The sequence below is a fragment of the Chroicocephalus ridibundus genome, chromosome 2, assembly GCF_963924245.1.
Source record: "Chroicocephalus ridibundus chromosome 2, bChrRid1.1, whole genome shotgun sequence".
In the NCBI taxonomy this organism is placed as follows: Eukaryota; Metazoa; Chordata; class Aves; order Charadriiformes; family Laridae; genus Chroicocephalus; species Chroicocephalus ridibundus.
Window position 1 is genome coordinate 106474227 of NC_086285.1, and position 72089 is coordinate 106546315.

Here is a 72089-nt window from a genome sequence, read left to right on the forward strand (position 1 = left end):
TGTTACTATTAGAACTTCTTAAATTCAGGAGGATAAGCATTTTCAGTGTGCTAGCCAGCAGAAAAAAATATGTGGCATAGTTGCAGGATACATCGTCTTCTGGGCTCATCTTCTCTTAAATTCCTGAGTTCTCAACAGCAAAAGGCTATATTTAATGGGACGTGCAATAATGGCTGCCGCTTCTGTCTACTTCTCTTCTTTTCATTTAATCCTCTATTTCAAATGGAAGTGAAATATCTTTCTTGCTGTATATCCCTCCCTCCCATTTTTCTTTTTTTTCATGGTCAAATTGTACTGCAAAATGCATAAATGTAGTAATTTTGTAAATGCTTTTCCGATATCATAGATGTAAGTTCAGGGAGTTTGTTTCCAGTTCTGCTGGTGATGTGAATGCCTGGCTGGGTGTGGATTAGATACCTTTTGGGGCTATTCCTTTGCGATTACTGAGACTTAATGCACGTAAAGTATTTGTTATTACATGAGCTACTATCACATCCATCCTTACCAGGAAGGAAAAACTGACTTCATAAATGAAATGCGTCCATCTGAATGTGGGTTCAGTTTCCAGTGTTGCCCAAAGTATTTTTGTGTGATTTTGGGTGGATAAAGCATTATTTGTATTCTCTGTAAAGCTGCAGTTTATATTTCTGTCTCAGAGCTATTTGGGGAGGACAAATCCATTAATATATGTAAGAAGCTCAGAAACTGCGTTGACAAGAATCACAAAAATCTAGACAAATAGCAAAAACTTTTCTGGATGAAAGAAATTAGGAAGTTACAGGATTTGGTCCTTCCCTTTCTCTCTGCTGCTTTTGTTTCTGTAATTTTCTAGTCTAGATAAAGTCTGTAATTTCAAACCAGAACCTGGCGTTAACATAATATTGAGGAGAAAAGCACATAAACCAAAAATAAACATTTTTTTTATGTTCATTGTTTAATAGTGTACTCCAACCAGCTTTTAAGAAAGGATTCAGTTTTTTTCACATTCAAAGAATGTACTATATCCTACCCAAGATCACATAATGCACTCTTAGATGCACAAGGAGCTTTCCTAGAATGTACAAGAAAAGCCATTTATTATTTTGACTTAAAATCAATTTAAACACAGTCCCTTTTAGAACATTAGTATTTGTCAGGCTGCTTTTATATCCCTAGTGATCTTAATGGAGTATCAGAAACTCTGAAAACTCGCTAGGTCTTTGTTCAGCTTCATTTGCAGATGACTGTTTCTTAGCTAGGAAGAACGCTATCCTTTAAAAATTATTCTCCATAACTCGTGAATTGGTATTGATAGAGGAAGATAGTACCCCTTCATGGAGAATTTCAGAGGCAGGTAGCATAACGTTGTAGAGACACATTAATAACACATTTTCACAACTAATGTATATAGAATCCAGCAAACTTAGCACTTGTTTACGGAGATGTAATTAATGCTCTAAAATATACCTTATTCTTATGTAATGCGTCCAGTTAATATCAACAATTTGATTTGTAGGTATATTTACATTCACAGTTGCAATAGTGAGTGTGGGTCTGTTCTGGCAATTTTTAATACATCTGTAGAAGGTGTGTGAAAAATGTAATGTAAAATGTGTGCTGTTATCTAATGGCTTAAAGTAAAGCCTTCAGAACTCAAAGGAAGCATTATTCGGAGGGCTGAAGGTCAAGAGTTAAATGACCAAGTTAACCCCAAAGTGTTCAAGACTAACCTTTGTCTTCAATGTTCGTGCATGTATGGATGCTTCGGTAGATGTAGGTCTGTGCGTACCTGAGCCACGTGGACAGAATACACCCTGAAGAACGTTGTTTGGTGCCACTGTTCGCATACGGTCAGTGCATGTGAAGAGGGAATGGGATGTTTAACACAATCTGATATTGATATCAGTGTTGCAAGCCTCCCCCACCCCAACATTCAGCTGTCTACAACATTTCAAATTATTCCCATATTACTTGTTCTTTGATGAAATTTTTGGGCATTTTGATATATATACTATAAAGAGCAAATTTGCACTTTTGTGGGTGTTGAGCATTAGGTGTTTACATCTTTCTGGCTCTGTACATTTTGCAGCATACTAATATGTATATTCTAACTTTCTGGAAGTGAAAATATGCTTAAGAATACAATCATGGCTCTGACAGTGCCAACTTATTTTTAATATTTTAACAATTAACTATGGATTTTTATAGTCATAAAGGAGCAAATCTAAAGTTCTTTTCCCCCTTAACAGCCAACTTAAAATATCAATGTAAATAATTTTTTGGCTAATGTAATCTGTATACAACTGTTAATTCTAAGATTGAAGGATTTTGCATGAATTTGTTTGTTTTCTTCTAACAAAATGACTGTGAGAATTGTATGTAAATAATAAATGGAAGAGCCGTCTGTAGCATGAAAGGTAATTGATCTTAAGAGCAGGAAAAAAGAACCCGAATTTTTAATTTGGAGACAAGAAGAGACGGTCGATGCAAAAATACGTTCTGTGTTAATTTTAAACTATACACTTCTGTGTAAGTGAGAGAACATAATGAAAGGGAAGAAATGTCTTATGGTGAAAACAAGTTTCTCTTCAGTGTAGCTTTATAGTCCCTGTTGTGTGTTCCTCTGAGAAGTACACTGTGCTTGTACCTTCTGAGATGTACAATGGCTAACCACCGGGTAAATGCTTTAAAAGTATCTTCAAGCATCTCTTGGTTTTATTGAAACAAGGGCCTGTTTGAACGGGCTGATTTTGGCAGAGCACGGAGTATTGCCCGTAGGGTATGGAAATAAAAAAAAGGCGGCAGTTGGCACGTCTCAAACCTTTCACCTCTTTACTGGCCTTGGTATTGGTAGAATAATGAGGTAGAGCTGGTGGAATAATAGATTAGAATACCAGCATCCATAAAGAGGCTCCTTCAGTTCACAGGTGTTTCTTATTAATCTAATTCATTTGCATTTTCTTAAAATATTAAAGTGTCTGTTGCTTTGATCTAGAAGTAACTATTTTGGTACTCAAGGGTTTACAATTTTTTTTTTATTAAAATGTCTTAATGTCAGTATATAATATAGGGTGGGGTTTTTTTAATGTAATCTTATGGTGACTTATGTAACTGTGCAAATTGAAATATTTAGTTAGATTGAGTTAACAAAAATATTTTGAATTAAAATCTGCATGTCATTTAAATTATCATCAGTTAAATAATTTATGTTCATCTAGAGCAAGGTGTTGCAATCTCTAATGAAGAAATTTTCTTAGCTTTTAATAATCCGGTAACACATTGGAGAGCCTGGGTAGTTACTGGTGTCACTCACTAAGCTGATTTAGGACTGCTCAAAGAGGCACCATCTTGCTTGTGATCCTCCTTTAGTTTCACTGTCTCTTGGAACACAGACACTTCAACTCTAATCCCAGTGCGACTGTTGACGTTCATTAACGTCTAAAATTACTAGGCCTGTGGATGTTCTTGCTGCTCTCCTTTGTCTTTTCAATTTAATAGTCCCACTTTCTCCTCTTTCTTTTCGTGCATTTTTCAAATTGTGTTAAAAATAGCCTTGCACGAGTGTCAACACTAAAAATGTTTCGGTAATTTGTCGCTCCTTCGGTTGAACTTGCCAGATTTCCTTTCATCTTCCTCCTTTCCTCCAGAGCCAGCTGTAGAGCTCTGCTTTGACTGAGTTTTAGAAATGTGGTGTTGAGGCTCTGACAGCTTTAGGCAGAAACACACTGAGGATCTTGTGTGGGATAGCAGATTAAGTAACACCCAGCGCGTTACATAAGAGTGGTTATAATTTAAATAACTAAATTAACATAGCCTGTAGGTTAGCTGGCAGCATTTGCCATTCATACTGTATTGACTAGTTTTAGAACTCGCCAGGTGAGGATGAGTGGAACGGGACTGATGCGGTACTGCCCTGGTTTGCCCAAACCACAACAAGTACATTGTGTAGATGCTGAATTTTACTAACAATACTTAAGAAAGATTTGGGAAGAACTTTCTTGAAATATTGGTCTTTGTAAACAAAGAAATACTGCTTTTATGAACATTTATATTAGCAAAGTCAGTGCTAATTTATTGATGGAAACAAAATATGGAAGTTAAAAACAATATAACTAAAATTATGTGGCTGAATATTCAGGAAATATTTTCCTACTCTATGCAGAGTCCTTAATTTGAATAATACTGCAGAGACTATGGATCAAGGTTAACCCAAAGTGCTTGGCATGCGATTGCATTACAATTTAAGGAGAAACTGAAAGTTCTGACTGAGCTAAAAGTTTTCAATGATGCTTTTGGTTTTGCTCAGTGAAGTGTCTTTTGAAGAGAGGGAGATAGATGGCAGATTAGGAGGAAAAGGTTCCTGTGCTACTTCTACCTAGTAAGGTATGAAGGAACATCTATAGCTTTAATGATACCAGAATTTTACTTTTCTTCTAACTGATTATAACCTGGTATGAGATCCTATACTGCAGACATATGGCAAAATAACTACAGATGAAAACACTTTTCAATATTTTGAAAGTAAAAATTATTTTCAGTATTTATGATTACCTTAAGGAAATCAATTACAAGTACGGAAAACGTAGCATTAACTCTAAAATGGAAAAAGAATAACATTAACTGTTAAAGGTCTGAGTTTTTTTATAAATAAAACATTCACAGGTTCTTAATTTTGCCATATAATAACAATATGGTTTCAATAAGGCATTTTGGTATAAGTAATCTGAGATTAGGTTAATGTGGTTTCTAAAATTAGTTGCCTTCCTTTTTTAATGATACTTCATGTGGGATGGACAGAGAAGAGTTTTCCTTGGCGACTAACTCTGTCTGGCACATACTCTGGTGAGGAAGTGGTTGAGATTGAGAAAGTCTTTCAAGAAAATCCCAGAAGCGATCAAGCCTGGTCTGTGTCTGTCCTTCACACTTTGATTTTCTAAAAGAGTGTTATTTTCTTGCCAGTGGCTGGAAGTGGAATGTGGACTGGCCCTCTGGCCCATCCTGATGCTCAGAGCATCTTTTCAGTTGATGGTGCAGACTCCCATCTGGAATTTTGGAGGCTCCAGCTCTACACTCTGTGTTACTGCTCATCACTGTTGTCTTCACCAAAATGACTCAGCATTTTTTCCCAAGAAAATTACCAAGATGCAGGTGTGTGTATGGGGTTTTTTTGTGTTTTTTTTTTTTTTTGTTAATTGAAGTCTGTAATACCCTATGTAACTAGCCATATGCAATAATTATTTGTCACTAATAGAATAACTGTATTATTTGTCACTAGTATAATAACTATAGAGCCTTACATCAGAGAACTAGTATATTATAGATGGGAAGCATGTCGCATTATCTGCACATCACCTGAATATTTTCCACAATAATTCATCTGTTGACTCAACCAAGTAGCTTGTCAAATGCTGCTGTAGTTTCTTTAATACATTGAATTCTGGAGGTTTCAATCTTATAATTTGGCATTTGCCTCTTTGGTTGCTTTTGCCCCACCTTTGTTCCTATTGGGAAGTCATTAAGCATGCTTGTTGCAATGCTCTACGAGAGGCTGTTTTAACTTCTGAACTACACATATGGTTGTAGGCTCATTTGGTTATTAGGTGTGTTGGATGCTAATAGGTTAAAACATAATTCACTATTGACCTGGTTTTGCATTCTGAGGATAGGAGATGTTTGTGAATCAGGTGGCCTGTGTAGAGATTATTTTAGAGACTGGTGCTTGCTTATTTTTTAATCTGTTCTGTACATTGGTAGCTGAAATCTGAAAGGTTTAACCAGGTTATGAAGAGATGTAGCAAAGATGTATCGTTTATTTTCAGTGAAACTTACAACATAGTGTTGATTAAAAAAAACCCAGAACCTCATAGCACAGAAAGTTCATTATGAGGATTTTGTGGGAGGGGTATGGCAGGCAGCTTAAAACACTGGATTTTGTCATTATCTCTTCCTCCTTGTAAGCTCTCTAATACTTCCCAATCCCTGCCACTGAGTGACCTTTGCTTAGATAGTTGGATGACAGCCCTTGACAGAGCCTTACAGTCAGAACACAGTAACAGCAGCTGAAAAATCACCCGTGTATATCAGACAAAATAAAAAGGGGGAGGGTGAGGGAAAAGAAATTGTGTATGTCCTTTTTTTCTCCTCCCCTTTTGTCTGCTTTCAGGTGCCAACTTGAAAATGAGATTTTAGGTGTGTTAAAATATAAAGGTAGAAAACATGCATCTAATTTTTAGAATTATTAAAGATTTGTTTAAGACCAAATCTGGTCTTGGCATGTTTTCAGATAGACTTTTCCCACTGTTCTCTAAATCTGTGCCAAATACATATGGGCAGCATAGAGGTAGTAACATTTGGGTTAGTCCTAAAATTAGAAAGAATCCCGAATTAGGGCTTGACTTTGTCAATTTTTTTAACTTAAGAACCTTGATTTCAAAAGTAGACAGCAATTATTTTCCCTTCCGTGATGACTGCTGCTCAGTTTTTCCGAAAACTGAGTGCCCCTATAGGGAAATACACATTTGTTTTTTTCAAAGGGTGGGAAAGAGGTTCCCAACTTCAGTGAATTTCACTGACAAGTAGGCACTTAATTTACTTTATTATTTTTAAAATTCTTCTTTAAGACTTCAACTTAAAGCATTTTAAACTTATTTCTTGGTCTTAACTTTTAGAAGGCTTTAGATATACTTTTCATACAATTTTATGTGGTTATTCAAACAAAACTTTTCACAACCAATTGAATCAAAGAGGGTAGATTTAGATTGGATATCAGGAAGAAGTTCTTTCTTGTGAGGGTGGTGAGACACTGGAACAGGTTGCCCAGGGAAGTTGCCAATGCCCCATCCCTGGAAGTGTTCAAGGGATGAGGCTTTGAGCAGCCTGGTCTAGTGAGAGGTGTCCCTGCCCATGGCAGGGGGGTTGGAACTAGGTGATCTTTAAGGTCCCTTCCAACCCTAACCATTCTGTGAATAGTCCCACTGTAGGTATCTAATAAGCAATAGATCTTGCTGTATAGAACCCGCAAAATGCAGGCAATAGTAAGTATATGTTGGCTGTTGTTGATGGCACATCACATTTTGTATTCAGTTTGCTTAACATTTTAATTTTTGCAGCCACAAAACTGAAAAGCGAAGGTAGAATACATTTGACACCGCTCTTACCAGCGTCAGTTGTATCTACTTTTCAGTATAGTATCTTGCTGTGGATGTGAAGTTCGCTAAGCCTTAGATAAGCTTTTTGGGAGAATTGGATTAAGGAACGCATACAGAAAATATCTATAGTATGTAGACATATATATGCATATGAATGCTAAGAAGCTAGAAACATTTGTTAAATTGCTATACAGCTCCTGAATTTATAAATCTGTGCTGTTAAGTAGGCGGATGTGGATGTATGTTGAAATATACTGTAGTTAAGACTTCGATCTGTGAGTGAAAGCACTTTTTCTTAAAAAATAAGAATTTTTAGTGATTTTAACTCTTGCTTCTATTTAATAACAATGGCTTAGAGGAAGAGTAGTATTCAACTATCATTACTTTGAAAATTAGTATGAAGTGATTTAGATGATTATCAGAAGTTTGAAGTGAGATTTAACTCCTTAAAACATGAGGGAAAACTACATCAAAAACTGCATGGAACATTCTCAATAATGGATTCTTCTGGGATTGTGGTATGATATAGGAGAGCTCTTTGCTGGTGAGAGAGATTATATCCAATTTTTGCCCCAACATCAATTCAGGCAAGTAGTATCTTACATGTTCTCACTTGAGGTGGGCGCAGAGAATACGTGATCATTTAATGCTACCCATCTGAGATCTAGTCATCCAGGTTTCCTCTGTAACGACATCCGGCAACTCTTGTATTAAGTACAAAAGTTATTACAAACAAGGTTATTAGAGTTTGAAATCTATTTTCTATGAGTAACTGTTGCCCTACTGGGAAAATACTCACTTTTAGATTCTTTTAATGAAGGCTTTCGCCATTTTAGCCAAATAGGTAACTAGTTAGCATTCACAGAAAATATCAATCTAGGAATAAGAGGATGTTTAGAAGCCAGACTTGAGACTAAAGCAACAGGATAATAATTCTGTAGTTCCCCCTCCTGGAACCTGTTACAGGTGCATGGGGACACTCATATACATCCCCAGAATTAAAAAAATGGACTGGAAATAGGTGAAGGACTGTCAAATTTTTTTCTCCTGGAAACTCAATTTAACTTTGAAGGCTTCATTAAACCAGACATTTTTACCTCTCCAACTTTTTCATTGAAAGGTAAGCAATACTCTAAGTGTGTGGCAGAAGATAGAAAATAGAAATTGAAATGCAGACTTTGGAAAATACCCAGAAAAGTGCTAAACAACTTCAAAAGTAGTATGGCCATGAATCCGGATGTGTATGACACAAACTAAGTAACTTGGTTTTATTATTATTTTTTTTTCATTGTCAAATGATCACTGTTTTTAACCAAAGCTTTCTACCTGTATTCTTCTGCCAGATTTTCATTCATATGAATAAGACTACAGGGAGTGATTTGATTGCAGACTTCTTTAGTATTCATAGGATAATTTATGTTGGAAGGGACAGAACAGGGTCAAGTTATATCAGGTTGCTTGATGCTCTGTCCAGTTGAATGCTGAATATCTCCAAGGATGGAAATAGCATCGCTGCTCTGAGCTCCTGTGCAGTTTTTGAGCATCCTCACAGTTCAAAAGTTTTTACCTGAAACCGGATTGGAATGTTCCATGTTGCAACTTGTATGTGTTGCCTCTCGTTCTGTCACTACGCACTTCTGAGAGGGGTCTGGCTCCATCTGCCTTCATCTATGCTTTCCATTAGGGTGTATTTGAAGAGGGAAGTAAGATAAACACACATACCTCACCCCCACATCCGTAGCAGTCTCTTTTTCAGGCTGAACACCCCCAGCTCTGTCAGCCCCTTCTCACAAATAGTATGCTCCAGCCTCCTGATCACGTTGACTGTCCTGTGCTGGACCTGCTACAGTATGCCAATACCTTTCGTGACTGGGAAGCCCAAAAGTGGACACGGTGCTCCAGCTGCAGTCTCACAGCTGCTAAATTGAGGGGAACTCCCTTGACCTGTTGGCTGTGTTCTTGCTAAGGCCGTTCAGCCCTCTTTGCTGCAAAGCCATACTATAGACTCGTGCTAAACGTTTTGTCCACCAAGACACCTAGGTCCTTTTATGCAAAGCTGCTCCCCAGCCAGACATCCTCAGCCTGTTCTGTTGCTTCCAGATGCAGGATTTGGCATTTGCTGTTGCTGAACTTCATGAGGTTTCTGTAGGGTCATTTTTTTCAACACGCAGGGATATTCAGGGTCTCTGAAGGGCAGCCCTGCCTTCCAGTATGTCGTCTGCTCCCTCTCCGTTTAGTATCGTTCACAAACTTGCTGAGGGTGCTCTCTTGATCTTGAAAGAGGTAATTTTGTTAAGACCTACTAAGGTTTGGTATCATTCTGGGAAAGTGAAAGTCTCTAGATTTGGATTTGCTCTAGGTATGACAGATTTTAATCTTTGCTTCAAGGCTTCCATCTGGAAAGAATGATATTGATTCTCAGTAGAGTCATATGATTGAAGCAGAAGTTACATGATATGACTAATCAGGTGGAAGGGTTATAGACATACGCAATAGAAATATTACTCTTGGTATAGAGAAAGTATAAATGGGAATGTTTGGGTGAGAAAGCACCAGAGGAAACAGTGAAAGATGAGATAAAAGAATTACATGCCTTGATGGCATCTAGGTCAGTATTTTAATAAAATCATAGCACATCTACATGCACTTTCTCAGTAACATTCAATTTAGGGAAACAAAAGGAAGCCGAAACCAAAGGACAGGCTATAGGTAGAAAAGAAGATACAAAAGGTGAATATGTGTTGTTTAATGAGTCAGAGGTGGCACAGGGTTAAGTTTGCATTTACTGTCAATTCATAAACTGTATAAAAGTTACATCCAGAAGCCAGCAAGTGGCCAGCCTATGAGGGACCCAGGAGACACACTAAGAATTCAGCAGCTGTTGATGTTCCTTGATCTCCGTGTTCACCACAAGTCATCTTGCAGTCTGCTGCTTGGATACATGCGTCTTCTTGCTTGTGAGCATTTGACAATGAAAGAATGAGCGTGTGAGTAAAATAGTTCCTATAATTAAAACATCTCATCTTGTATGGTGTTGCATTGAACAGTGATATGTTAGTTGAACTTTACACATTTCAATGCTGTTCACTGCACACTTAAAGAGAAAGCAAAAGCTACCAATAGTAGCACCTGGAAAACGTTTACACGCATTTTTCTCTTTGAAAGTGGAAGAGGAGGAAGAAGAAAGGTATCCATTGGACAGGTAGCAGTTGCCTCTGCTGGTGCAATGTTGAAAAAGGCTCAGCTATGTAATGACATGTAAAAAGAATACAGTAGCAACACTATGTTGGAACTTGAAAGTTTTAGTTGTAAGCCTTTAGTTTATTTTTAAAACCCTCAACTTCGGCATAACGTCCAGAGGCAATTATAAAAATATACCATACCCACCTATCAGTTTCAAAAATTCTGACCATATCAGAAAGCCGGAATCTATTGTTACAACTAAATGAGGGAAAACACCCACCTACAACTACTTAATTTTGATGCTGCTGTTGTTTTTGTTAAAAATTACTTCAAATGTATGTGTAATGAACTCTTCTTAGCAAGATAATTGGACACATTATTTGTCACAAATTATAAATTTGGCTCTGCTCTTTGGTGATTTTTTTGTCCCTTGAAATAATCATTAGTTCATATCTTGGGAAAAGAGAAACAGGAGAGACTTTATGTATTGTGATGGAGACTCTGTGAAATAAAGATTTCGATGACTTTTTTTTTTTTCCTGGTTCCTGACCATCCCACATTAAATTTTAAAGTACAGGTAGAATATATTGATGCCCTTGGTCTAGACATCTTTAGGTCTAGACATCTTTAACAGATCTAAGGAGCCTGCTGTCCTTCAGCTCCTACATCCAGTATGACATGTGAGTTTTAATAAATAAGTACTTTTGCAGTTCACCTTCATGTAATTCAGTGCTAAGGAGGGAAAGAAGTGATTCACCAAGTATTTTCCCTCAGCTTTTGGTTGTTTGCTGGCTGCTGCTCCATTTACCTTCCTGCTGTTCTGTGTAGCGCTCCGTTAATATCCCAGCTGCTCTGCTTCTGCCAGCCTTAAGCTATGCAACAGGAAAAAAGGGACTAACCCTAGGAATCCACAGGATGAGCTTCCTGGCAATGGAAAGGAACAGAAGGTTGTGGAAACCAGAAGTGAAGGCCTTGTGGAAACAATTAGCAGATCTGTAAAACCTGGCTGATCTCTTCAGAAGCAGGCAAGGTATTCTTGTACTTAGTAGAGTGCTTGTTTATTTTGGTCACAAACAAACATGTTTTGCCACCCTTACCATGTGTTTTGTGTTACTCCATAAGTACCCTAACTGAGATAAGGGGCATTTGTTCTACACAAGAAAATAAGACAACAAAATTTGTCTCTATGTAGTTTTGAGTACTCCCAGTGGTTCCCAAGCTAACCAAAATACATTGTTGAGGAACTCAGAAGTGTTTGGGGGTTTTTTTTGTTTGTTGGGTTTTATGTTATTGTTTGTAATAAACCTATTTAGAAACTAACAAAACCCAAAGCTTGCACTTGGTCCCCCAAGGGCTGCATGTTCTAGCTTGTTTGGCAGCTCTGTTACTTGTCTGTCTAAAGTAAGCAACATGACAGACCAGTTGTCTGAGGTCTTTGTTTTGAAAGGCTATCACCTTAACAAAAACTCCCACTGTGATTCCAGGACATGCAGATGCAATACCTCCAGGGAGGTTTTTGCACCTGGTTAGCTGTCACTCTGTGGATAAAAGAATGGGAGTGAAGGCTGCTCCTATGCATTTCTGTTGCTGCTTGTTTTTTCTATTCTTACCACGTAATGACTAACAGCAAACAAAAGAAATCTTACCCCCACAACTTATTTAATAAGATTCTCCTCTTTTTCTGATATGCAATGCTGACTGCTGCTGTGTATTGAGGAGTAATGCCGTTTATCTTAAAATACTTCTGCATCCCTTGATGTCTACTTTGAAGATCCATTCAAACATTTGATGAGCATTTAATTTCATAACACTTGATTTTTAGGCGTGGGTTAAAAGAGTAATCTTGCGAACCATTTTAAATCAAAGCGTGTAATTTGAAAATCCCTTGACCAGTTTCCTTTAACCTTTCCAGAAGCATGGTTTTATTGTTGAGAGAGTAAATCTGACCATTTCGGCCAAAGTTGTAAATGCGTTCCAACAAAAGGTTCTGTAAAAGAAAGCAGCTGTAAAGTATATCGATGCATCTGTTTCTACATTGTAAAATTGTAGTGAAACAACAGTGGATCCTTGCCCACTCTTCTGGTCAGTTTGGTAAGAATCATGGCCAAATAGAGAATTCTCAGACAGAAACAGGAAAGCTTGAGTTAAATTATATATGACTCACACAATAAGTAATAGGTGATAAAAAAATTTCTAGTATGGTGCAATGAGAGGAGGAAAATAAGCCTGTTCCAAGAATAAGGAAATGTTATTTAAGGTTTCCTAATAAATATAGTTAATAACTATATTTATTGCTTTTACAAGAAAACTGACTTAATTGCATTAAGTCCAGGATGTAATGGTTGTAATATTTCTTTAAGAAGAGTTTTCCTTCAAACCGTCTGGTAAGCAAAGTTAGAGAGTTCAAGTTAGTGCACTGGAATCAAGCATCAAGTTGGAGCATCTGAATCTTGTTGCTCATATTGTTTAAAGTATGTTTTGGGTTTTTTTTTTCCTGATTAAGAAGCCACATTTAGCCATTGATTAGAAGTAAGTCTATTTTTCCATACAATGAGGGTTCTCAAAAAATACCTGTGGTGCTTCCAGCCTGAATTGTATGATTCTAAAAACAACTTTTAGAAAAGGTTTTTTTAGGAGGAAAATTTTAATAGTTAACTTTAAATTAAAAGAATAGGTAAGAAAACCAAAAAGGTTTGCAAATAACTTTTCCTCTGTCCTGTCTCCGGACCTGCCTGCAAGGTTTAATGTCCTTTGTGTTGCGGCAAAGACTGTGTGTTCCTCTGGTGTGTAGTCCACCAGGAAGGATCTGGTTGTGTGGTTCTTTCCTGTTCCCCTCGGAAATGTCTTAGTCTTTACTGTGCTGAGGGCTTTTTCCATCCTCAGTCTCATTCTCTGCCTCTTCCCGTCTCAAACTCTGTGTGCCTCATCCCCATCTAAAAAGCTTTTGTCCCTCAGCATACTCTGTAGAGCAGAAGTAATCTCCTCCTCCTTCCAGAGGATTCTCTGTGATCCTATGAGTCCCATTTTGAGTGGATATTAGTTTCAAGCCGAGAAACAAAACAGATGCTGTCCATTGTATTGATTCCTCACTGGTGTTTCTATACTCTAAAGACAGATGTCTTAATGAAATTTTACACTTTTTCCATATGTAGGAAGCCTTAATTGGCCTTTATAGCATTTGTTAGAACGCACAAGATACAGCTCATTATATATCATAAGTGTATTAAAAGATCTTCAAATGCCACAAGAGATGCAGAGGAAAGCCTTGGTATTAAGTGAAGTATTGCAGTACAGATGGCCTCACTCCTAGAAGTATATGACATGGATTAGGTTGTTTCATCCTGTCTCTTCTCTTTTACCCTATGTATGACTAAGGTTTCTTTTTCATCTGGTTTCAGAATATTCTCCCCGTCTCAGCTGGTATGTGAACATGGTTTTGATTGCAAGGCATGGGGCAGTAGGGAAAAGCATATATTGGCAAAATGTCCTTTCATTTTAACAAATTGTTGTGGCTGCTCCTGACTGGACAGAGGAATCCAGATGATCCTAGTAGACATTTTTGGACTCAGATCAATTTTCTGCACCTGATACTTGCTATAAAACCACAACTTAGTTCTAAATATAGATGCACAAATGAGTGTCTGTAATAGTGATGCATATGTAATAACAATGAAGTTGTTTGAATTGAGATTTAATGCAGTTCAGAGATTTAACCTTGCATTACAGACAGTTTTTAAAGGGTCTAGGGTAATGGTGCTTGTAAAAGCTTCTGGACAATAATGGACACACTGGGCAAGAACATAAGTAGCTGTAGGAAAGTAATGTAATTCCATCTCCTGCCTAGCTGCTGCATTTGCTTAAATGGATAATTTTTGCCAAAGGCTTTAACTGTTGGCAACTGAAATCAAGTAGATTCTGGGGAATCCTGCATCACCATAAAATGAATATTTAAAGTCAGTGACAAGTAGTCTTCCAAGGTCAAAAAAAGCAGAGATTGCTACAGAGACAGCCTCAGATTAAATATTATTTGCTAGGTTTAATATTTTGATTGCTCCTGAATAATCAGTTCTTGAGTAACCATATCATGGTGTTCTGTTTGAAGCCCTTTTTCTTGGCACTGGTTTTCATACCATAATATAATTGATAGGCTCCTGTGTCAGAAATCACTAGGCAGCTAAATAAACAATATGTCCTTCTGTCTGTTCAGGAGTAGTGAAATGTCCAGAAATATTGATCCCATGTGCGAGCTAAAGTCATAATGAGGATAATACCAAATGAACCAAAAGCTGCTTCAACATGTCTCATCTATTAGCTGAAAGAATTGTAAAGTTAGTAACATATTGACCTTGTTGTGACATGCTAAAACTTACTGCCACTGGTGCTGCTTAGTATTTTCAAATGGCTGTTCTTCATGAGAAAAAGAAAAAAAAAGAAAAAATTTAGCTTGTTTACCACTGACTTACTTTTTGATTTCCCCCTTCTGCCAATTTACGTGCCAACACTCAGCCATAAGGTATCAAAGTTATCGTCAAACAGAGGATGGAAAAAGCACGTTGTTGGCCAAAATTTTGCTATTATGAAGAATTTGGCAGCTTTTGGTTTGTCACTTCTCCTCTTGCTCCCTTTCCCCCCTCTGTTTATTTCCAGAATCAGGTGAACACTTCACTTACGGCAGTGTTCTGCACTATGGCTTAGCGCAGGAGGCTGTCAGAAATAATACAATGCAAATCATCGGAGTTCACTGCTCACTCTTTTAAAATCTCTCCTACTGAAGGAAATCTTCATTTTCATTTAAATTCTATTCAGTTATGGAGTTTATGCCGTGCTAATTATAAATTTTAAAAATTCAAGCTGAAGACCATAATATAGAATGACTGATTAAAAGTGAAAAAGATTAAAAGACTCTCCATGAAATAAGTACATTTAAAAATTAAAATATATCATCATCCATATTTTTTTTTTGTGCCAAAAGAACGTCTAATAAAACTAGTAAAATATAATCTGATATATTTTTTTTTTTAAACATCAAGTAGCTTCAAGAAAATGAATAAGCTGGTAACGGACGTTATTCTCGACTCATTGCATTGATTGTATTCATGTTATTTGGAGTCTTGCATTAATACTGAATGGTGCAAAGAATCTCTAATTATGCCTTCACCGCTAAAGAAACGAATGGCCTTTGAGGACCAGCATTTATACTATTCATCAGCACGTCGTTTGGTTCCTGCCAGCTAGTACTCCTGCAGCTGCTGCCAGGGCACGGTTCTTGTGAGGGTTGTTTCCAATGGGAATACGGGCTGTGACTATTGTGGGATAGTTTGGGTGGTGAGCAATACAGTCATGTAGGTAGGAACTGAGCTGTGCTGTTTGGTTCCGAAGGCAAGAGGAGTCCCTGGCCTGTTATATTTAGTAGTGTAGCAATAACCTTTGTGTGTTACAAGAGTTTCTCTATAAGCCTTTTAAAAACTTCTTGGGATTAATTGGGAAAGTTGAAAATCTTTCTTTAGATCTTTTTTATTTAAGGACTTAATAAATTGCATGCAGGAAGATAATGTAGCACCACTAAGACAGTATTCAGATTTTAAAAGCTTTGTTACAAAAAGTTATATTTTTTGCTTTTAAACTTGACTTGGGTTGAAGGTGATATTATAAAAATATTCAAAGCCGATTTTATAAAAAAATCCTTATCTGATTCTTTAAGACTCTTGATCCTCTGCTGTCATTAATCGTTTTACCCATATCCTCAACGTATCCCCATCTCTATCAAAAACCATCTCCAGTGCCGGTATACAATAACGCACATGTGCCAGACCCTACAAACTGTGTTCTGATAAGACTAAAACCTGTAAGACAGACAGCATAAATCAAAGTTTGGGCTCAGGCTGCAAAGCTGTTCGTGAAGTTTGTTCCTTTTTAACTTAAAATTTGCACTGAGACATGAGCCGTTGCCACTTTCAGAGGTGGCTGACTTCTCCCATAAACTGCACCTTTTGAACTGGCCAAAGTCATAAACCGTCACTAAAATGAAAGTTCAGGAAACTGCCTCTGAAGTTGCACAGCTAGGAAGAGTTTTTCTTGTCAATACTATTAATAAAAAAATGCAGAGCCAAGCTGGCACACAGCATTACCTACAAATTTTAAGTAACTAATCAGTAAATCGGAATATATCTTATCTCCTCTGCAGTTTGCTTGACTTGCAACTAAAGATTGTTCTGTTGCAAATACTGAACTAGCATCTAATACATGGAACATGTTGAAATCTTCCTACCTTCTTGGCATTTTATTAGGTCTTTTAATTCTGCTTATCCCTTTAGCCCTATCACTTTCTGGCATATTTTCAATGGTGGGTTTTCAGGTGGATGTGTTTGCATGGAACTGAGTCACTAGAACTAGTTCTGAACGATAGAAATATACTGTCTGGTGTCTAGTTTCAAGTACATCTGAAATAACAGCATGAATATGGCCATTATCAATGTCAGTTTTTATCTGAGTTGTTTAATACATTTATACACACAAGTGCATAGTTAGCTCTGAGGTTTAGATTTTTAAAACTTTTTTTTTTTAACTGAACAATGAAGCTCTGTGTTTAATTTGCATGTGTGATTCTGTTTCTGTAGTGGGATCTCCAAAGAATCCAAATGTGCGATAGCAAAAGTAGTAAAACAGAGAATGATTGTGTGATTGCGGCTTATTTTGAGCTCCAGTTTGAGAAAAGCTAATCTATACTGTGCTTTGTAGGTAAAACCTGGAATAAAAGTTTTTACAGTAGCTTCTTGATAAGATTCTCATTTGTTATTTTCATTCTTTTATTTTTTTCAGAAAGAGCACATGCACCAGACTGAGCCTTGCATATTAAGCTTTTGGGCAGTCTGTTGTGACTGGATATTAGGAACAATTTTTACACTGAAATGGTTATCATAGAATGGAATCATAGAATGGTTTGGGTTGGAAGGGACCTTAAAGATCATCTAGTTCCAGCCCCCCTGCCATGGGCAGGGATACCTCCTACTAGACCAGGCTGCTCAAAGCCCCATCGAGCCTGGCCTTGAACACCTCCAGGGATGGGGCATCCACAGCTTCTCTGGGCAACCTGTTCCAGTGTCTTACCACCCTCATAGTGAAAAATTTCTTCCTTATATCTACCCTTTTCCAGTTTGAAGCCATTATCCCTTGTTCTGTCTCTACATGCCCTTGTAAAAAGTCCCTCTCCATCTTTCTTCTAGGTCCCTTAATTAAAGATTTGGTCTCCCTGGAGCCTTCTCTTCAGTTGAAAGAGAAAAACACTTCTAGAAAACTTTCTCCTTTATAATAACTCTCCTGTCTTAATCTCTGCAATTCAGTGCTGGTTAGTCTGTTATAACTTCACAAAGAAACATGTAATAGCAGTAGCAAGTGACTTTCCTCTGCCGCACTGATGGACAAACATGTCTTGATATGCCCAAGGCAATTTTATCCCCTGGCTGCTCCCATGGAAACTGTTAAGATTGTAATAGAACAGAGCAGAACCACGTAAAAGGGATGACATTGAATGAAATGATTTAGAATATGCTTAAGGCTCTACCAGCATTTTGAGAAAGACAGATCTCAAAGGTGTTGTGGAGGGTAGTGGTCAAATTATTTTTTTGTTGTATTAAATTTTCATTTAAATATCACGTTATTGATATGTAACGCAATTTTGCATAGAAAAGGCATGATCTTCTGACAAAACTTCAGGAATGTAGCAAATGATGAATTAAAACATGGTTTCTTCTTGAGTTGATGTTACCCAATGAGAGCTGTGTATTGATGGTACTGGTAATGCAGGAGTTGGAAGTCATCTTTTCAGAGAATAAAACCATCTTCTCTGCTGAAATCAAAACACTCTTTAAAGAGATGTTATGAGAAAAGAATTGTGGAGCTGTTTTGTTGTTGTTTCCCCCCCCCCCGCTTTTCTGAACTTTGCTTTAAAGATGGATGATGTGTTTAGTTCACTCTGAAGTGAGAGGAAGCCAAGTTTGATAACTTACTATAAATGGGACACACCACCTCCCACCCCCTGACTACATAAACTGGGATTTTACTTCAGTGATAGTTGTATATTTTTAATAATTCTGAATACCAGGCCTTCACATTTAGACTTCTAAATTTAAAGACACTTTTGTCCTGATTGCTAGATTAAAAAATAAGCCAACCACTTTTCATGGGATTTAGACCATTCGATTTTCACAGTTCTAAATATAGACAGAGGCAGCTATCTCTGAGTGATCACATCTGAAACACCCGGTTCCTTTTCATAGTCGTAAGAGATGAGATGAGATGGTAAGAAGTTCAGAAGGCTTAATTTCCATTCAAGAAAAATGTATTTGTAGAACTTCAAAGCATTTCAGAGTATTGAAAACCTCCTGAAAATAAGGTGCTAGTCCTTCTATCTTACTTAATTTCCAGTGTGAGGCGTTACATTGCTGTTTTGTTAGGTTATTCTGTACTGAATTATTCTTTATCTCAAGTACAGCATTGTGCTTGTGTTTTTAAATGCTTGATCCTCTTTATTTCCATAGAGCATCATTCAGCAAAGGTGAGTGTTATAGTCTTGGCATTATATTTGAGTTTCTGTTGATGGTATTAAAGAGTTGGAATTTCTCAGGATCAAAGGTGCTGAGTAGGAAGCATTTCTTTAACCATAGTCCCAGCAGAGTGGTTTCACTTCATGTTAATTCTAATGATATCCAAATAGTTAACTTTTTATTGCCATAAGGGATGTCTACATTTCTTTTGCTAATTGCAGTGGTGTTGATTTTTATCATTCCATGTATATATAAACTTTTTTTGTAGTTGCAGTGGAGTCAATAGATGCTCTCTCCCACCACCCTCAACAGCCTATTTCAAAAACTCATGTTCCAGACTATTAAAAAAAGCAAAAGTGTGTGTGTGCGTGAAGAGAATGAAAACTTGTCTCAAAATCAGTAGGTATTTGTCATCCCTTAAATTTTGGGCTTTCACATTGGCAGTGTCACTAAGACTGGGAAAAATATCCTTATTAAACACTGACCTCACTCACACTGAAACCTGTACTCCAACTCATTTTTTCCTATGAGCAGGTGAGGTACTAGTGCAGGGGAATCTGCAGAGGAACATTCCCATCAGCCAGGCATGAGATAAGAGAGGGAGTGCGATAGAGGGAATGGAGATCAGAATATCCCACTGTTGCCTCTTCACATCACCAGAAATCACCTGTGAAACTGAGGTCTCAGAGCTTGTGAGTTGTGGTGATAAAGAAGGGGAAAGGAGGCGGTGACACCTAAGAAGCAAAAGGAGCAAGTAAAAACTGGGGCAACGCGTGAGGACATCAGTAACATGGGGACTCTGGGAAAGCAGATGCAGTTGGGAGCAGGAGAGCGTCAGAAGGTGGCTGGGGTCCCAGACCTCAGCCTCACTGATCAGCCTCTGGGACAGTCGTTGGCCATAGGCACCACTTCACTTACGGCCTAGGAAAGAGTGGGAGGAGAAATAGGCTGCCTGGGAAAAATAGTAAACATCTTCCTAGCTTTGAGATCAAAGGATTTTAAACTCCTGGATGGAGGAAGGGAAAGACTTGGCTTTGCTTGCTAGGAGGTTTGATAGATCAGGCTACCTCTTATCAGCAATAGCCGCTTTTTGACTTGTGTACTGAGGAAAGAGCCTTTCCAAAGGAACTGGCCTGACACTTGAGCATTTTCTCTGCATATCCCTTGCAGTTCTGAAAATCCATAGATTATGAAAACCAGTAGGGTTTCAACATGTGATACAAAACCATAAATTTAAAATATTTTAAAAGGCTGTCATGATTTATTTTCTTCTACATTCTTTTGCAATGGAGTGACACAGCCTTAAATCTCATTTTAATGTTCTGGAATTCAAGACGTAGTTGTCAGCATTATTTGTTTCTTTTTACTGTGTGTACACCATATGTTTTGGAAATACATTGTCTGGAAATACGGGGAATTTGCAAGTATAAAACCACTTATTTTATTGCTGCTTTTTTTTTTTTTAAAGAAAAGTTGTTAGCAACTGAGAGCAACTTCTGAGTATAAGTGTAGCAGAGAAGGAGAGGGGAGGTACTTGCTACAGTAAATTAGTAGGAGGTGAAAGACTCTGCTTATCTGTTCAAAGGTAGTTAAAGTCAAGCTGGAGCAGTATTGTTGCTTGGCCAAGCTCATGTGGTGTGACCTCTAATTATGCAAATAGGCATCTGAATGTAAAATTCAGGTATTTAAGAAACAGTTTCGTTACCATATACATACTCGTTTGTGTGCAAAGACAGAATAATTTTATCGAATGTTGTGTATGCAATTTGGAAAAACTAGGTGAATATACATCTCTATTCCCATGTCCTATGGCTGACTGATATTTCTCTCCTACAAAATGCTTTTCTTCTGCTGGTTTTATACAGGCTTTTTTTTCCAGACCATCTGCATATAAACTTATTTTTGCAGGATTCCTGTTTTGGTGAAAGTAGTACCTGAAAGTTTAGAAATAATTTTTTGTAATTTTTTGAAAAAGCAAAGTCCAAAATAAGTAGGTAGTAATTATGTGGGTGAAATTGTGTTAACTCTGACTGTGAAATGTATTCAGTCCTTTCCCTGATCAGCAAAAGGCAGTTTCACACAATTGTTGTGGTGAGAGCAATTTTAAAGCTAGTTATGCTCGCACAACATGGAGCGATGATAAGTGCTAATGGGAAGAGGGCCTAACATATTGAGTATTTCTCTCCTGTGAAACTAAACAGAGAAAAAAAAAATGCATTCTTTTGTCTTTGGAGGACATTAAGTATCAGGATAATTGGCAGGTAACATACTGAAGATATTTAATATGAAATGCAGTCAGCTGCAAGGATTCAGTTCTTGATATTGGTAAGACTGTGTATAGAATTTGATGCAAATATTAACATATGTATACTTGCTTAATCACATGTGTTTATTATGTAAATATGTGTTTTTTTCCTACTAGAAGATCACTTAAGGAACGACAGGAGTGAGCAATGACTCGGGCAACATATGAGGACATAAGCAGCCTGGGGAATCTAGGAGAGCAGATGTGGTTGGGAGCAGGAGAGATTCAGTTTCTGTAGTGGGGAAGTTTGAGGAATTATACAAGCAAATAAGAGTTGCAGGATTGGGTCCATATCTTAGTTCTGTTTGTACAGTGTAATGTGGTAGAGCTGTTTGAAAGATGGCCAAACAGATGCATGAAAAAGCATTAACAAAAATATTTTGACATATTTTTGAAAAATCTCTGTCACTCCAATTTGGGAGCTGTAAAAATATGACCACGGTGTTGCAGAACCTCATGATATACAACCGCAAGGATGCAAGAGCAGGCTTTTCATCTTTGCAACTGTTCTGCAAAAATAGGTTGTGTTATTCTGTTGTGTATTTAGTAATGAGAAGAACAGCCCCCTATTAGAAAGTCACACTGATATCAGAACACCTGTTAGCAAAAACGGTTCCTCTGCAGTGTGGAAATTCAAGCCCTATGTATAGTCAGGGATTTGCTGATGATTCTGGTGAACCGTGCTTTCCTGCAGCCTGTGTGCCCGTATCTGTCTTCTGTTCTGAAGATGGGAAGCTGGTGTGCCTCTACTTCTTGTACATTCAGCAGGTCTCACTATTATATGTTGCAACTTGGTCAAGTGTTCTGTGCCACTTAATAAGAGGAGAGAAATAGATTTGCATAAGGCACTGTGGTGCTGTGCTGTCTTACAGAGTAAGTGATAAAAAATAGTTTTGTCCTAAATTCATAATATTTTAGTTAGTTAGTTATAGACAACAATGTGCATTTTCCTGAGGAGAAGGTTAGTGAGACGAAGATATGACTTACATGCCTGATTTTGAAGGAGAGTGCTTTGTGATTTGTGTCAGAGGAACAGTTCATTACCACATAAAAATTGCTCCTTTACTGCTGCTGAGGCCAGTATTAGCATGTGGAAAACCTTCCTGCAGTTGTAAAGTTTCAAAGTTTTCATTGTTTGTTCTTGTCTGTATTACCCATTGAATTCTGACATGCAGGCGTGGTGTGTTGCTTCTGTAGAAAGCTCAGTAATGCTTAGGAGGGAGAGAACAAGAACACTTTGTGTCTGTTGGCTCCGAGGAGCCATGACAAGGACACATGCAAAGATTTGCTTAATTGTGCTCCTGCCGCTGCTTGGCAGAAGAAACGCAGAAGAGTGAGTGTAACAGATCTTTGAACGGCTGCCGCGGTGTTGCTGTATTGTAGCCCTTTGGCTTCTCAGAGATGTTCTCTTGCATTTTCTGCACCTAGGCTCTTTCTTCAGCTGCATCCTTGTCAGCGAATAATACAGGGCAAAGATATATCTGAGGAAAACATGGGCAAATGACACTGCTGTAGAGCTGCTGGACAAATCGTGCTGTCATTCACTTGGATGTGTATGAGCACATAGATGCACTGCCTTCCCATTTGCTTTAAGGTGTGATGCCCTTATCGCAGAGCTGAAGTTGTTCTGCATATACATCAGACCATTATGGTTGTAGTACCCCTGCAGAAGTATTACCGTTCTGACTTTGCGGATGGATGTAGTCCCACTTTCCAGAATGATTGTGTTGGTCTAGGGCACATATGAAGTCTGTGGCTGAATGGGGAGACAAAAACATAGCTATCTGCATCCCACCTGAGTGATGCACCATTCTACCTCAGCCGTTCTAGTACATAAGCTGAATAACTGGAATATTCCAAATAACTATAGCTTATTCATGGTGCTACTGTTTGCTTTCTAAGGATTTTGTGGACAAGAAAGAATAGGTCAATGTAAAAAATAGTTATGAAAATAGATAATGTGTGCACGACTCACTCTGTCAACTGGATCAGACCCAACACCTATATTGCAGCCTTTCACAACACCCTTACAAGCCCTTCAGCACTGAGTTTTGTACCTTGGGCATGTTGTGACCTACCCACCACTGCTTATTGTCCTGCAGGACTTCCATTATTTTATACCAGCAATGTTTAGCAGAAAGCTGTCCCTGAGACAGCCCAAAGGTGTCAGCTGGCAGCCTTCAGCGTGCTTCCCAGGAGCCTTTATTTGCTGTCAAACTTGACAACTCAAATAGATCACACTGGTCAGCACTTGTTCCTAGCTCCTTGGTTCAGCGGAATGCTTGCACAGAGCAGGACGCCCCTTTTTCAGCACTTAGGGCTAAGGTGGACTATTATTGCTGCTTAGTCGCTGCCGTCCCAGCAGTTCTTTAAGATGACAGCCTGCATTCCTGCTTTATGAAGAGAGCTTCAAGACTTCTTGACGAAGATCACTAGTTTCTAGTTACATGGCATGAGGTGCCCAGGAGTGAGTATGGACCCATCTCGGAGTTGGTGCGTATGTCTGAAAGCGTGTGGGGTTGGGCTCCTCCTCAGGACACAGGGAGGCGTACGGGTCAGAAGGTATAGTGTGTCATTCAGTGGGGCTTACTTGTCCCCACAACAGGTTGCCTCTGTCTGAACTGAGAGGTTTAGGGAGGAAGATGAGTTCGCCTTGTTCAGAGCCTCAACAAAGCAGACAGGCAAAATCTCTCCATCCAGAGCGGCTGTCAGATAAGGAGAGAGCTCCAACAGATGACTTGGAGGACCAAAAGGGAAGCCCTGAAGAAAAAACACTGTATTCAGACTCTCCCTGAGCCTTCACCTTCCTGATAACTGTTTTCAGGACTCAAGCTCTTAGATCATCTCTGTGGTGGAAGCTGTCTTTGAAGGTGGTCCCAGGCAGGTGTGTGTATACATTGTCCCTGATGTATGTCTCTGCTGAGTACAACAAAAAGTCACTTTGGTCCTCTCCGAACCTGCTGAACTTAATTGCCTTCCAGCAAATTTTGTCCAGTATCAAATTTAGCTACTGAGTGACAAATATGTGAGGCACTGGTAGAGTGACAGCTGTTTATATGCGGTGTGGCAGTTGTTGCTGTCTGGCTGGGCGGCACACATAAAGCAGGTTTGGGTCCACTGCTGACGCTGGTCTCCATCACTTGCAATGTCAGATGGAAGTTGAAAGGTGTTGGTGCAGGAATGGTCCGCATCTGTCCTTACCAAATTCGGTTTTCTTTTCTCAGTGTGGGGTGATGTTTTTTCCAGGTATTCCTGACAGGACTCTGTCAAGGTACCTCAGAGAGCCTCTAAAGGCCGATACTGGGTGAGTAGTTGATGGATGGACAGAGACCTTAGCTTCAAAGAAGATGCTGGGAATACTGTATCAAGGTACAATAGATACAGGTAGGAGGAGTACTGATCCGCTTACTTCCAGGATCAAGTTTTTTTAGGAATTTCTCACTTTTTCTACAGTGGTATACAAATTTACATCCATGCATCACCTTCCTTTTCTTTCCTCAAGTCCAGCAAATACGGTCACTTTCTTTGTGCCTTGAAGATGTTTCAGATCTTTTCACCAAAGCTTCTCCAGTATAAGAATGCAAAACTGAAGTGTTTAAAGTGGAGCCTGATTGTAAGAGACATTTGTTACTTTCTACATCTCCTTCTGACTATTATTATTCTAGCCCTGTAGTAAGTTCTTCCCCTAACAAATTAAGTATATGTAACATTGAATTGAAACAAAGTTAAGTCCGTTTCCTTAGCGGTTTGGGACTACATGCTTTTTTTTTTTTTTTTTTCTCCATCCCTGGTGTTCTCCATTGTTTTTTTTTTTCCAGAAATTGGAATAGCATGAAAAGTAAAGTGGTAAGAAAATACGCTGAGAGAGGTGTGCCTTGTCAGGGCAGAATAGGAGGAACTGGCGTGGGTGAACGCAAGTCGTGGTTATCCTCTGACAGCGGCATTTGCTCACTTGGCTGGTTGAACCCCCCTTGAATAGGGTTGTGCCTGTGAACAGCGCGCCATTCGTACTCATACCTATGGTTGTGGTTTGGTAACTGCACCCTCAATAACTGTAACTAATAATTATGCACAGACATTGCATAGGAGGAAGAGAAACAATGTCATGGTAATGTTAAAAAGAACACAGATAACATGGTTTGTCTTTTTTTTTTTTTTTTTTTTTAAATAAGTAGAGCTGTAGAAATTTGATGATAAATTGACAATCGAGAGCTGTAATAGCATGCACCTGTGAACAACAGCTTGATCAAAGAGGCAAGTAAAGATGTATTGGAATAATTCAGATCGCTCGATGCCATATGACTTTGAAACAGGAGGAGAAGACAAGCCCACATCTGGAAGTGATACAGGAGGGATTTTGAAAAAGATTATGTTCAGTCATAGCGCAGCTGTGGAAGGGAGGAGGTGAGATGTCCAGTAGAAGGAGGCCGATGTATAAAAATGCGTGTAGGCTAGGCTAGCTGATCCTTTGTAAGGAAAAGTCGGAGATGTGTAATATATCGCCATCCAGGCACTATGTGACAAATGTATTACCAGACTTAAGGCAGATACCTGGTAATCTTAACCTGAAACAGCTGAGCCCAAAGTCATGAAGTCTTTCTTATGTGGTCTTACAGACAGAATTATGTCACTACTCTGACTCTTGTCTGTCATTATCTTTTCTAGTTGGGGTCTTGCTAACCTTAAAAGCACACAAAGTAAGGCCTTTGACCAATTACTTCCAATTTTCCCAATTACTTTGGGTTTATAAAGCCCTGTTCCTGAGTGTAGTAAGAAGTGGCTCTCTCAGACTATGCCTATTTCATTCCTAAACTTCGGCAGAAACAATAAACTAGGCTCCAACCTACCTGTCTGATCTAATGAAAATTTACGATGTGCAGGGATGTGACTGAACTCAGAGCTGCCTCGTCTTTGACTTTAATGTAACAATGTGAACAAAGTGATAGGGGTTTGGCCCCATATTAATTTTGAAGTAATGAAAGCTGGTATCAGCGCGAAGGTGGCGATACAGGTAATAACACCGGAAGTCACTCATATTGCACAGCTGTAAATCCACCCAGTTCGGATCTGTGTTCAGACTTGTGAACAGCACATTTGTGAACCTACCTTCTGAGTACTCTGAAAACCACAATGTACATATGGAATCTGTAAGCTTCCATTCCTTGATCTGTATTCCATCTTACTTCCAGCGTATTGCTGTGTACTTAAAATGTGGAATTTAAAATGAAGAAATGGTGGCATGCACTTATGTCAATTAACTATGACCTTGTTCTGGCTGAAAGTCACACAGCGTAGGTACTGCGGAGCCATGTCATAGATGAAGGCAACAACCTAATACGTTTAGTACTTCAGCACAGAATATTTTGATTGTTAGCTTCTTGGGAGATTGGTTAATTGCTTGTTTATCTTCTGTGTAATTTGTTACTAAATAAGCTTTCAAAAGCATAATTCTGGAATGGAGCCAGTCTGAATCTGATCCATTTTGACAGCATAAAGCCTACTTCAGTTATGCATTAATGCCGAGCCTTGTTTGCTGTGCTTTAATGGAACTGTGTAGAATGGCTTGGATCGAATCCAAATAGGAACACATTTTACCAAGAGTTGTTGAGCCTTTTTCTGGAGTTTCTAACAGCTTATAATGGGGAAAGGGATGGGAAACTGGAGCTTGGCCACAGTTTTACCCATACTGACTAATTAACAGAATTAACATAATTACTCTGCACGCATGTAAATGATACTAAAAGGAGCTTTGTCGATCTGCTAGGAGAGCAGGTTTTCTAAGTTAGACATAGCAAAAACTTATACTCCTTCCAGTTCCAAGTTTGTTGATTAATGCTTCTTCCAGCCAAGCAGTCTGGCCTGGATCCAAGGAGTTAAGATGTTCATGGTGAGACCGTGGCTTGACCATAAAGTGCATTAATTGGGCTTTAAGGCTCCTCTGATCAGATCAAAAAAACCCATGACTTTATGATGAGAAGTGCCGAAAAACTGATAAGCTTACTGTGATCTTTCACGTTTGTTAAAAATACTTAGATAAGCTAACTCTGCGCTGAAGGCTTTACAATGGATCTGCTATCATTTTTCCATGCTGCTCTGTCTTTATGACATATCATATTTTTTTCTGCAGGTGACACACGAAAGGATGAAACTTCCATGAACCATAACATGGGGTATAGCATCCGTATCAGACAGGCAGTTTTATGCCTGTGCCAAACCCAGATGGGATTGATCCTCCTCAGTGCCATTACAGGGCACATGCAGGAGAACAGGGTGATCAGGCCCAGTCAGCATGGGTTTGTGAAGGGCAGGTCATGCCTATCAAACCTAATATCCTTCTATGATAAGGTGACCCACTTAGTGGATGAGGGAAAAGCTGTGGATGTTATCTACTTGGATTTTTGCAAAGCTTTTGACACCGTTTCCCACAGCATACTCCTGGAGAAACTGGCTGCTCATGGCCTGGACAGGTGTACTCTTCGCTGGGTAAAAAACTGGCTGGATGGCCGTGCCCAGAGAGTGGTGGTAAATGGAGTTAAATCCAGTTGGTGTCCGGTCACAAGTGGTGTCCCCCAGGGCTCGGTGCTGGGGCTGGTTCTCTTTAGTATCTTTATCAATGATCTGGATGAAGGGATCGAATGCACCCTCAGTAAATTCGCAGATGACACTAAACTGGGCGGGCGTGTTGATCTGCTTGAGGGTAGGTTGGCTCTGCAGAGGGATCTGGACAGGCTGGACCGATGGGCTGAGACCAATGGTATGAGGTTCAACAAGGCCAAGTGCCGGGTCCTGCACTTGGGTCACAACAACCCCATGCACCGCTACAGGATTGGGGCAGAGTGGCTTGAAAGAAGCCCGGCAGAAAAGGACCTGGGGGTGTTGGTTGACAGCCGGCTGAATATGAGCCAGCAGTGTGCCCAGGTGTCCAAGAAGGCCAACAGCATCCTAGCCTGTATCAGGAATAGTGTGGTGAGCCGGACTAGGGAAGTGATCATCCCCCTGTACTCAGCAGTGGTGAGGCCCCACCTTGAGTACTGCGTTCAGTTTTGGGCCCCTCGCTACAAGAGGGACATTGAGGTGTTGGAGCGTGTCCAGAGAAGGGCTACAAAGCTGGTGAGGGGTCTGGAGGACAAACCTTATGAAGAATGACTGAGGGAGCTGGGGTTGTTTAGCCTGGAGAAGAGGAGGCTGAGGGGAGACCTTATCACCCTCTACAACTACCTGAAAGGAGGTTGTAGAGAGATGGGGGCTGACCTCTTCTCCCTGGTGACAAGTTATAGGACGAGAGGGAACGGGTTCAAGTTATGTCAGGGGAGGTTTAGATTGGATATTAGGAAACATTTTTTCACTGAAAGGGTTATTAAACATTGGAATAGGCTGCCCAGGGAGGTGGTGGATTCACCATCCCTGGAGGTGTTTAAAAAAAGGGTAGATGGGGCACTTAGGGACATGGTTTAGAAGTGGCTTTTGTCAGGGTAGGTTAAAGGTTGGACTCGATGATCTTTAAAGGTCCCTTTCAACCTCAGCAATTCTATGATTCTATGATACTTTTGGCTGGTCTGGTGTCAGTGATGATGGGACTGCTGTCTGTGTGCCACCGTACCTGACTTACACGTCACGTGCAAGAAGGGCCAGCAACTAATAGTAGGATTTCAGCTCTAATGCATCTTCATGCTTAGGAGGGTACAGAATTCCTAGGATATAGCTTCAGCCAGTTGACTGTTATGCAAAATGGATGTAGAAATAGGATTTGTAAAAAGCCCTGCCTGTTGCATGGAGGGATGCTTAAGGCAGCCAAAAAGAAGCTGAACTTGGGGCTTCCCCAGCTGATGCGAGCAGAGATGAGAAACAAAACATTCTCACAAGGCAGCAAATGCAACACCAGGCTCCAGTGTCATGTTCATCCTAGCTTGTTCTTCTTTGCTGCAACATAATTTATAGTTTTGACTTAACTGCAAAGGCACAGGAAAAACGAAGTTGGAGAGATTCTTATAGAATCACAGAATGGTTAGAGTTGGGAGGGACCTTAAAGATCACCTAGTTCCAACCCCCCTACCATGGGCAGGGACACCTCCGACTAGACCAGGTTGCCTAAAGCCCCATCGAGCCTGGCCTTGAACACTTCCAGGGATGGGGCATCCACAGCTTCTCTGGGCAACCTGTTCCAGTGCCTCACCACCGTCACAGGAAAGAATTTCTTCCTAGTATCTAATCTAGATCTTCCCTTTTTCAGTTTAAAACTATTACCACTCATCCTATTACTATAGTCCCTGATAAAGAGTCCCTCTCCACCTTTTGTGCAGGCCCCCTTTAGGTACTGGAAGGCTGCTGTAAGGTCTCCCTGGAGCTTTCTCTTCTCCAGGCTGAACAACCCCAACTCTCTCAGCCTGTCCTCATAGGAGAGGTGCTCCAGCCCTCTGATCATCTTCATGGCACTTTAGTGCTTACTGGCTGGGACTTATGTAATATAGGAAAAAAAAAATATTTTAACTCTAACATGCTGGGTATTTAAAAGGCTGATGGTAACACATGGAAATCGATTAAGCACCTTAAGAGACTTCGTGAACTCTGTAGTGCTCTTGGTGCGATGGCAGTTTGGTAGCAGTACGCAGGATTTCAAAGTAACTTTTCTGACTGATCGCCCTGGTTCCGGTGGGGATAGGGTTAATTTTCTGCAGGGACACAGGTATTCCATGCCATGTGAGCCATGCCCCCCCTGAGCTGCCAGGGGAGGGGGCACAAAGTCGCTCCTTGGGGCGGGTTGGGATGTCCTGGGTCCGGTGGGTGAGCGTTGGTTCCGTAATCGTGTTTGTATATTCCTCTGTCCGTGTTATTGTTGTTTCTTTTTTCCTCCGATTCTTCCCATATTGGGAAGGCCTGAGCGAGCGGCACGTAGTTCTTTGTTGCCATCTGAGGCCAAACCATGGCACTCATCCATGTCACGCTGTGGAGCCCGGGGACTGAGATACCCAGGCTCGTTTGGGATGACTTGTATCCATACTGGAGTAGTAGCGCTTGTCTGAAATTTGCTAGCCCTGCTGAAGCTGTGCTGCGTACAAGAACTGCTACTGCTGAGGCTGAGTTTATGCCGCTTTCAAGATATGAACCAGTGTTGGGATGCCCTGGGACTGGAGTATACCAGCTTGTGCAGTGCTCTTCTGGGCTTGTGAATGCTCTTTGCACGGGGCAAGTATGATCACAGACAACCTTGGTCTGAGCTGGCTAAGAAATTAAGCAAAACTTTGTAGATTGTTGACTTGGATATACACTTTCGCACATATTAATATTAATAACTTTTGACTAAAAACCATTTACTTAAAATTTCCTGTAATTTGCTGTACTGTGGCCTTCTTGCTGCTTTTATACTAAAGTCCTTACCTTCTTAGCTATCGTGGGACTTTAGTCTGCAAACTGAGATTGATATACATAATTCTAGGAGGTATAAGATGTTGCCTTACAACAGCACCCCCCCACCCCAAACTAAGCAGAATGTAGTGTCACTGTATTTAATTTTTCAGTATGTTTTTTGAAGCCTTGTATTATAGTATATTCTTATTGGAGTACACAGAGTAGAGGCTGCTATGTAATCAAAGTAGAATATGTTTCTTTAACTATGTCTTAATCATTCCAGACTCCAAAAGCTCAATAATTCTTGCAATTTGTTTTTCTATTTTGTAGCTGATGGCTAGATAAGAGTGCTTTTTCCAGCCAGCGCTGGCACAATTCCCAAAAAACAGGTAATTAGAATGATGCTTTTAAAGTACAATGACTTACAAGTATACAGCTGAGTATTTTCTATTTTTACTTCAAAGTATACAGTTTTCTACATTTTTTCCATAGATTTTTCTCTGTCTCCGTAATCACTTTAAAAGCTGTATGTTAGAGAGGCAAAGTGATAATGTTTGGGGTTTTTTTCAAAAAAAATGGAGGTTTTATATACTTTAGGTGGAAAACTGAAAAACAAAGAATATATATTCCTTGTCATTTCTCTGAGTGCATGCTGTCTCACAAAACGGTGAAATCTGGCAGGTAGGGGAATTGAGAAAGCAACAATAGTAATCTTAAAACATCATGTGACCAACTTTTTTTTTTTTTTTTTTCAATTGTTTTAAAAAAACCCCAAACCTCCCAGTCAGCTGGCAACCCTTACAGTTTGGTGAATTTTCTAGAGTGTGCAGCTATGTGTGAGGAGTGAAACTGGATAAATTTTATTTCTCTTGGAGCTCTGTATCTAACCCCTGCTCCATTTTCTGCCTTCTCACATTTACCAGCTTCACAAGCTGGTAAGCATGAAGATACCTGCAAAAGGGTATAAACAGCTTCCCTTTTCCAATGAGACCAGCTTCTTCCAGCTTCACACCATGGCAAGTTCCACTCCATTTGACTCTCTTTGCACCAGGTGACTGTACAAAATATTGATGAGTATCTTCCATGGAAGTATCCTATTAGTGGTATAAGGAAGGAAATATGGATATGGAAATATGAAATATGGAGCGTTCTGTAGTCAAAGTTTACCGTGACCTGTGTGAAATCACCTGTTGGTTTCATTCGGCGCGTTTCTGGGTTTGTTATGATGGTCCATAGAGTGGCCACAGAAGGCGCAGGAGCAGCGCAGAGAACTGAGTGATCCGTTCATGGCAAGAGGTGAATATTTACAGAACAGGGCTATGACACACTGGTACAGTCCTACAGAATACAGCTTACACCGCCGCTTATTAATGCTATTTATTACTCTGTTGAGGTAGTGGCTTGAGCTCTGAGTTGGCTATTGCTAGAAAGCACACAAATGTTACAGACACTTTTTGTTTTGTTTACACTGCCCAGTTTAGAACTGCATTTTTTTTCACTGTAATAAGATTATTAAAATAATTTTTTCCTTTATTATCCAGTGTCTGTAATGCACGGCTGGGATGAAGAAACTGGGAGATGGGCAAAAACGTTCCCAGATGTGTCAGGTTGTTTGCAGACACGCCAAAATTATCTGTTGTCGTGGTTTAACCCCATCTGACAACTAAGCACCACACAACTGCTCGTTCACTCCTCCCCCCTTCCCCGTAGGATCGCGGAGAGAATTGGAAGAATGAAAGTGAGAAAACTCGTGGGTTGAGACAGTTTAATAGGTAAAGCAAAAGCTTGTGTGCACACAAGCAAAGCAAAATAAGGGGTGATGTGAGAAGCAGGCTGTGTAAGCGCTGCTCAACAATAACAAAAACATCCCTGTATTATCAACACTCTTTCCAGCACAAATCCAAAACATAGCCCCGTAATAGCTAATATGAAGAAAATTAACGCTACCCCAGGCAAAACCAGCACGTCTGTTTAGGTGGAGAATCAAGTTACCAGTCTGGTTACCAGTGATCTGTGAAATTGTGTGGTATTTGGTGCCTGTCACAGTTGGACAGACTCTCAAGCACTTCGTTGCAAAGTTATTATCGCTTTCCTGTTTCTTTACAACATTTTCCAATTTTCTGTTCCAGCGTTCCAGCCTGTAGTCTAGATTTTGGCGTCTTTTTTTGTTTGAGAGTTTTTTGAATTGGAGGCACAGGTATTTGTCTAATCTCAAGCATTTCATAAACAGGCCTTAGTAATAAATACCAGTCTTTACTGAAAAGATTTACTTGGTCGTTACATAACGACCCTTGCATAAAACCCCTCCATATGAGTAGCTTTTCCACAATAAGAGTTCGGGTATAATAGTGTAACAAACAGAGAAATACAGTTTAATGTTTAGATGCTTTGTAAACTACCCATATTTTACTTCTGTTGTTAAAATCTAGTTTTTTGTCTAAGTGTTGCTTTTGGTAAGCCTCTGTTATGGTAGAATTTTTCAAGCACTTTCACTGCACTACCAATTTACTTTGAGCTGAGGTGACTGAGAAGTCTAGTCTTTTTGAACCTTCTGGTTAATCGAGTTTTCCCCTTTATTAGCATAATGAGATGTGGAACAAAATTGCTGCTGAAATTGAGAGGCAGAAGAATGAGGTTAGTGGATTTTATGATAATAGAGAGGACGTTTGATTTAAGTGAATCTACTGGGTCCTGTATACTTTAAATATAAAGAAATGACTACAAAGAGATGACTGAAGAAATCTGTGACTTGATTTTTCCCAGTGCAGTTGAGAATAAGACCTATCCTGAAGAACATCTGCAGGGCAAATGTTAAAATTTTAGTTAATTCATACATACTCCAAGGATTAAATCTGATAATACGATTTTTTTAAACAAAGCAGGGGATATGTTTTACTGGATTGTGTTTCTTGTTGCATAGTGGTAAACATTCTCACTTATACATAGCAAAGCACTGGAACGTACCTTTAACTTCAAGCATGTGCCTGGTCTTGTCAGATTAATTGGTCAGCTCAAGAAACTGAAGTTATGCGTGTGCTGAAGTGCTTTTCTGGACCAAGACTTGTATGATACAGTCTTGTTAATCACTGACAGTGTACAGAAAAAATATTAAAATCACTGTAAAAATGCTGCAAAAACCTCTATATAGTTAATCTATGACCTTGAAGGGTTTAGCAGAGGAGCATAGGAGCAGAGATGTGGGGTGCCTTGAAAAGCTCAGGAAAGGAAATACCTAAGTTCATTAGCTAAAATTGATGCTGATAATTCTAATGCAATTAAAGTGAGTTGAATTGTTTCAATAATGCTAAATCCAGGCTAAAGCCCCCGGGCACGCTCTACTCCCTGCTTGTGTGCGCTCCTCAGCTGCGTAGCTCTTGTAGCGGCTGCAGCCATATTAACGTGGGGAACGGTTTCAGCCTGAGGTAGTTTCTGAGGAGAGAGACACTGCGGAGGTGTCTTGCTGGGCTGCTAGTGCACCTGAATAGGGAACACATTGTGGAAATGTAGCCGGGAACATGCACCTTCAAGCTGTGGACAGTTTATACTGAGAAACTTTCCAAAGCTGTCCGTGTCTTTCCCTTGCATTGAGATTGGAAGAGCTGTTTCTTCTGCTTCTAAAATAGGAGTAAACATGGAACTGCTTACTACTTTCAGGTAACTCTGAACCAGAGTTAGAGCTGTATGCTACTTAGAGCTTTAAATTGGATGTAAAAATGTGTTTTCCTGCCCCTGGGTTGCTTAACATTATTCAGGTTTCCTGTTAAAAAAGGAGCACAGCAGGGAGCTGAAGAGTCACTTAGGGAGAGAAGCTCAAGTGCATAAATGGGCTTATGCAAATAGTGTTTTTCAGTAGAACAAAATTGGCTTGGTACTATTTGATAGGAGATCTGCATTACTTGACTTGCTCAAATGTGAAGAAAAAAAAACCCAAAACACAAAACCCGAGATGTGGGATGTGAAAAAAATCTAAAACCCCAAACAACTCCGTTATGGTAATCTTCACCAAATTATTTTGATATAGGGCCTCCTCCCACACAGACTTCGCTATTTATGTTACAGGAAATACTGCAATCTCAAGTTCTCTTGAGAATTCTTTTTATTCTAAACAGAGTAGATACATTCTGGGCCATCTATTTATCTAATTTCTAAATCTGATTACAATAAAGCTAATTAAAGCTGCTCTCTTTTGGGGTTTTCTGCTTACTTCATCAAAAAGAAAATATTGAAACAAGAGTTTGGGCATCAAAGCTTCCCCCTTGTACTGTATTTAAATTTCATTAAATTATGTAAAGCCTTTTAAAAAGCTGGCAAGGAATGTGCTGAATCATTTTGTGTGTGCATATTTTTCTGCAGACTCCTAACAGACTAAGGACTGTTTATATACAATCATTTATTTTGTTGTCTTTATGACCCATGGTTTATCAAACTAACATGACATCTGCTAAAAGGCTGCAGTTTAATTTTTGCACAAATACATTTCCTTCTTTGGAAAACAAAACCTCACGATTCTCTTTGGTAAACAGCGAAAAGCTCAAACACAGCAAATAAATGAAGTCATGTGCTGACCAATGGTATTTTTCTTTAGAATTACTGCTTCTTTTCTCTTAATTTTCTTTGACGACTTTTAGGTCTAAAACTTCCCATGTCTCCTGGTGTGTTAGAGGATTATAATGAAATAATTGCAATCTGTATTGCAAACGTATTTTTCCTTGCCGTGAAATTTACTGATCAGTGCAAGAAGGGATAGAGCAAAGAGATTGCTATTAGATGGAATTTAAAAATATTATGCAGTACAGGAGCTAAACACAGATCTTGGGCAAGATTTGTTCCTTTTAGAGATGGATCTGACACCACGAGCCTTTACCAAGTTGAACTTCTGGGGTGTTTGATACGAGTTTAGTTGCTAAGTTTTTAAGTGGGGTACAAATCCCTTTGAGAAGAAGGTGAATGGAGCACTGAGACTGGAAAGCTTTCTGCCTTTCCCTCTCTTTTCCATTTTTTTTCTTTCTGTCTTTTCTCCCCTTCCTTTCTATAATGAAGGCCTGGCAATTTCCCTCTGACCTTTTCTTTTGTAAAGCTGTCCATGGAGTCCAAATTCCCCTTTCCTCTCGTTTTTTTTCTCCAGTAGGGGAAAGGGAGAGTCTGTTTTCCCTGTTGAAAGACCCATTTCCTGCTGATTTGCAAATCATTCTGTCTAATTTTAGTGTTAATCAATAGCAAATAACATATGCCATACACTACAAAACTCCCTAGCTGTGGACCTAAACTGTGATAAAATTTAGCTTTTGTCTCTTCAGTAACAATTGTTGAGCTGGTTTTGATTATCTAGGCAAGGTCTTTGTTCTTAAAAGGATATTTAGAACAGCTCTATAATTTAAAAAAAAATAAAATTTTTCATACATGCCAAAGCGATTTTCATGTGGATCAAGCAGAAAATTAGAATTTTTGGAAATGTGTTTTATAACCTTAAAGAGAATTGATGAACATTACAGCTATTAGACCAACACTAGAAAGTGTCTTCTGAGGATACTCTGAATCCGTCACTGAATCTGACATTTGCTTGTCGTAGAATTATGGTGTTTTTCATAATTTTAAAAATTACTGATGGCTCTGAAAAGCAATTTTGCACCAGAGTGCAAAACGCTCACGCGCAATCAGAAAAGAACAGGAACAGTAACTAGAGGGCGAATGTTTCACAGAACAGGTCTGCGGTCTCTTCCTCTTGATCCTTGAACACCATCCGAAAAGAAGCCTGGGACCTGAAGTTCATGATTCTGCTGAACCCTAAATTTTGTGGCACCGTGTAAGCTTCTTCACCCCACTGCCTTTTGTCTGTCCCGTGGAGTATGCCTGTTAGGAGTTAAGTAACCATGACATGACCTGTCTATGCTAACATCCCCCTTATCCAGTGTGTCCAACTTGCTTTTCTCCAACGTCATTTAACTGTGACTCAAGTGAAACTAAGAGGAATTATGCTCAAATTGTATTCGGGTTTGGACTTTGCTGCTTCTGTTTCGGAATTAGAGAGCTTCTGTGCCCAAAAGCTTGTCTGCCCTATCCAAATATGCTACCTAACTTAAACAGTGAAGAAACAAATAAAACCCAAACGCATAGTACCACTTCTGCTTGCAAATCTAGCCCTGCAGAAACAACAAACATTTAGGTGGATTAATTTGTAATACTTCTTTTACTTTGTGTCTTTGTGGGTTTGGGAGGAAGTGAGTGAACGCTTTTGTTCCATGTGTTGAAACAGGTATGTCAGGACGCTGGACCAGTGAATGAATTGTGTGTTAAATTTAGAAACAGCATTCATTCTCTGTGTTGTCACTGCTGGGTATCCTTAAGAAGAAAAACATGTCTGGTGTTTAATAGTGTTTGCAACAAATATACCTGAAGTGTTATTAATATGCTGTCATACATGCCAGATTTCAAAAGTTCTCCCATGTTTTGGGGGATACTTAAGATATTAGGCACTCGGAAAAAAAACTTTGGAATATAAGTACTGAATGACTTTCTCGAGTAACGTTAAAGGTCTTTTGAAATCTAATCCTTACATATCAGTTGTGAAGGCAACTGAAAGCTGGGCTACTAAATGAAGTTTTACAAATCTTTCAGCTAAATCAGGGATTGAAATGTAAAATCTGAGGAAAGCTGGGTGATCATCACACACTTTTTGTAGATAAAAGAAATTTCCAGCCTGTGAAACAATTAATAACTTGTGTAGATTTTAAATACATAATTCACCTGCAAATACTCGCTTTGTTTTTTCGCTTTTGTGTTACCTTCAGAATAATTCCATGCAAATGACTATTTTGCATATATTATCTGTATAGTAGTTGGCATATGTTATTATGAAAATAAATTGAAAGGGACAGGAACGTGAGGATTTAGTGTAAATCATTTTTGAAGAAGTTGATATCAACACAGAATGTTACAGGTGGTATAATCCATGGTGTGCCTGTGATTCTGATATTTGGGTGGGCATTTTGGATCCCTTCTGATTCCTGGGACAAAACCCATGCAAGGATTATTACTGTGCATCACCTTTTAGAAAAAAAAGACAAACAGTATGTTCAAATAAGGAAAGAGCTTTTGGGTTTCTGCAGGGTTTTGCTTTTATTTTTCTGTTGTTTTGGGGGGTTTATTTTTGTGGCAGTTAAAAGACTTTTTAGTTGTCTGATATAGAGAAGAAAATCAAAATTATGTGACTCTGAGTAAGCTCCTCTGTTGCTTGAGGTTCTAATGTCCTGATGCCAGCTCATTATTCATCAAATCGAGCCAACACTTAGCAGTGTGTGTGTTGGCGTGACTTGTTTTGTGCAACTAAGCATGCATATTCTGATGTTCAAAGTTTATATATGTGACAGATTTAGATGCCTGTATGCACCATTATGTGAATCCAAAAGACTGGGGGAATCTCAGAATGCAACTCGTATGTTATAGAAAAGACAGTAAAAGAAAAATTTATTGTTATTTTAAATCAATATTTTATCATAAAGGTTAAGTGATAGCTGGGCTATTTTACTTGCATTTGTATTGTTTTTACCTCTCTTATTTTAGAAACGTTATTTGTTAGTGACATTCATGGTAAGCTAATAAATTTAGAGCCTATATATAATAAAACTGTAGTTTTCACAAGGGAGTTATTTGAAACTGCTGATGATAACAGGTGATGGCACTTAACATGTGAAAGAGAATGCAGCAGTACAATGAGAGTGGCAGAAGTTGAATATACAATGCTGTGCGGAGGAAAATGGTTCCTTTGGAGAACAGCTCACAAAACAGAATGGCTTAAATGATGGTAATAAACAAAAGACAAATGGGATAAATATTATTCCCTGAAAGCGCTGCTGTGCGATCAGAGCTTTTGTTGCTGACCTTGCATTCAGTCTGTAAACTGTTCTCCAGGGTCCTCCTGTGCCTTGCTTGGAGGTGAATTGCTGTGAACAGAAGAAACGTGTGGAGTATAAGTAGTTCTGTGACTGAGAAAGAAAGAAAAGCACACAGCAAACGCTGTTGCAGTCAAATGTCTGTTTTCTTCACTGGTGGGTATGGAAAAAAATAAAATCCAAGTGAACCTGGCTGTATTTTCTGCAGAGACTTGTTGTGTAGTTCATAGTTGCATGATCTGTAGTTCTCATGAGCTGCTTTGGACACAAAGATTCTGAGAGCCTGTCCTTGGATGTCCAGACTCGGTGTATTCGATCTGTAGCAAAGATGCTCTGAGAATTTCTCTCGGGAAAAGAAAATACTTGATCAGGCCTGTGCGAATCAAAAAATACAAAACAAAGGCTACGTGTCTGACTAGGAGAAAAGGATGGTAACAGTACTGGCATAACAGCAGTATTGAATATAATAATAAATAAATAAGTTGAAAAGCTTTCATGACCTTGACGCTCTGTCATTTCAGGGTGTGTCAGCACAGCTTCCTGAGAGCTACCCCTGCCCAGGTCTGCCTGCAAGCAGGTATGCAACCCGGCGTCTACACTGAAGGATTTGTGGAAAAGCAAATCCTGCTTGGTTTTCTTCTGGAGAAAAACCCAAGGCATATGATGCAGTTCTCTTTACATCAGCTGAAATGTGTAGCCAGAGAGAAGGACTGCATGGGAGGCTGTGGTACCTCAACCCGTAATGTATGCCCTGTGATGTGTCTCTCTAACGCAGGCACAGGTGTGGGGGTCAGGGGTGGATTCTGCTTTTGGGATCTGAATCTAGGAAGTCTTTCTTTTGTTTTCTTCTCCAGCACTAGAAGATGCAGCCTACTCTATTTATTACCTTCTTATTCTCAAAAGCATAGTTTGCGCTTTATACACAGACCTAGGGTATTGGAAGAAGTAACCCAAGGACAAATTCAGGAAAGGTTTCCACAAAGAAATGGGGATTCTTTCCTTTAAGCACTCCACAGCAAATTCTTTAGGCACTTTGTTAGCCCATACATTTGCTTACTCTACAGTAGTGCTTATGATTTTAGTAATACTTATCTCAACAGTGGGAAGGATGTTTTAGCAGCTATATCTGCTTGTAAACAGTGGCTCTGGCAGGGTGTGTGCGTGGTGGGGTGGATAGGGACTGGGGATGGAGAGAGATTCAAACAACCAAAAAGCAATGGTGTGCCAAATGCTTTACAAGTATGGTAGAACTGAGATGATGTCCACTTTCAGAAACAGAGTATTTGATATTAGTGTTCCTTCTACTTACTCAGTCCAGGCATTTGGATGAGGGATGTTATTTTGGTTTTAGGAAAATAAAAGACCATCTCTGAAATGCTCCGAGTTGCTAGATAGTAACAGGTCCTCCTCTAGGGTAAATGCCACCATTGCAGAGCTCATATTTTTACCACATAAATTTAATTTGAAATATTTGCTGCCTGATTTCTTAACTTTGTACTGCAAACCTCGATTTGGCTTCTTCATTAGAGGGCAGCATTAGAATAAAAGTGAATACAGGCTTGACAGCTACTGGCCTGTAAGAAATTAGCCTTGACATTGTAACAGCATCAACAATTATAAAAAGCCACGCAATAAATACATAGTGATATAATGCTATTTAAAAATTTTTGCTTTTCCTTTTTTTTTTTACTGAGTAGAAGCAGTATGTTAGCACAGTCCTGAATAAATTTATGGTTTGTGGTGACTGCAAGAGAATCCTTTATGTTACTGTAAAGGTGTCTACAAAACATGTCATGTTTTCCGAGTTAAGCATCTGTCGGAAAACAGAAAAGAATCATGCAGATAAACTTGCAATTTGCCCAATTGACCTCAGACTTCACTTGATATATTCTGTTTGTGTGTTGGGGAAAGCACCTATGTAATGCTTGTTCAAAGAGTGACAGACGACTATTACTAGAGCCTTAGACAGTAAAAATTATAATAAGATTCCTTTAGATTGATCATTACGGGCACTGTTTTTACTTGAGATGCAAATGCTTTGTGTGTCAAGTCAGTCGGGAGATCCGAAGAGTCAGGGATCCATTAAACTCACTGGTATATCCTAGTCTGGGACTGCGGTATTGCTTTGAGGTGGAAAGAAATCTGGGATTACTGTTACAGATAACGAATAGAGGACAGCTGTAAGGTTTAAAGATAAACACAGTAGAAACTTGTATGGCATGTAGGTTAAAAGGCTGGGAAAGCAGAATGGGCAGATAAGTCATTATGCTCCTATTAACATAAACCTCTTGCAGTTAAAATATTAATTTCTGTGCACTTGGAGTGTGATTAAAAGGCATATTTCCACCCATCTGAGCTTTAGACTACCACTTTAGTCAGTACGGGCATCACCGGGAGCACACACTGAGTTGCTCTGTGTGCAGATCTGAGAGTAATTGCTTATTAGTGAGGAAAGGGTATGGGAGGTGGAGACAGGGTTAGGGACAGGGTACAAACAAAGTGGAGGGTAAATTATTGTGTTAAGAGTGGGTCAGTCACTAAAATGCAGCCTAGTCTGTAGTCCTGAGTCTTTTTCAAAAATGCAACTAAATAAAACTTCTTTTAAGTCGGGGGGCGGGGGGTGGAAATCAAACCTATTTACCAGTCAAGGAACAGAAGCTCAAATGGAGGAAGAAACTCTGATTGGAATATTTATGGTCCAAACAAAGCGAAGAATGTGGAAGAAATCTCAGATGATACCAAGTTTTTCTTAGATATCCGGTTCAGTTTTTGCCTACCCATGAGGCTTTGTAGGTTACAGTTTTTTTATGTTCAAGTTGTCTTGGCCATGCCATCTCACTGTGACCAATCATAACTTTTAATATTAAGGGTTTTTTACCTGTCTCTGCAAAATCAGCTTAACAAACTTGAATAAATGAAATGACTCAGCAACCGGGTATTTATGTACTTGATGTAGGTTAGTGCACAGAGACTGAGGCATAGGTGGTTTGGCTGACTTGAACAAGATTAACAGCCGGTGGGTTACACAGAAAGAGAACTCAAGATTTCCAGTTTTATGGGTGCATTGTTTAAATCGGTCATGGGATTACTAAGAATTCATGCGTTTATGATAAACGGTTTTATTTTGTTATTGCTGCAGTTATTCACTGAAAAGGACAGTTTTCTTCACAGAACTATATATCTCTGCTTGAAATGCAGAATTAATATTTTCAACAGCTGACCTTCACTGTGTTTTTCAGGCAGGAAAAGCATTAATCTGTAAAAACCTTTATAATAATAGGCCTGGATCCTTAAAAGAAAGCATCACTTTAAGTTAAAAACATTGGTCAAGCCTTCGCATCCCAGATGACGCTCTGCGTTCAGTTCCCATGGTTACGGTGAAGGAAGTGCTTGTGTAGCATCCATCTCAGAGCAAGATTAACCCCAGGAAGAGGCAAAAAGGGAATCACAGTGTTGGAAAGAGTCAGGCTGTAACAAGCACGGTTGCTCTTACATTTGTAATGCCTGGACATCTTCCAATAATAGTGCTGTTTCTTAATGGTACTGAACCAATTAATAGGTGGTGTGGTAATGATAAAGATTAAGATGCCTCTCAGGACAGAGGAGAGCTGATTTAAGAACTGTTGCAAACACCATGTCATTTGTTATGATTCAGGAGACGTGAAATAGTTTTCACCCATTACTCATTGTATAACTTCACTATTTTACTTAACATACCAGACTGATGCCACTGCAAGTAAAAGGAGAATTTGACTGCAAAGCACAACTAGGGCTTCTTACTCCCTTCCTATTTCTTTCCTGGGACAAAATTTATAGAACAAAATGACTAAAGGCAGTGAGTTAAACTGCTAAAACTGCAAAATAGATGGATGAATATTAAGTCAAATGGCCAGTGGCCTTTTTTTGTTAACAGCTGAGCACTGGTATGAAAGGGCATCAGAAGAAGAGGTTGAGTTCACCAAAACAGTGATGACTGGACTGTCCTGAGAATACAGCTGATGTAGCTGAGCTTGACCCGATGAAACATGAGAGTAACCTTACCTTAAACAAACACAGACACCCCTCCCCTGACTTCAGTAAGTGAAGAAAAGCTTCCCCCAGCTCAGAAGTAGTGGAAGCATATACCTGAGAGGATAGACATCTGATAGCTCCACTCATAGGAAAATCTAGGCTTTCTCTTTGCCTTTACCCATGTTCGAAAAATAACCCTAAAAATTAGGGCTATGCCCTGGAGGCATGGCCTTGAAGCAGACTTTCTCCCAGGACAGCTTTTTCTTGCTTCCTATTGTAACCCTAGCCCTAATATTTATAGTAAACCTTCAAAAGGCACCAAAACATTCCCCTGATGCAAAATTTTTCCCAGGCCACATTTAAAATGTGTCTCTTAAAAATGTAAGTATCTTTCACTTTTTAAAAAAGTTTTATTTTTACAATTTGATCTTCTGATTGTAATAGTCAGTCTTAAATAAAATGACACAGAGTTACTTTTATAGTTGAAGTCACCAGGGTAGTCCTTTAAAACGTTCAGCTAACTGTTACCTTATGAATTCAATTTTCAAAGCCTATTTTTTAATCACTGAATTTTTTTAGAAGCTATAGTGAAAAGCCTAATTTTTTTAATTAAATAGAGAGCAACTCTGGCAAGGAAATAATGAGGTATGATGTGGGTAAAAATATATTTAAAGTTAAGTCAGCTGTAACACTGAACATCAGTATTGTGGGGAATGAAAACTGAAGTTTTCATTTTTTCAAATGCAACAGTATTATCTTCATGGCTTTTGAATCTGGCACTAAATTTAGCTAGTATCAAAGTATTTTGCCTCCCCCTCCCCTCCTGCCTATGCCAAATGTAATAGAATCATCATTTCTGCATCCAAGATGAAAAGACTCCAATTTTTACAGTTCTGCGTTTCCATTACAAATTCTTCATCTGCCCTGGCCTGTTATTTTAACTTTGCTTCTGAATTTTACCTAGCATATGATTTGTGTTTTTGATATAATTAAGATTTCTTAGACTATATATGCTGTAGTCTTAAATACTTTCTAAAGGGTTGCGAGGAGGAGGGGGGTGAGAGAATGGATTACATTTGGTTTTTTTAAAGCAAGTAGACAAAATCCCACTTGTATATTAGTGACTTTAACTCACTTTTAGTAAATATTTTTCATGTAGAATTAATTCATTAACAGAGACCCTCACACATGTGAGAGAGCTTTCATAATCACTATGTGACATGTCAAAATGTTTTTTTTTTTGTGAATTTGTCTCGAGTACCAACATGGGAGAGGAAGGACCTGATTCTAAAATGAAAGTAAACCCAATAATGAACCTTTGGGAATGACACAGGCTTCATCCAAATGCAGGTCTCGTACCTAATAGTTGCAAACTTTTATGCTGAATTTGATCACGTTCCCAGTGGCTCAGGGGGGTTTCTGAGTACTCACCACATGACTATACTTCTCATAGTAAACAGATCTTGACCAGATGCTGAACTTTTAGGAGGCAGAATAAGGTGAATCCCACCCTGGGTGGAATTCTCCAGTGAATGCAGTCATGAGATGAATATGCAGTACCTGTCTTCCTAACAGGCATACGGTTAGGGTATGTTTAGTATGGAAAGTGGACGAAGTTCCTCTAAAATTGTGGTTTTCCTTCATGTCAGAGCTTACCAGTTCCCAGGAGCTTGTGCCTAGGTCAGGTCCACAAAGGCCGTGGGTAGCCGGGTATTGTTTCAGTTACACGTATTTTTAGGCTGACGGCAAAATGTACATGGAAAAAATGTGCAGCTGCACTACAGAGTACCCTTAAATCCCTAATGATCGCTGTGCTAGTAAATTATGTAAGTTGATTTCTGAACCCAAAATTATATATGACAGAAAAATAAAACAGGTTTTCATTCTTACTGACAGTTAAACCTATAGTGCTTTCAAGTTTCAGCTCTTTTAATTGTTTTCGTATTAGGGTTACAATCTCATATTTCTAGACCTAAATACATGACAAAAATCTAAGCCCAGTAAAGCAAGCGAAAATGCAGTTTCTGAGGGGTGTGATGATGTATTTTGTTTCATATAGTTCTCTGAGAGTTGGCTTGTTATTGTCTGTATGTTGGCATTCTAATATATTTCAAACAAATGAGCATTCACACTTAAACTCATAAGATTTTAAAAAGAAAAAAAATCATCAAGACTGTGGTACTAGTGACCTGAGGATTGTGTGAAACTCTCCTTATCCCAAAATACTGATGAAGTAAGATTGACAGCTTCTTTCCCACTTAGAATTTGTATGTACTGCTTTAGTTCTGTATTCATTGGCAAAATAGCATGTTAGAAGTGGCAGGTTATCGTTTGTATCCATCTTCAGATTTTTGAGGTGACTTTCTTTTCCCTACACAGTCAGGTGACAGAAGCCATAATTTAAGAGATCTCGAATAGCAAGGAGAAGGGCAGGGCAGAAGATCAGATGGAGCTCTTTTTGGCAACCTGACCACACCAGGACAGGAAAACCCCTGCTCTTTACAGCTGGCTCTTTATGCCTAGCCTGAATTCAGTACTTCAGGTTCTTTATCATTTGAGCGGAATGTGAGCAGAAGTCAGGTGCCTCTCAGTTGAGAATGGTAGTCACAGGAAATGGGCGTGAAATGCAATGAAAACTTGCCTCAAACTCTAAAAGTCAGACAGGATTGGTATCTACCTGATAGGTAGGTATAGGCAGGGTATCTGTGTCACCCGCTGTTGCAGGCAAAAGTAGCTCAGCTTAGAATTTTACTTGATTTTGCTAATTATTAGTAATGAACAAAAAGTTTTCATCACTGATTCAGGTTATAAGAGACAGAAAATAAACAATCAAACACCTTGGGAAAGAACACACACCCTCACACACAGAGACACCCACACCCCCCTCCTCAGCTCGGTTTCATTCCAACGTCTCTCCTCCCCCATGGTGGTCTTGCCTCCCCTTTTGCTGGGTGTTACACTCGGTGCCTCCTGGTGAGGTGGTGCAGGATGCTGGGGACCGTGTCTAACCCTTTCTCTCTGTTATTCCTCTGCCCTTCTTACTGGTTTTCCTCTGCCCCGGCACGCGGCGCCCATGGCCGCAGTCCCTCTATCCCTGTGTCCCTGCCCCAGTGTGGGTTGCCCATGGCCACAGTCCCTCAGAGGTGGGCAAAAAAATTTCTTATTTGATATCTAATATCTGACAGCATTGTTCAATATCCTGCACTTTTTTATTCTTGAATGATAAGTTTTATTAAAAACAAAACAAACCAAACAAAAAAAACCCCACAAACCAGAGCTCCTCTGCACTGCTGAGACAATGATTTAAGCTGAGTTTGCTGCAGAATTTGGTCTGATTTTGGTAGCCAATACCTTTGCAAAAAGTTCTTATTCTGGATGCTTACCTCTCTGTCTAGCTATATATGGTGGACATAGATGTAACATTCCCCAGAGAGGCAACATTTGCACTGAAGGTGTGCAGGCGAATTGCTGATTCTTCCATTCTGTCTCCAGCAGAAGTTCAGTTGTTGAAAAGCTGGTTATTCAGGTGCAGGCAGCAATGGCTGAAATGGCTACCTGTTGCTGAGAGGCTGGATGGTGAAATTAACACCTTTTTCCAGCAAGGCCAATGGCAAACGTGAGATTCTATGAACACCTTAGCATTTAAATATAATTTTTATTAATATGCCTATGATTAATATTTCTTATCATTGCCTAAAGTGATGTTGATCATAAGGAAGTCTAGCAGCTAATTATAGTTGTGTTATAAATATGTGAATGTAACTCTCTAAATATAAGACGATAACAGGTGATAATGACAGGAACCTCTATTGGTTTTGATGCAAAGACCATTAGCATTACTAAAAGACTTCCCACTGACTGATAGGAGCTTGTTTAATGTTTAGTTGGTGCTAAAGTATTTGAAGTCTAGAGAAGGAATAGCATTTTATTTTAGTTTATTGCAAAAAAGATAAATCTTTTGTACGCATGTTTTTAACAAGTTGTCTCTAAGGCTACTGGGAGGAAATGATACAAAACTCTGAGCCCGGTGTCAGGTTATAGTCTCATGGTGAGCTGCTTTTCATCTGTAAAATTTTCCTCTTTTCCCAGAGGCTTGTTCTCTTACTGTGGTTTGTTATATTTTGAGCTGTGCAGATGCAGCTGTACGTGGACTCCACCGGTAAACAGCATCACTGATACGATCCTGGCTTAAAGAAAACGTCACACTTCTCCCTAGAGCAAACCTGTGTGCTACACAGAATCATAGAATAGTTTGGGTTGGAAGGGTCCTTTAAAGGTCATCTAGTCCAACTTCCCATGCAGTAAGCAACGACATGTTCAACTACATCAGGTTGCTCAGAGCCCCGTCCAACCTGACCTTGAATGGTTCCAGGGATGAGGCATCTACCACCTCTCTGGGCAACCTGGCCCAGTGTTTCATCCTCCTCATTCTAAAACATTTCTTCCTTCCATCTAGTCTAAATCTTCCCTCTTTTAGCTTAAAGCTATTATTCCTTGTCCTATCACAACAGGTCCTGATAAAAAATTGTCCCCATCTTTCCTGTAGGCCCCTTTTAAGTACTAAAAGGCCACAATAAGGTCCCCCCAGAGCCTTCTCCTCTCCAGACTGAACAACCCCAACTCTCCCAGCCTGTCCTCATAGGAGAGGTGCTCCAGCCCTCTGATCATTTTTGTGGCCCTCCTCTGGACCCACTCCAAACAGCTCCATGTCATTCCTGTGCTGAGGACTCCAGAGCTGGATGCAGTACTCCAGGTGGGGTCTTACCAGAGCGAAGTAAAGGGGCAGAATCGCCTCCCTCGACCTGCTGGCCACACTTCTTTTGTTGCAGCCCAGGATATGATTGTCCTGAGTTCGTTCCATACTCTGGTGGTATCTAATTTATGTTCCATAATGAAGAATTTTATTTAATTTGTTGCGGCTTAAGTGAAAGCCTATGGGTAGGGTAAGTATTTTGTCAATGATGACTTCATCCAAGATGCATATCTTTACAATAGTAGAATAGTTTGATACTTGGCTGAATATCACTTGGTGGAATTTTTTTAAAAGGAAGTACTTTCATGCTTCAAAATATTAAAGCTACCCCCCCCACACTTAGTGCTGGAAATTCAAATACTGTGTGTTCGTGGTGGTGGAGGCATTAATGGGAAAGAAGAAATAAAAATATTCCTTGTATCATCACACTTCAATATGGATGTTGGAAAGTATGTCTTCCTGAGCCTTCTCTTTGATAGAGATCCCTGGTTGGAGTGGGCTAAAGCAGGATGACAATTTCTTTTCCATGGGTATAGATATAGATACATAAAGGAAACAAGTTACATCATTGAAAAATTCCCAGACTTTTTCCTCCAAAATGAAGTTACCCTGCTAGACTCATTCTTTGGAGCGGGGAGAATAGTGTTAGTATCACAAAACTTCTGAACACCCTTTTGGTACCAAAAAGAAGGAAGGTTACCAAAGATTTCTTCTGTTATGTGGGAAAGGAAAAAGTAAATCCCACGTGAAAAAAAAAACAAACCACAACAGCAGTTGCCCTCTATCCAATATAGGATATTTTGCTATACTTGAGGTACAAAAAGCATGTGTGAAAAATGAAATGTAGAAACATTATACATTGTACCCTGTTAAGTATCTTGATTAACACACACGGGGGTATGTTAATGTGAGTGCAACAGTGCAATGCATCGTGCTACAGAGCACCTACAAAAAAAACCCCAGCCTTTGTGGGGCAAGATTTCTGTGTCTTCTCTAGAAAAGCCCAGTTATGATAGAATAAAGGAATGCTTATTTTGTGGACAAAATTATTAAAACTTCAGTGTAATCTATATGTGACTAAGATAGGGTTTATGTTAGCAAACATAGAGACTGCCATCAATCTATATCCAGCAACCAGGAGCTCACCACTGTTTGTGAAACTTGTTTGGGAACTCGGAAAAACCAGCAGACTCAGCCTGTGCTGAAGTAACTCCATGCTGCTCTGCCTGAGCTCCTCCAAACCTGGAGTCTTCTTGTGCTCTGTGCTCTGGAGATCAGCTAAGGCATTTTTTAGTGCTAGTTCTTCCCTGTCAGGTTTCTGAATTGTTGTATTTTTATTTTCAGTTTCCAGAAATTGCATTGGAGCATCTGGCTCAGCTGTTTGGCTGCCAAAGCTGGCTGTCGTTTTGGCGATGTTGGCATAAATACAGGTGATTTTCAGTAAGCTGTTCACAAGCTGAAGAGTGGAAAAAGTACAGGCACAGTGCACCAGCTTCAGAGACTCATTCTAGCTGGGGATCAAAATGTAATTTGGAAAAACAAACAAAAAAACCCCTGTAGTCAATTTAGAAAACTCATGAACATGTCCCTCTGGAAATGTCCAGTATCTCTTGGTTTTGTTTGTGGCATTTTCAGCCCTTCTTTGATTAAATTCCAGGAAGAGTCCTGTGACACCAGGTGGTTATATTTTACTATCTCTCCACTGAGGGGAAAATAGTATTAGTCCTTCGACCTGGTTTTGGTTTACCCGATTTGTTTGCTTTACCTGATTTGTTTGCTTTATATGCCACTTGATCCAAGTATTTTTAAAAATATAAATAAACCTGAGCTAGGGAAAAAAGTGTGCGTAAGGAAAGTCTGACATTTTGTAGTGTCAGTCTTAAGAGTAAACAAACTAAGACTCACCATTTAGGGTGTTGAATGAAAATTTGATATTATTTTATGGCTCTGATGCTTAGTCTTGCAAGTTTAAGAATGAAAAGGACCAAAATGTATGATCGTATGATACATTCAAATATCCTATCCAAAAAGATAGGATGTTGATATATTATTACATAAAGAACTGGCAGAAATGTCTTGCACCTCGACACCTTAAAGGTATGAGGAAAAGAAAATGGCACTCCCCACCTAGCACAGCCTGAACACCAACCCATGCATCTGTAAGATGGGTTTTGACAATACCTAAAAGGATTCTGTATCTACATCTGTGCATGTAATTTATTCCCTAGGAAGGTGGCCAGGCACTGGAGTACATCACTCTGAAACAGTACCTGGGCATGAATAACGTTAGAAATGCATCAGGTTGAACTCCCAACAATATAAGAGGCTAAAAGATTTTACCACCATAAATGCAGGCTGATCCTTGTCAGCTGGCTTCAAGGATTGGCAGTTTTAATTTAGTAGGCCAGATATAGCTTGGAAGTTCGGTTATGATTCTGCCTGCAATCCTTTAGGAAACAGCTGCAGTGGTTTAAGACTTCATTGTCCCCACCAATGGATGGTTACCATCTTCCTGCTTGAAGTTATTGCTATCACTGCAAAGTCAACAAAACAAAACACATTGGTACCTCAGCTGCTTCTGGATAAAGACCAGTACTGGGTCAGTGCTGCTGGTAAAAGTAGTCTTAAGCAAGGTGCTAAACTTTATATTGAAAGAGGTGCACTCCTTTCACTCTGTAATTTGTGCCGCAAGACCTGTGTGTGGCAGAAAGGTGGGGAAGATGGTCATAGACAGAGGTGTGAGATTACAGCTGTCAGAGGCATTGGGGAGAAGCACTGCAAGTTTATACAAGTCTTCCTCTTCCAGATTTATCTCCAAGTGCAGCTGCAGAACTGTTTCTCCATCTCCACAACAGTGAGTGCTTGGTACCAGTGAATTCCAATTGCTGTGGGACAGCAGCAGAGATTTTAGGGACTGGAAATTTGGAGGATTACAAAAGCATATCAAATTTGATGGCTTTAATTGATAGAAAGCAGGGGTTAACTGTACTGAGACTCTGATTACTCTCTTCTCACTAAAGCTGCTTTTGCTGGGGCTGTCGTGCATCACAAATCATCACCATTTATGACAGCATGTGGTGGAAGACCCAATTCTTCAGGTTATGTGAGGGCTGTGAGGCTATTGACTGCTGGAGAGTCTTTTGTGTACTTTTTGGTTTGCTCTAAAAGTCCATCGACTTAAACTCGCTGAAGCTTATTAATTTGTGGGAACACGAGGCTGAGTATTAACCTCTTGGCTTTATAAAACATAGACTTCTTTTCTCAAAATAGATGTTTGTTCATGTCCACGTGCGACAGCCTAGGCTTAGGGTGGGGGCTGTTGCTGGGATTGCATGCAAACAGGAATGTTTCGTAATATATGTGCTTCTGAGTGCCGTGGGAAAGACATGATGCTCTCTGTTGGAATGCCTGCCTACATATTAGCAAAAAAGTAGTATCTTGATTCAGCAAAACATTGCTTTGAGCTGTTAAACTAATAGCAATGGTTAATTAATAAGTTCAACTCGACTTCCCACAGCCACTCTGCATTCCCGTGAACGATTGCATCTGCAGTGGTTGTCTTCGCTCTGGATTTCGCATTTTAACCTTCTTTACATCTAGTGCTCTTCATTATGTATTTTAGAGATTAGCTTGGAAAATATAACTGTTGTACCAAGTCAAAACAATTTCAGTAAAGGTGAAGATTATTGCCTTTTTCATTAAATTACTATTAATCATTCCTAGTTTTAATTAGTTCAGGGTGTGAGAAATGCAAGGAGGAGGAAGATAGAGCTAGTTACTATGAAGTGTTTAGACTATCAATAGCTTTTAACAGAATGCACCTTGCGAAACATCTGTGCTCACTGAGGTCAATACAAAGCCATTAATTAACATCAGATGATGACAAAGTGTTTCACCGGTTTTGACTCTAAGGAAAAAATCTTCAGATTTTGAAAGAAAACTGGAACATTTGGCTGTATTTTAAATGTAATTAGAGTAAGAGTTGCAGGTTTTTATTTTTATGTGTGTTGTTCTCACTGTTGAACAGAAACCTGATTAAACTAGATTTTTTTTTTTAACATTTAGCTGATCTTTTCTGTTATATTTTGTGGATAAATACTTTTAAGCAACCATTACAATTGTTTTTTCTCCTCTTGTTCATAAAATACAAGAGACTGTTGGGTTTTAGGTCTGCTTTGCATTTAGCAAGTGGTGGACTTTTCTATTGCATACAATCAAAACTATTTTTCTTACAGAAATGTGACCTTACTACAGCAGAAGAGTGCATAATTGTAGAGTAGGATGGGAAGAATCCCAATGTAGAACATCTTTTCAGTCATCAGGAGACAGTTTAAGCAAAGGTAGGAAAGGAATAAGATTTTGTATATTTGTGGAAATATCTTAAAATATGCAGATATAGTCTACTTTGGAAAACAGGTATTATTATGTCCTTTCTTGAATGAGTCTGGGATGGATATTAAATTACATAATTGGTTTTAAAGCTGATCGTTGTTAGTGAGTAAATACTTTGACAAGTTTATACTACGATTTATACTACAAGTTTAAACTACAAAAGATTTTCTTGATATAAAGTTCTGTGATAATATAGAGTTGTTCATACCAGTTTGCCTGTTTTACTTATGCCACATTCATATGTAGTATGGTCCTAGATTCCATTTGAAATAGCATGTAAAGTGATTAATTTAGGAACAATGATTTTTCACCTCCAAATTGCATAAACCAGAGGTGCATCCTGTCTCTTTTATGGGGTGGAGGGAGGGGGAATCATGTTTCTTGAGGTAAAAAATAAAATCATGACTATTCTTACAAGGAGTGGTATTCTGCAGTAGTGCTAATGAACAAGTAAATATTTTTCAATGTTTTGTTTTAACTTTCATATTTACATGAATGTTGAAAATTTGTTTTATGTAAGTAATAATTAAAAAATCTGTTGTATGCTTCCGTTTTCTTTTGTGTTCTTCCCTTTCTTCCCATTTGAAAACAAGTCATAGAATTAAAGAAACGAGAAAAATAAGATCCGATGGGCCTTTCAGAGATCACCTAGGTACTCTCTTTTCATGGTGGAACAAGCACATATAAATAAATAAAAATTTTGATAGGTGCTTGTTTATTGTATCCTTAAAGGTCTCCAGTGATAGAAGACATCTATTCAGGGGATATGTTTTGATGTTCCACCTTCTTCACAGCTAGAAAATTTTCCTAAATGTCTAATTGCTGCAATTTCACCCCATTACTTCTACTTAATATTTTTCCTCTTTGTAACATCCATTTATTCATTTGAAGAGAGTTTTCATATTTCTCCTCAGCCTTCCTAGTGGCCTTTTCTCATAGAATATGTTTCTGAGATCTCTGATCATTCTCTGGATTGTTTGCAGTTGACGGTGGTCTTTCTGAACTGTGGAACCCCAAACTGGGCAAGATTTTATGATTGAAGACTTAAAAGTGCAGACTGAAGAAGATGCATTACCGGTCTGTTATGTCCCTGTTTATGCATTCTGCATGGTGTTCTGCAGTTTTTTTAAAGCACTACATTGATTGTTTTCAGGTCGTGATTCACTATGGACTAAATTTTAAGGTTGGTTTTACCATTCTCTATTTATGCAAGTTGGATTATTCCCATAAACATGTATCTTTAATGATTTTTCTTTTCCTGTTTTTTTTTTTTTTTAGGTCATTTTTCTAATTTGTTTGGAGTTATAATCTTTCCCTCAGTGTATTTGCAGTCTGTTCCAGCTTCATATCTTCCTCCAATCTCATAAGCCTGTTATCTTTACCATAGTCTGCTGACAGCAGTGAAGAGTACCAGATCCTGGAGAGACCCCTGTAACCTAATTCATCCTTCATCACAGTTTTGCTGTGAACCACTGATACCCTGTAAGTTGTTTTTTTCTTTATTTTGCACCCATATAACAGCAATTTCAGCTAGACTTATTTGCTCTAGCTAGTTTGGAAAATGCCATGTGAAACAGTGCCAGAGGTTGAACTGTGTAACACCTACAGCATCCCCTCTGTTCGTAAGGCCTCTTACCTTGCCGTAAAGGCATTTAGATGGGTTTAACAAGCTTTGTTCTTGACAAAGCCATGTTAGTTGATGCTCTTGTCTTTTCAAATTTTAGAAAATGGTTTTGCATTTGTTCTCATGTGTTCTTATCAAGGTCAGACTACGAATTGTCCTAGGAAAAATAGTACCTTCTGCCTCTAAAAGTATAAAGAAATTAAAAAAACAAAACAACCCTCCCACCTCCTAGTAACTTCTAATCGAGATTTAAAAAGAGAGAATCAACATTTTAAGAGTCAAACGGAACCTCAAATTCAGTCTCACGCATTGGAACATAAACTATATCCAAATATATATTATTTTTCTAGATATGTTTAAAATTTATAATTACAAGATGTGGATTTAAATTAAAAAAATGTTTTTGATTGGTAATGTAATAATCCTCAGGTAGATTAAAAGTTACCATGATCATCAATAGCTGTTTCAGAAGGCACATGTTTACCTCCCAAGAAAACTCCCATGAATATTTGCTTAAACATTTTTCTAAATAGAGCTGCCCTTATAAATCATGATGCCACTCTGTGGAGATGTAGCTACAGTAGCTGGAAGTTCACTGGTCAATTTCTAAGCAAATATTGCTTAGAATAGCAATAGAATAATTATATATGTATTATAGAATAATTATATATATGTAGAATAATATATTGCTTAGAATACCAATAGAATAATTACAATTAGAAAAAATACTAGAAATAGAGTGTTTTCTAACATTTCTTTTAAAAAAGGAAAGCCAAAGTAAACCAAATGAAACCAAAGCTGGTGTTATCTCTTGGGTCCTACTGTGCAAAACTCAAGGACACTGTCATCTAGCTCTCTTAATAGCTTTACAAATGTTCTCACATCCTTCTCATCTTCTGGTTTCCATTATTTGAAGAGTTGTCAGAAGGCAGAACATAGCTAGAATTTGCCATATATGTAAGAAAAAAAAAAAGGTTGTATCCTCCAATCACATGGGACTTCAAGCAAGTGCCCTTCTGAAAAGGGATCTGGAGGTAATCTGCAGAGTGTAAGTTAGAATGGACACTGGGAGAAAAAGCTGGAGCTTTTCAGTGGCTTCATATGTATAGTCTCTGTGGAAATGAGAGGCTTTAAGTACATTAGGAAACTGGAGGAGAAGAATCACAGCTGCATGTTTCCTGCCTTTTAGTATTACGTTATGTAATATGTTTTCTGTCTTTCCACTTTAAAATCCTTCCTACGAAGGTTTTCAATTTAAGCATATTGGTGGGTTTTTTTGTCTTCAGCCTTTACATCAGACTTTGGTGATTTTTTTTTTTTTCAGGTATTTACTCTTTTGTCATCTTCTTTCACTGTGTTTTTCTGATTTTTATTTTCTCTCTATCTGCAGAACAGAGTGGCTCATTTAGAGCTATATTTAACGATACTTTTCCCCAGCTCTGTCGTCATTCCTGGAAATAAGGTAGCATTTATATAATCAAGTCATGCTCTAGCCACTGCTTTCCGGTACTTGCAAGGTAAAATGAAAATTCTATTTGTGATTCATCGAGGTAATTATAGCATTCGCCAGAGTACGTGTGGGCAGGTAAGTACACACACAAGTTAGATAATTGGGTCAATAGTGAACAATTTGTGCTTAACAGGACTTGATTTAATAATGGTAGGTTTAGTACAAAGGGAGATGCCATTTGATGGAGAAGTTTCCACAGATCTTAGAGGTTCAAAAGCATCATCTTCATATTATAAAACCAAAAAAACCAAAACCCCAAACCGGTATATACGCCCTGTATCTTGGACCTATGCATATAAATGCCATTTTTTATGATCAAGTCAGATGTTTGAACATCTGTCTAACTAGTAAGTGCTGTTAATAGTTTGGGATTCTACTTTGAATATGCAAAATCGCATCTTCTAATTTGTAAGCTTTTGGATATTTGACTGTGAATAGCACATATTTTGTCATTCCACTTTTTCCTTTGGTGTAAACCTCCTATCAAGGTGAAGAATAAGAAAGGAAAAGTGGAAGTACATGTATATTTTTTAACTCCCCCCCCCCAAAGAAAGGCCTTCTGCTTCTCTGCTTGACGATCGTAATAACAAGCCTGGTATGTTGGGGAACTGGCACAGACTGACAAGACAGAGTAGTCATGGTTCTCTTGCTGCCTTCTGCAGTGTCCTGCCTTAGGCAGCTACTGACTTCGTCTGTGTCTAGAGCTGTCCTTGACAAGGTTCAAACACTCAGAGCAAGGCAGCGTAAAAGATGTCTACGCATTTCCAGAACAACTTGCAGTGTTTCTCTAAGCTTTGGTCTGCAGTGCTTTTTTTTTTTTTGCTGCACGCCCCCCCCCCTCCCCCCCCCAGTTCCAAGCTTTCAGACTTTTTACCCAAATCAGAGATTGAGAGAGGAAAAAAAGGGAGCCTTGATAGCTAGAGTCACAGTGAGCAGTGGGAAACCTCTGCTCAGATCTCTTATCCGTGTAACTCCAAGCACAACTTTTTTTCTCAGGCTGCTCTGATGCAAAGCCAAATCTCTAATATCACAAGGTGGTTCTCTGGACTGTCATGAAAAATAAAAGACTACTACACTGCTTTGCACCTCAAGGTAATGATCACATCCTCAGAATTAAAATGTTCTAGCTTGTGTAAACATGATCTTTCATTATCTGCAATATGCAATCGTTGGGTGATGGTTCAAGGCAAGTTGTTATCATCTACTGAACTGGAATTAAAAATCATAATTACTTGCTATATTCCTTGCATTACTACTAGTGGTACTGGTCACGGCTCAATGTCCAGATTGAGACCCAGGTGACAAGTGGTGGCCCTCAGGGGTCTGTATTGGGACCAGTACTGTTTAATATCTTCACCAATGATATAGTGGGATCGAGTGATTCCTCAGCAAGTTTGCAGATGACACTAAGCTGTGTGGTGCTCAGGTTTACACACCTGATAGGATGCCATCCAGAGGGAGCTGGAAAGGCTTGACAGGTAGGCTGATGCCAACCTCATGAAGTTCAACAAGGCCAAGTGCAGGGCCCTGCACCATGGGTTGGGGCAACCTCTGTTATCTAACACAGGCTGGAGGGTAAAGGGATTGAGAGCAGCCCTGCCGAGAAGGACTTGGGGGTACTGGTGGATGAAAAGCTGGACATGAGCTGACAAAGTGCGCTTGCAGCCCAGAAGGCCAACCATATCCTGGGCTGCATCAAAAGAAGCGTGGCCTGGTGAGCTCCCACCTGGAGTACTGCATCCAGCTCTGGAGCCCTCAGCACAGGAAGGACTTAGATCTGGTGGAGTGGGTCCAGAGGAGGGCCACAAAAATGGTCAGAGGGCTGGAGCACCTCTCCTATGAGGGCAGGCTGAGAGAGTTGGGGCTGTTCAGCCTGGAGAGGAGAAGGCTCTGGGGAGACCTTATAGTGGCCTTCCTTAAGGGGGGCTTATAAGATGGGGACAAACTTTTTAGCAGGGCCTGTTGCAACAGGACAGGCAGTAATGGTTTTAAACTAAAAGAGGGAAGATTTAGACTAGATAGAAGGAAGAAATTTTTTACAATGAGAGGGATGAAACACTGGGCCAGGTTGCCCAGAGAGGTGGTAGATGCGCCATCCCTGGAACCATTCAAGGTCACGTCGGACAGGGCTCTGAGCAACCTGCCATCTTCAACTAGATCTTGTTGCTCAGAGCCCCGTGTTTTAAGCTAAGTTTCAGTGAGGGACTTAACAGAAGTACAGAGACCACAGACCGAGATAAATTCAGAGAAATAAAGCTATCAAATAGTTTGTAGCCTAAGACTTCTGGTTGCAGTGCTTATTATTACCAATTTTATATAGAATGTAAAATTATTTTACTATAAAATATAAAATTATAAAAGCTGGGTGGTTTAAGTAGGATTCCACTGTACTGTTACTTTTCAAATGAATAAAAACAATGCACCAAAATCACTGTCAAGGTGCTGCATGGGCTGTGGGCTCCCTAGGGGCTGGGGGGAGCCCATGGTCCGTCAGGGCAGTGTACTGGAAGTGGGGTTTTTGGTAACAGGAGTGCCATAATCCCAAGTCATGGATCAGGACTCTCTTTGTTGTAGACGGTGTAAAAACACATGACAAAGAGACAATATCCACTCCTAAAGGCACAGGGAAATTGAGGAGAGTAAAGGAGAGTAAAACAAAACATGACGTGATACTGGTGGGCGTAACACTGGTTTCTGGGCACACCACAGCTGCAGTTGAGTTTATTTGTAGGCATCTGAAGGAAGGTAGGTTTTGGGAGAAGGATGTTCAGTTTGCTTTGCAGATGTTCACTGGGGCTTCTCTCAGGCATGAGTGATGGGTCAAGCACAAAGATCATACAACCTCATTATTCATTTTTCAGGTGTAAATGGCCATTGCAAGGCCCTGTGAGCTGGGTGCAGCATTCATACACATAAAACCCCTGCTTCTTTCCCCAGGCTATTCAGTTCATAGCCTGAATAAAGTGTAGACAAAAGAGATTTATGGAGAGATTCAGTTTGATGGTTTTAAAATTACACAAAAAAGTCTGCAGTTAACTTAGCTGAACTGTATGTCCTGAATTTCAGACTAGCGACTTAAATACTAAATCAAGTTTTCTAACTTCTAAAGTTACACACACACACACACACACAGAGTATTTCTCCTAACTTAAACTTTTTAAATTAAGGAACTGGCAACATAGAGGATATTTATGTTTTGACTATACATAGCAAAGTAATAATTCTATTGCGAGTTTCTAATGGTGTCAATATGATTTTTTCAAGCCTGTCTTGAGATTTTACTTTGCATATATATTAACGTTTATCCAGGCAGCCTCACTGAAGTGTTTCCTGCTTGGGTGCGTAACCATACCTTGCCTCCACACCACTCACTCTTTTTTGGTGGCACAGGTGGGAAAAGGATAGAAGGAGAAAACACAGCTGTACCAACGTACATTAATTAAAAGCGTGTCTGTTTGTGAGAGAGCTAATGGTATGTGCATTTGAGGACAACCTCTCAACCTGTAAAATCTTCATTACCTGCCTGATTTGGGGCACAGAGAGCTAGCTATGCAATAGAACTCCAAGGTCATTTGTTTACACGCTCTTGGAGTCACATGTGTGATACACCGATTTGTGGTTGCAGTTTTGATGGGCACATCCATTTGTAAACGCAGGGAAGAGGCATACAATTCAAAACAGGTTCTCCCTTTTAGTCCATTCTTTTTTTGCTGTGTGTCAGGAGAGGAATTTGATTTTGGTCTTCCAATCATGCCACCTTTGATAGTCTAAAATGTCAAATGACATATGAACAGCTACCTGATATTTTTATTGTGTACTTTTAATGATCGTTAACGTAACATAAAACTGAAAAGTGCTATAATGTAAACCATTTTTTATATCTACAGGCTTTCACATATCTCATAATACTATATATAAATGTTCTGTGATGAACCAATTTCATTTTAAAAATATGCAAATTATAGCAGCAGGCTTTTTTAACATTTTAAATGGCCTTTGTCTAATAAAATGAGTCATTTTTCACTTATCAAATTCAGAAATAAAATTGCATACAGCTATTCTTGTTCTTCTAAATGAGAAGAGGAACAATATTTCTTTTATTGCCTGTCAGTTCTGAATTACTTTAAGTGCACTGTGGGAGGACTGTGCTCCTATACTTTCTTTTCAGCATAGCATCCAGAAATCAGTCAGGGTCTAAAACGCACCATCCTGACTGATGATTCAAAAGGGTGATGCAACTATGACCTATGGTTTTTCTTCAAGCAAAGTGATATTTTCTTCCAATTAGTGCCTCATTTCTACTTAAAGTAGAGCATGCCACCTTGTTTCCAAGCTGGTGCTTGCAAACTTGTTGCTAACGAGGAACAGCTATGCTCCTATTAGCAAACTAGAGCGTGAGGTTGCCCAAGATGATTTTCTTTCTTCTCTGTGATCTTGTGTTTTTTAAAAATTTTAAAGTGTAGAGATGAACTTCGGCCTTCTAAATGTAGCGTGTTTCTTAAGTGAAAATAAGTAAAACCAAATTTCTAAGATATTGTATGTCCACAGTATTCGGATCACTGTTTTCACTGGAGGCAAATTCAGCTCCAAGATGTTATTTATTAGTACAGTTTCTTGTGAGCTATACTCTACAAAAAAAAAAATGCATAGGATATGATTCTGAAAAACATATGCCTGTGTTGTCTGCCTTTAGGTATACTACCATTGATGTTGGAAGGTGAGTAAAGCTGGCATGAGCTCTTTTAAAAATCTGGTTTGTGAACTGTTGTGAGACATCTTTCTATTTTCTACTTAGTGCCATGTAGACCTGTAGTAGGTGGACCTTTTTTTTTTTTCTTGTTTGTTTTTTTGTTTTTTTTTCAATATTGACTGAATGTAAACAATAGCAATGGAACCTGTGTAGTATGTGCTGAGCGTTTCGGTGTTAGAAATTGCTGCGTGTGTTAATCTAACAAAATAAAAAGGGTAATGCTTTTCATTATTTGAGATGTACTGTCATTGTCTTGCTAGATCTTTCTTATACTTAAAATAGAACACTTTTTGAAAGATCCTGATAGAAATATCTCTCTAATACCTGGGTGTAAAGCCCATACTTCAGAGATCATACAAAGAAATGTTCAAATGTTATGTTATGTTCTTATTTCAAAGTACTCCCTAGGTGAAACTATGGTGTATAGAAGTTAATGTAATAGTACACAAAATAAAGGCACTCCTGAGAGTTATTTTGAGGATAAACAACCCATTGCTGCTCAAGTTCCAAAGTGTGGCTGGTTCTCATATAGGTATGTATACCTTGGTTGGCTTTAAATGAGATAATTTGGTACACTAGTGCTGTGGAGCATTGTGGTCTGTGGGAGCCTTTTTTACTAAGGCCTCTTCACAAATTTTGCTGGCTTTGTGAAACCCAGGCTGATCATTCAAACAGATGTCAATATATGCCCATATTAACTGGAATTACACCTCTGGAATAAAGTAGAGATGTACCATGAGGATAGTCAAACAGAGCTCCAGTGCCAAAATCAGTCAGACCTTACAGGCTTGTGGAATCAAAGGACGTTATTCATTATGGAAAAAGACACAATACTGAGAAATTCAGTGAGATTTAAGTAATTCCTGCTATAGGGATACATTTCAACTTATCGATAAGTGGTTCATTAAACTGGGTCTTCATTAGAAGATGTTAATGTACATGACAGAAGATTATAAACTGTTCCTTGCCTTTGCTGTTTCTCAGGAGTAACTGGTTCACTAGGTGGAAAAATAATTTTGAAGGGTTGTATTGATGATATAGCAATAGGGAATGTCTGTTGCCATATCTTGAGTACTGGCTGTGAACCTGGCAATATGGCTAATGCTCGGCAATTTTGCTGCTCTTAGACGTGGGTACTATTTTCCAACAGCAGATTCTTGTATAAGAGCTTGGTGCGTTATCTCTTAGTCAACAAAAGCCCTATCTTTTAGAGTTAGAATGGTAATTACTGAAGAATTATACAGAGGTAAATGTAAAAATCATTAGAGAGATTTCATTCCTGCTTATGCTTTCTGAGAAGAAATTCAGATTTCAACAAGAGGTGAAGACCCTGAATGCCTCTTGGTATGCTTTAAGAGTGAACCTGTCCCAGGATCCTGCTACCAGTGTCTCATATTGTAGCCTCTTGCTTGCATCCTCCCTGGTCAATATGATCTATTTTAAACAGATTTTCTCCATCTTTGTTCTGTTCCATTTCATCTATTCATCTGTGAAACACATGGGGAAGAATTAAAGGAATTTTATTTGTTTGCTTATGACAGAAGATGAAGGAAAGAAAGCGAAACGTTGAAATTGTTTTCCAATTCTGCCTATTCTTCAAAAAACGTAAGCTTCAGTTCCCTCATTACAGATAGCTAATTTACTAGCCTGGCCCTGTCTGAAACCTTTAAATGCAATGAATTAATCTTCTGTCTCTCCATTTGCAAGTGAATGTATATCCTTTAATTTATGCAGGTTGCTCTTATATAGTGGCAGCTGAAATGTCAGCAATGAGTACTATGATTTTTGTTTTTTGAATAAAAGAAACAGCATTCTGTCCAACTAAATACCGAGCCATGTGCAGTCACAAGAGTATCCTTGTTATGTGGCTTTTCTCACGGAAAACACAAAATGTTTTGCTTTCTTTGAGTTTGTGTATATGGTCAACGCTTTATATAGTCATCATTCAGGGCGCTTGCATTGGTACCTTCATTCTCTGTTGAGTGGTTGCTGATGCAGTTTGCTGAATTTTAATGGTCAGTGATAATGAAACAACCCGGGGCATAGTTAGCATGCCTACAGGCATCCTTATGCTGGAATATGAGTGTGGTTGTGGTATAACAATCTAAGCATATAGATAAGGCAAAATCTTGGTTTGCACACTTGGAAGTTTCTCTGTTGTTGGTTGGGTTTGGTTGTTTTTGTGGATTCCCCCCACCCCCCCCTAGTTGACTTTATGGGGGATATTATCTCAAGTCTTGCTTATAGTGGAAACGGGAGTATATTATAGAAATACGTGCTCTCATTGTGGTGGTATTATCAGTGGCAGTGTGGCAAATAGTTCAGGCTAATTTATCCTGCAGAGTGTATTTCTGAATATTGGGGCAGGTGTCATAAGTTTATAGTTTGATTCTTTTCTGTACTGAGGTTATGTGCAACAACATGGTTTTTGTAGACAGCTCCTAGTGATTAAGCTGGTATAATGGTGTGTGTGATATTACACTAGGGTAGTTTGCTTGGTATATTTAAGGACAAATTTGATGTTCAGGTGTTTTGCTGAATCGGTTTCCAAAACCCCCATCAGCTTGCAGAGTTAAGTCGCTGACAAAGTGGGGTACCACAGCAATCCTGGGAAGATAATCCACTTCAGAGCGCTATCATATCTGGTATCATTCCTCTTTCCTGATCCACCCCCTGCCAAACGCCTCCTCTCAACCATACCATGGGCACATGTCATCATGTCGGTCTAACTGTCACTCTCAAACAAAACCAAAAAATGTCATTGTGTTTTCAAAACCGAAAAAGAAGTACTGAATTTTATCAGTTCTCATGTAATGTGGGGATCTCTTTCTTAAAAATGAGAGCAAATAAAGGCCTTTAACACGCCATACCCCGCACCCGACCCTTATTTTTATACTGTCTGATATTGCTGGGAAATGTATGGTATTTTCTACACTCATTAGGAATACTTAGAATATCGCAAAAAAAATGTAGTGTTTTTTATAATTTATAAAGACAAATATAAAGATAACTAACTGATACTGTACCCTCTCCCTCTCCAAGTTATGGAGCTGAGGCAAAACAATAAACAACCTCAGCCCCAAAGGAGTCTATTTCAGAAAAAAACCCCATAAATTGCTAAAATTGGTGCTTTAATCAGAACAGGTCTTGCAACCTTTATTCTCAAGACACTCTAATTAGATCAATTTAGAACATACTCACTATAAATATAGCAAATTATTATCTCTGAAATAGGTTTAGCAGACAGCTCAGTTTTAAAGTAAGGAGAATTAAGCTGATTTCAGTGTGTTTTGTAGGTGCAGTAAGGATAAAAACCAAAATAGGATCTAATGAAAAAAGTTAACTTTTATCATGGCAAAACAGGTAGTATACGACTAAATTCTTGCTGATTAAATTCTGAGAAGCTGGTTATAAAATAATCTGCAGGCATTTTAATGCAAAATAATCTGTTGAACCTGTTCAGGACGGAACTCAATAGAAGAATATAGGTAGAACTGAATTTCTCAGAAGGCATTCAACCTCTAGTGGAAGTTAGGCAGAACTTAAAACAAGAAGATTGCTGCTGATGGATGCCTTCTATTTATCCTGTTTTATCTCAGCTTTCAGAACCTATTGTCTTTTATTGACTTTGGGATGTTGCAGCAATGGAAAAGTAATTATACTTCCTGTGTTAGTTAGAAAAGAACGTATTATGTGTTCAGTTTATGTTCCTCATGTAGTGTTAGCTGACTAATTATCACCTCCAAAAGTGATAATGGTTGACATTAAAAACATTTGACAATGGAAATTTTCTCTTCTAAGCCTAGTGAAGAACAGTAATCATACAGTACTAGAAGTTAGCTTTTGGCAGATACAATTCTTAATGTTGATCTCTCTTCTGCTATTTTAAGTCTTTCTCAACAAGAACACAACTGATCTCTTGAGGGGTATTACCATCTGCTTTTCTGCTAAAGTCATGAAGTGATGGTGGTAATCCAAAAAGAAAATGAACTTTTTCTTCCAAAACAGTATTTCTAGCATTAACATTTAGGTACTGAACAGTTGAACTGCTGATACTGAGTTCTCATTTTCACAAGCATTAACTTCGGTTGTTCTTGTTGTTGATCTGTAGCAACTATCTCCATCAGCAACCTTTTGATGTACTTCCTATTCTGCTCGTAACCAGGGACAAAACATGATAATCTTTCTTTTTTTTTTTTTAAAAAAAAAAAAGAAAAAAATTCCATTTCTAAGATGTGAAAATAAAAATGTGGGAAATCCAATGGTAATTCTGAGTTCTGTATAAGAATGTCCAATGACATTGAACTTTTTCATTGCTATCTGAGTACATAAGGTGGTTTTACTCTTTGATTATCAAATAATTTCTTGGTGGTAGATTCTTACGGCTTTTCTGATTTTATTCTGTAAAAAGCCAAGTAAAAAAATGCAGGGCAAAAGTGGTTTTGATTATCTAAGTATCAAATAGCTTAATCAGAAAATAGCTTAATCCAGAAAATTAATACTTGTGGAAATGAGATACCACCACCACCAATTCAGAAGCTCATTATATGAACTTAAGTACTAGAAATACTATTTTGGAATCTGGTAATTTTTTTTTTTGTGATAAGCATTGCATAAATAGTATATATACTGTATAAATTAAGACTTGTAAGGTGAATTATTTTTCAGAGTGAAGAATGACGAAACAGAAAAAAATAAAAGCACTTCAAGTTCTCTTAAAGCTGAGGGTTTTCTCCTATGCATGTTTTGTTGTGCTTGTTTGTCACCAGTTCACTCTGAGACCTTTTTGTGCCTGTCTTCTATTTCAATACGCAGTTATTTGTATATCTGGAGATTGACTTGGGGATTTTTTCTTATCCAGACTTTATGATTGATCAGGGCCAGTTCCATACTTAAGACCAGGTCCTTTGGTCACATTTTCCTAGTGTAGCTTTTGCTGCCATTTCAATTAGGCATGCAATCCTTGGAGAAAAAGAGGCATCTTCAGGCAAGAGTCTGGAATAAGCAGAATAATCCATCCTCAAGGTGTATGTTTCAATGTCGTTACAGGGGTGAACTGTGGCATGTTCTGGTGTTATGTTGTCAAAAAAATATTAAGGAGACAGTACCACTTTCTGATACTGACACCTTCTTGAGCAGAGGTTGAGATGTTCATTCTTCATCTTTGAAGGCACTGTAAATTTAACTTCTCAAAAACAGATGTGTTCTTCCAGCATTTTCAAGGGACCTGAACCTATAGGCTTCTCTCAATAATGATGATGAGCACTACCCTCCTGCTTCTTCCAAGAGCAAAGTTATAACTACCTTGAGTAAACACGAATCACATGAGGATTCTGGCCTTCCTGTCTTCGTAGAATGTCTCTCGTCCATTCAGGAGTGGTAATGCCCTGAAAGAAATACACAAAGAGGAAGCTGGGTACATAATCTGGTGCATGGGGTAAAGTGTGGCTGGAAAGCTGATGAGTTTAGGGAGGAAAGGGTGGAGCTTCTTGATATCTGGTAGCTGCAAGAGGGAGAAATTAAGCTTGTGTCTAGGGAGGAAAATAAAGGCTTTATTTGTAAACTTGCAACTTTTGGGCATTTGAAAATGTTGAATCACCAAGTCACAAGATCATTCTAAAAATCTTTTGACTAATATGCATTGTGACTTTCACCTCTTAAGCTATACTCCTGTAGTAGTTTGATGTGGGTTTTCAGCTATGAAGGCAGAGACTGCAGAAATTAATGAAGTTTGATGTTCTCATATAGTTAACTCCTGGTAGACTGTGTCTCGGAGGAAGAAGTATGAAAGCATGCAGAGGAATGATTACACTACAAGGTAGTGACACTGTCAAGCTTTTTGCATTTTCATTGCCTTGATTTCATGACTTTATACAAGAGTCTTGTGTATGTAGCAACTTTAACTTTTAATTCTTTCCTTTTGTTTCTGTTTCTGGGGGAGTGAGCTCGTTGTCTTGCAGGTAACTACATTTAGATGTTGTGGGAGGAATGCAATGAAGCCTTGCTGAAGATCAGTTGAATTCAGGAAACACATAGCCCAAAGGCTGACCCAGTCCAGTTCTGTTAAATGCACGCTATTCGCATTCTTGCCGCTCTTTGTATATTGCAGAAATTTTAATTGTAGATTCTGCTCCTGTGAATGATTTCTGGCACAGCAGACAAGTGACAAAATTAAAAACGGATGCTGTAGTATCTAAAATCATACAGCAATTAGCCAGCTGCAATAAGGAACTTTGGCATATGTCCAAATAATGCCATGCACACCAAGTCTCAATGTTTTATTTATACATAGGAAGCGATAGCTTTGTTAAGAAATATGATACTTAATTACTTGTGCAAACTTAGTAAAACATTCAAGCCGAGTTTCAAAGATGTATTCAATTTTGTATCAGGGAAGGATATGTCTGCCTGGAAAGCCTGCAGTTCTGGGGTTGCACCAGATAATTAGATACCTCATCTGTTCCTAACTGTAGAGTGTTTTCTATTAATGGTGGATTCTTGGAGGAAAATAAGGAGAAAACATGTTTTAATGCATTGTTTTGTTTGCTTAGCCTAGGTCAAGTGCACCTAAAAGTACATTTTTCTCCGCTGAATTAAAGAAATGATAAATAAAGCAACCAATTATTACAATGGGTATGCAATTCTGTTGGGGTCCTGTTTTACGTGAACATGAGATATTGACATCTAGGAGCTTACATGTCTGATCGTAAAAATGGTTAGAGAATGTACAATATAGATGGTACATTGACCTTTACATTTTGTTACCCGGCAACACAGTTACTAATTCTGGGGACCACCAACTGTGACAATTCAGTTTCTTTTGTACCTTTCTTTTAGAAGGAAATAGGCTACACTATCTCACTGGGTAGAATCTGATTTTCCACAGAAATTCCTTCTGCAGTCAAGGGCTGGGAGAATATTCGGGAAATGTATTGCTATATTGCTCAGTTTTTGTACTTAGATGCTTATTGTTGATAATCATCAGAGACAGGAAAAAGTCGGCAAGACGGAGCTTATTCTGTCCGAGCATTGCTTGTCCGATATGGTGATATTCTGTGCAAGCCCAGGTGTTGAACAGTGTGGGGCTTGTGTGCACGAGCAGAGGATATCACCTGGTTTTTTTCCCAGGGTGTAAGGACCTTTTGTGTTCACAACGGATTCACACCCTTTGCAACATGACTAAGAAGTAGATTTAGCTGAGAGAGTAAAGGGAAATATACCTCAGCCTCCCACTCCCCTGCCACACCAGTGCCACCAACTTGAAGCCTGTCTCCATCTCCTGGGGCAAACTGCATTGGGGACAGTGCAAGAAAGGGAGAGACAAGTTTGGCAGACCCAATGTGGCAGCGTGCTTGGAGAAATGACCGAGGAGAAAAGATGGTGTTCAGCTGTTGCTATTTTAATGGTTGAGGAGGGGACTGTATTGTTCTTTGCTTCATAAAAATGGGTGAAGTCCTATCCCTTTAACTGATAGCAAAACTCTTTTTGAATGTAGGTTAGCAGGAGACAGCTATCTTGTTCTCTCAGTTTTTGAAATTTGTAAGATTTAGGGTAGAAAAGAACAGAATAGTTCCAATTGGAAGGGACCTATAACAATCAGCTAGTCCAACTGCCTGACCACTTCAGGACTGACCAAAAATGGAAGCATATTAAAGGTATTATCCAAGTGTCCTTGTCCATGCCTGCCTGGGCATGCCTTCCAGCCTTTCACCAGCTTTATTGCCCTCGCCTGGGTGCATTTTAATTGTGGCGCCCAGAACTGCACACAATACCCAAGGTGAGGCTGGATCAACATTAAATAAATTCCTGCCTTACTGAGGGTAAAGCATCTGTCTTTCAGGACAAAAAAACATCCCAGCCATATACATCGTTTTGACAGTATCATGCTAGACCTTTTTTGTTTTAATACTTGTATTGTAATTTTAATATTCTGTAGGGGGAAAAAATCATGTGATACCTGTTAACGTGATACAGTTTGTGTGACCATAGCCTACTTGTTAGTTCATTGAAATACTAAATGTGTTGTGGACTATTTGATTTTGATTTTATAGGATTATCTACTTGTCTCTTCCAATTCAAGCAGACTGGCATGGTTCATTTTTGACATTTCGAAAAATACTATTTCTCTGCTCTTGGTATTATATTTGACGTGAAATTCGCAAAAGTTTAGTTATTTCTATGTCTCTGAAACTAGAGCAACCTCCCAGCCTTCTTAGAGACAAGTTAAGATGTGGATAAAGAACCTTCAGACCATAAAATATTCTAATACAATTGGAATAGCTCCTGACATCTGTATTCAGAGGTCAAAAAGATTGAGCAACTCAAAGCAAAATGAAAGGGAATGGAAAAAGATGTTATGCTTGAGAGAAAAGTAAGAATAATTGATTTAACATCTGACAAAGTAACATTTGTAATCTTTTCTGTGTTCTAGAAACTATGGGTATGTAACCGAAGAGAAACCTTACTTAAGGACCGGAGACCCAGACCTATTATCAGTTTATTAAATACACTCAGAATATCTTTGCTGTGACCTTTTCACTTCGGGTACTTGAAAGATAATTGTGTCTTGAAAAGTTCAGAAGCTATTGTATGCTTTAGATTAGACTAATATTACAGATAAAATAATCCTGCCTTGAAATAGTACACAGTGGTACCTAAAATGTTTCATGAGAATTTTTTTGAAACAAGAAGTCATTCTTTGGATTGCCTTCAAGAAATACTGAGGAGTTCAACTTGAAAGACTGTGATCTGAGTTCACCCTTGATGCAAATGAGTTGGCTTCAAAGGAATTACAGCAGGGAACAACCTGTTCCAGAATGCATTTTTACCGTCATAGGGTGACGTAGCACCATGGCTGCAGAGGACAGCCACTGCGTTGACAATAGGAATGAAATTGGTTATTAAACAGAAGTTACGCCCCTGGGGGTAGAATTATCAAGGATGTTGCAGGCATGTCAGTAGTGAGTAGCCCCATCACATAACTTGGAAATCACACAGGCTGACACTTTGCAAAGACCTAAAATTATCATTCAAGGAAAATGTACATTAAGAAGGGTTGTACTAAAAAACTTACATGTGTGTTTGAACAGACTGATGCCATCAGCTTTGCTTATTTTAAAAACCTCATCTGTGACTGAATTTCAAGGCTGCATATAGCAAATTAGTGACATCTCTGCCTATCTTGTATTATGTTCGTGTTGAGACTAAAGCAAAACTTAGGTACCATGCCATGACTTATGGAAAATAATCTTTGTTGACAAGGTTTGTTATCTAAGAATAATAATGCAGATTTAGCGTGATTCAGTAGCCTGAACAAGCAAATTTCAAGTAAAACAATACTGAAGAAGAGCTCACATTTTGCCAAAGATGTGATATTGTTAAGATAGAATGTCAGACTGTTTCTTCAGTTTTGGTTAAAATGTTTGGGGGAAAAATGACAACAAAACTGGAAACCATGTTTAACCAATCAGCTGCATAAAAACCTTTGCATTTTGTGTTTCAGACTCGAGGTACCATTAAATTGTGTTTCTTTAACTTCATTGTCTGTTGCTCCACTCCCCCCCTCCCACCCCCGACTTCCCCCCACCCCCGACTTCCCCCCACTCTATTTATTATGTCTGATTTTGCTTAGGAAAATATAAAGAAATATTGAAACAACAGGGGAGGCTGTTGTCATATTTCAATTCTTGTTAAAAACAAGTTACTGGAAATGTCAACAGAGGCCTGATTCCTATGAGTTATTCAGCTCATTACGTTTGAAGGGATATAAGGCCCTTCAGATGTTTCTCTGAATTAAACCCTGAAATCTCTTGAGATTCACTGGTTATTACTTACCCTGGGCTTCGATACAGCAAACTGTTAAGTAAAAAAGCCTTGAATTATGTGGAACTGTGAGGGAAAGGAGTGCTTGTCAGCCCCAGGTGTGACTCAGGACTGAGATGCCAGGGCAGGCAATGTGTCTCAGACTTCTGTAAGGTGAGAGACTATCAGGATTTGATCCCACTCTTTGGCTTCATTCCTCTTTCAGGTCAACTTTTTAAGTATTTGAAGTAGTTATGCTCTTTCTCTGCTCTGAGTTAGTTGCTGGGATTCAAGAGGGATGAAGTTGGATTTAAACAAAAAAGGTCATTTGCATGTAGAAATGGAAGTACATCCAATGATCTCTCTCACTGACTGATGAAAAAATTGATCTTTTCCTCCCCTTTTCTGCAGAAATATGAACACCCTCAGGAATGATCACCCTGAATGATTTCAGGCAGGAAATACCAGCCTTCAAGCTTTTAAGAGTCTGTTTTACATTGATGCTTTTCTTGGAACTGAGGGAAGATACGGACTTCTCTTCATCCATGCAGCGTGCTTGATCTCACTGCCCTATGTTGCAACCGCGTTTGCTATGAGAGCGTTAGAGCCACTTCACTACAGCTCCAGCTCCCCTTTCCTTTCCCTCTCTCCAGGCCCTCTTACCACTGCCAGCGATTGTCACTGCATGCTCTGCCTGGCACGGTGAGGAGGGCTGCTTCTGTCAAGGGGGATGCAACGGAGGAGCCGGTGGCGGCAGCCATCGCTTCCAAATCCCTGCTGTGCCACTGGCTGGGGGTCCGGGCTGTGGTGGCAGCCCATTTCTCCCGGCTCGGCTTCTCATGCAGTGTCCTCTAGGGAACTGGCAGCCAGGGAGCATCCTGTGGGCTTTGGTCCAGCTCCCATGTCGCCAGCTGGCCAGTGCTGTGCCAGTCTAGCAAATGATTCGGCGCCAACAATAGGGGAATTCATTCCCTGGAGCTACAGTTGTGGCATTTTGCAGGAATCGGTTGCATTAAGATGTCAGACCGCAATAGTCTGCGTGTGACTTGTGTTTTACTAATGTAACGAAGGTTGAGCTGTCATTTTGGATAGCGTAGGGGACCATTCTGAATCAGAGAGAGATGCTTTATTAAAAAGCTTTTTTGTCTGATGTACACAACTCCATTGATGAGTAAAACCGCCTGGCTTTTTAGTACTTGCATGTTGATGGTAATCAGCATCTTGGGATGGCTTTAAGCAATAGTTCTGATTAGCTAGGTGTAAATGCACTTTGTCAAATGTATCTATAATAAACTTCCTAAATCATTCCTTCACAGGTTGTTAATTGTTCATTTCTGAAGCACGTGAATGTATTTCAGAATTGGTTTTTGTTGTATACCTCTTCATGCAGCTAAAATACCTGTTGCATTTCCTTAATTTTTCTTCAATAATATTTCATGACACAGTTCTGGTGCATCAGTGTTATATATAACTATTAATTAATGAAAAAATTAAAGCAATTTTTAGATGAAACAAACAAACAAAAAAATTGTTCTTAATAGACAACAATAAAACCTCTCATCCTGCTAAGCCAAGTTATGTGATTAATATATGCTCTTCAGAAGTTCACTATTTTCAAAACAGATTTTCAGGCATGTGATTTTGACTTTATGGTTTCTAATAACATCGGTAAGCAGTTTGAGTGGGGGTAGTGTTTTCACTCTGAATGATGGAATTTATGCATAGAAACTGAGGATAAAAAAGGCTCACTCAATTATTCATGTCATGTATTAAGTAATACAAAACAAATCTGTCCTTGGCTTTTTCTTCCTTTGAATGTGTAGTTACGTTTTCTTTTTTGCTGATGTTTATGCTGGATTGACAGGAAAAGAGGCCTCTTCCAGGGCAAAAAGTAGCAACATAACTTTTACCTTTCTGCTACAGCAGGGAAAGGGGAAAATATATTTCCTAGTTTGCTACAATACGCTTGACCCAAATATTTTCAGATAACCTGACAGAAATGGCCATTTTACAACCTAATACATATATTAGGGTCAGAGGCAGTCTATATTTATTTTGTGAGTATTTTTGTCACATTCTGGCCTTAAAGATAAAATATTTCTATGTCCAGTAGTGCTAATCATAAGATAGGGCATTTTGCATTACCATGAGAAGGACAATAATATTCAGGAGGTGGAACAAAAAGGTCATCTCAAATGCATGCCAAAAATAGTTGAAAGCCTTGTTTTCCAGTTCCAGTGTGCATTTAAAGTAACCCGTTATATCTAGTTTAAGACCTTATGTGGCTATAGCATTTTTTATTGTCACGATTCAGTGTCAATAAACCTTCAACAGAATTTCACTGACTGAAAAATCATGCTTTTAACAGAATGTTGTAATCTAATGTGTCACAAAAAGTAAATATGTTTTGATTCTTACACATTATTCTGGTTGAGAATTTTGTGGAAGCTTTAATTCCAATATATTTTAGCTACTCAGTAGATTGGGATACTCAGGTTTCAAGCAAGTGGCTGGAGTTTTCATTTAGATTCTGGTGCTTTTTCCCTCTAGGCCTCTGAGGGCTCATCTCAGCTGTCATCCCTAGGTAAAAGACACATGGTAAAATAGCAACAGAATTTCTAATGCGCAGGCTTAATATGAAATTTCTTATTTGGTTATCAGTCGAAAAGAAAAATAAATAGACATCAATTCTGGTATATGTTTTTAGAGGTGGGGAGTTAGAAGTGTAAAAGTTTGCAATCTGATATTAAAACTTGTTTATTTTAATATTTTAATCTAGAAATTCAATCGCGTGTTTTAAAGATTTGTGCTTTTTCTTTTTTTTTTTTTTTTGCACATTACAACCAGGTGTTTGGG